This window comes from Phoenix dactylifera, unplaced genomic scaffold, assembly GCF_009389715.1.
Source record: "Phoenix dactylifera cultivar Barhee BC4 unplaced genomic scaffold, palm_55x_up_171113_PBpolish2nd_filt_p 000138F, whole genome shotgun sequence".
NCBI classification, from domain to species: Eukaryota; Viridiplantae; Streptophyta; class Magnoliopsida; order Arecales; family Arecaceae; genus Phoenix; species Phoenix dactylifera.
Window position 1 is genome coordinate 730,141 of NW_024067694.1, and position 60,751 is coordinate 790,891.

At 40.6% G+C, this 60,751-nt stretch overlaps 3 protein-coding genes, 1 long non-coding RNA gene and 1 other non-coding gene across 9 annotated transcripts; 2 read left to right on the forward strand and 3 right to left on the reverse strand.

The window, feature by feature from the left end:
• Positions 1-12,518: 12,518 nt before the first annotated feature.
• LOC103696207 lies at positions 12,519-13,769 on the forward strand. Its single transcript, XM_026800799.2, has 2 exons — positions 12,519-12,796; positions 13,040-13,769. Exons 1-2 carry the CDS (start codon positions 12,519-12,521, stop codon positions 13,767-13,769), a joined length of 1,008 nt encoding a protein of 335 aa, XP_026656600.2.
• Positions 13,770-31,728: 17,959 nt separating this feature from the next.
• On the reverse strand, positions 31,729-38,416 carry LOC103707676. Of its 3 annotated transcripts, XR_003385828.2 has the most exons (6): positions 33,109-38,415; positions 32,826-33,028; positions 32,488-32,732; positions 32,202-32,404; positions 32,007-32,099; positions 31,729-31,909 (listed from the first exon to the last, which is right to left on the reverse strand). It is a non-coding gene; the product is annotated as an uncharacterized LOC103707676 (long non-coding RNA). The 3 variants fall into 3 exon arrangements; XR_005507231.1 differs by having other exon boundaries at positions 32,007-32,404; positions 33,123-38,416; XR_005507230.1 differs by having other exon boundaries at positions 32,007-32,404; positions 33,109-38,416.
• A 2,192-nt stretch (positions 38,417-40,608) lies between these two features.
• On the reverse strand, positions 40,609-43,703 carry LOC103696206 (WRKY transcription factor 42-like). 2 transcript variants are annotated; one of them, XR_005507229.1, is made up of 5 exons: positions 43,277-43,703; positions 42,821-43,189; positions 42,595-42,708; positions 41,216-41,320; positions 40,609-41,070 (listed from the first exon to the last, which is right to left on the reverse strand). XR_005507229.1 is itself a non-coding variant. In XM_039116762.1 (4 exons), exons 1-4 carry the CDS (start codon positions 43,304-43,306, stop codon positions 41,273-41,275), a joined length of 561 nt encoding a protein of 186 aa, XP_038972690.1. In that variant the 5' UTR covers positions 43,307-43,703; the 3' UTR covers positions 40,626-41,272. The 2 variants fall into 2 exon arrangements, 1 of the variants encoding a protein (XP_038972690.1); XM_039116762.1 differs by having other exon boundaries at positions 40,626-41,320.
• Positions 43,704-46,922: 3,219 nt separating this feature from the next.
• Positions 46,923-56,098, forward strand: LOC103696205. Of its 2 annotated transcripts, XM_008777741.3 has the most exons (6): positions 46,923-47,257; positions 48,234-48,383; positions 48,728-48,986; positions 49,307-49,525; positions 54,319-54,461; positions 55,411-56,098. In XM_008777741.3, the coding sequence occupies exons 1-6, from the start codon at positions 46,973-46,975 to the stop codon at positions 55,708-55,710; spliced, it is 1,356 nt and encodes a 451-aa protein (XP_008775963.1). In that variant the 5' UTR covers positions 46,923-46,972; the 3' UTR covers positions 55,711-56,098. The 2 variants fall into 2 exon arrangements, with proteins under 2 accessions (XP_008775963.1, XP_017695884.1); XM_017840395.3 differs by lacking the exon at positions 48,234-48,383 and having other exon boundaries at positions 46,924-47,257.
• Positions 53,687-53,759, reverse strand: TRNAF-GAA. The gene has a single exon. It is a non-coding gene; the product is annotated as a tRNA-Phe (tRNA).
• Positions 56,099-60,751: the final 4,653 nt, after the last annotated feature.

Genomic DNA, 60,751 nt, shown 5'->3' on the forward strand with positions numbered 1-60,751 from the left:
TAAACCAAGGAGTGTGGAGACACTGTATGGCATACAGGTGAGATGTAGGAGTACATCGTCACTGAATAGTGACTCACCTGAGTAGCACTCCACTGTCGGGAGTTAGCTCGTAAAACGTATGGGCATAAGTACCCCTTAGACCTGAGACTGTCACGGTGACTTGCAAGCAACTCACTGTACTTAGGCACTGGATGACCTGAATTTCTAATTCAGGGATCGGAAGGATGCTGGGTGCAGTCAAGTACTCGCGAAGTCTGTGTATGAGTCAAGATGGGATTGACCGCTCCAGATTTTAGGAGTTGATGTCTCACTGTATTTCAATTCAGTAAAACCTTGGCCAGAGTAAACCAAGTGATAGGTCACTTGATTTGATTATTTGAAATACACTATGGATGACCGGACCCAGAGGTCGACAGTCCACTCTGAGGTCATCTTGAGCATCGAAGGTCATAGGGATGAATTATGCAACAACCATACGTCTAGGTTCTTGAATGTTGCTTTGCATATTCGACCTATCCGGACGTCGGGTATCATTGCTAGATGGTCACCTCGATTAGTGCATGGAGTAGTCCATGTACTACCGGCTTAGTGTTCGAACCTATCGGAGTCACGCACATAAGTCAAGTTAAGTAGGAAGGACTTGATCCAATTTAATTGAGAATTAAATTGTGGGTCATTTGAGATTTGATTTTGTCTATGTTCAGCTAGCACTGAACATGAGGTACATACTGAATTTCATGGATGTGTATTTAATTATGTCTGTATGCTGGCTTAATCAAGTTTCAATTAATGTAATTGAAATTGATTTGGACTCATTTGTTGAGTTTGTTTTTGAATTGGATTCAAATGAATGTAATTGGACTTCATGATGATTTTATTAGAATTTATTCCATATTTATTCTAGTCCAAGTGTGACTTGGATTGATCCGAAAATTGAACTAATTGGAGTTCACATGAATCAGATTCATGTGGAATTTTTCCGGATCCAAAACCTTTCAAATTGGTCTTCAATTTGGTTTAGAGCCAATGATGGACCCAAGCCCATTTGATTCAGCCCATTTGAATTAACCCATTTAAGTCAAGTCTGGAAATTTACGTGTTTGCCCCTCAAATTGAATGACACGGTTTAGTTCTGGTTTCTTCCTCGGTCCATGGACCAATTTCTCTGCAAATATTCTCCCGTGGACCGCGTTCTTCTTCTTCTTCCGAACACATCGAAGGCCGCTTGATCTTCCCTCTTTCGGCTACCATTTGAAGATCCGAAGAGACGTGTCTCTTCGGTTGAAACCTCTTTAACATAGGACTGATTTAATTGAAATCAAACGGTTAAAAAAAATTCAATAAAATCATGAATCGTTTGGCGTTCACTCTTCCCTTTTGGCGTTTTCTCTTCCCTGGTTCAGTCTTGTCTTTGCCTATAAATAGGCTAGCTTTCTCTTCATTCTGTGCTAGAGATTTTATCTGGGGAGAGGGGAGATTCGTGATCTTTTGAGTGTTGGGAACCCGCCCATGCCGCTGATATTTCAAAAATTAAATCAGGTGGCAGCGGAAGAGGCATGCACGGGTTCGACGTTCATCGCATGAACGTTGTTTCGAGACCTTTCGTAATTAGGTAAGAATTAAGACTTTTAAAACTATTAAGAAGATCAGATCTTCACCGTGCGCGGGTAGATGATCACCGCAAATCTGAATTCGTGGTTTTGGAAGAGGGTTCGCTTGAAGCCGTTCAAACGTCCGGCCTCTACGGGTATCCACACGAAGCAGAGGACCGATCAAAGCTTTCTTGTCTTCCCGGGGTGCTAGCTCCCTTGCAAAGACTTCTTTTGATGGCTGATCTCCTCTCTTTCAATCAACTCTTGATTGCACTTGAGAGGAGGAAGAAGAAGGATGAAGAAAAGGAAGAAGATCAAAGCCCTTCGCAGCCTTCTTCTTCTCTTTGCGTCGGATGACGGAAGGGAAGGGGAGGAAGCCGCCAACTCTTGGAGTCCTTCTTCCCTTGCTTGCGGCTGAACCAAGAGGAGTTGAGAGGGGAGGCCACGGCTTGAAGAGGAGTTCAAGATCCCTATAGGGCACCGGCCCTAGTGCCTCTCTTATAGCCATCAAGGGCTCCTCCAAAGTAGGAGCCCTAGATGACTTTCCAAAGAGGGGGGGCGCCGGCCCCCTCTCTTGTGCCGCACCAACCAAGATGAGAGGGGCTTATGCCCCTCTTACTTGGTTAACCTAATCCTCTTCCAAAGAGGATTAGGTGCCTCTCTCATGGTTTAATCCTAATCTAATTAGGATTAGCCAAATTGGGTTCAATCTATGCTAGTCCTAATCCAACTAGGACTTGAATGAACCATGACTCAATTGAACTCTTCAATCCTAATCCAATTAGGAGTCATGTTGATTCATTAGATTAATAATTAATTAAGACTTAAGGAATCCTAATCCAATTAGGATGTATTTAATTTTAGTCCTAATCCAATTAGGACTTTATTTGAATCCGAAGTCCTAATCTAATTAGGATTTCTAGGAATCCTACTCCAAGTAGGAATCCAATTCAAAATTCCTAATCTCATTAGGATTGTAGGAATCCTATTCCAAATAGGAATCCCAGTCCTACTCCAACTAGGATTCCTAGTCCTAATCCAATTAGGACTCTAGGAATCCTACCCGAAGTAGGATTTGTGTTTAAGTCCAATTAATTAATTCCCTTTGTTCCTTCTTCAACTTCTTATCAATCAAATTGATTTCTTGTGATTCCTAATCACGATTTCAACCATCGGATCGGTCAATACTTCTAGTGTGTGTGACCCCATAGGTTCTATTCTGACTGGTAGTGAGATATATTGTGATCTCTATCTCAATATCATTGAAGACTCCTTTCAATGGGTTGGAACGATTCCAACTCAACTCGTTAGGGTTTATCGATCATCGAGATAATCCCTATGAGTCCCACCATCCACCAGTGACACCTAGCAGCATGTAGTGGCTACCCAGCAGAATGGAATGATGAACCTCTAGGTGCAGTTAACATGTGATATAATCCTACTATCGTGGATCCCTACAGGACGGAGGTCATGGACAACTCGTCAAACCCCATCGTCTGTCATATGTCAAGATTTATTCGACTTGAGTTCGATAGTGGAAAACTCTTTTTCACTTTATATTACTGCCCTGGCCAAGGTCTTAGAACTCAGTCTAACAAATCACATAGGATCACTCCTTTTCTATCAAGGTCGATAGATTCCTTATAGGTGCATACCCTACTCCTACAGTGAACCTACTGCAGCCAATCTACACTGCATGGACCCATATGGCTAGAGACCATGTATGTGTGCAGTCAAACTACAATAACCTCACTGTGAGTAGCCGAAGCACCGCAGGTCAAAGGACCAGTCACACTACTGCAACATCAAGCAAGTCACTGACGAGTGGATAGACATCCAAGTGACTTCTTGTCTTGGTCACGCTCAGTACCCTTGTTCTCTAACAAGCACCTGCAGTATCACTTCAGTGTCCCTACACTGTGGACTCAAGTCTCGTCCATCCAGAAGGAAAGTGATCTGTGCACTGATCGGATCGATCACCGTCCTCGTGATGATCCATTGATCAGGAGCATTTAGAAATTAATCACCAATGATACATGGCTCAAATACTCAACTCTTGAGAATATGTATCATCATCTTATTAATTTCTTGAACGATTCATAGACACATAAACAATATGAATGAAAAGATGCCTTTTATTTATTCAATAATAAATAGTCAAGTACAAAATTATGTCCCTAGAATTAATAATGTGTCAGCCAGATTGGCTTCTAGGGCATACATCTAACAATCTCCCACTTGCACTAAAGCCAATTGGTCATATATCTTAGGCCCATCTTCTCAAGGTGGGCTTCAGTCTTTTGCTGACTCAGCTGCTTAGTGAACGGGTCTGCCACGTTATCCGCGGAGTCTACTCTCTGCACCTCTACATCATAGTCGCGTATGAAATGGAAGCGCCGCTCTATGTGCTTGGACTTCTGATGAGACCATGGCTCCATAGCTAGTGCTATGGTGCCAATGTTATCGCAGTAAAGTGTTATGGCATCTAATGACATTACACCTAACTCTGCAATTAACTTTTAATCAGAAGGTTTCTACTGCACCCTTAGATACGGCTTAACATTCAGTTTCTAAGGTAGAATCTATAATGATCGGTTGTTTGGAACTCTTCCAATTTACTGAATCACAATTGCACATATTCTGATGTAGACTTTCTATCATCAATATGTGTGCATCCTTCTACCTTCAACTCTGATCTTCTCTCAAAGACCAAGAACATGTCCTTAGTTCTTCTCAAGTACTTAAGACTGTTCTTCACAGCTATCCAGTGCTTCTTGCCTGGATCCGACTGATATCTGCTTGTGACACTCACAGCAAGAGCTATATCAGGTCGTGTACACAGCATGGCATACATGAGGCTTCCTATTGCCGATGCATTGGGAATCTTGCTCATGCGTTGAATCTCTTCAGATGTGTTGGGGCACATCTTCTTGGAGAGATGAATTCCATGCCTTAGGGGTAAGAGACCCCTCTTGGAGTTTTCCATGCTGAACCTCTTCAGCACCTCCTCTATGTACATCTTCTGTGAAAGGCCAAGCATCCTTTTAGATCTATCTCTATAGACCTTTATTCCCAAAATATAGGATGCTTCCCTAAGGTCTTTCATGGAGAATTCTTTTGACATCCAGACCTTGACCGAGGTTAGCATGGGAATATCATTCCCTATTAGGAGAATATCATCTACGTACAGTACGAGAAAAACGACAGCACTCCCACTAACCTTTTTGTAAACACACGGTTCCTCTTCGTTTTTGATGAAATCAAACGTTTTGATTGCGTCATCGAAACGAGTGTTCCAACTCCGAGATGCTTGCTTTAGTCCATAGATGGACCTTTGCAGCTTGCAGACCTTGTGATCTCCATCACTGGAAGTGAAACCCAAAGGCTGTTCCATATAGATATCTTCATCAAGATATCCATTCAGGAAAGCAGTTTTCACATCCATCTGCCAGATTTCATAATCATGAAATGCTGCAATGGCAAGCAATGTTCGGATGGATTTTAGCATGGCTACAGGTGAAAAGGTCCCCTGATAGTCAATGCCTTCGTGCTGACTATACCCTTTTGCCACAAGCCTTGCCTTATAGGTCTCTACCTCTCCATCCGAACCTATCTTCCTTTTGTAGATCTATTTGCATCCAATAGGTACAATACCTTCTGGTGGATCTACTAAGGTCCAGACTTGGTTGGAACGCATGGAGTCTAACTCTGACTTCATAGCTTCCAGCCATTTCTCGGAATCGACATCAGATATCGCCTCGTTGTAGGTTTTGGGATCCTGTATGTGATCCCTATCTCCCACTAGGAACATTTCCTCAGTATCCTCTTCTAGTATACCTAAGTATCTATCGGGAGGATGGGAGACCCTACTAGATCTACGAGGTGGTCGAGGGACATCGTGTACTGGCTCTGTAATAGGATCCATGACTCGTTGCTTTTCAGAGACTTTCTCTTCAAGCTCAATTTTCCTCCCACTGCCTCTATCAAGGATAAACTGATTTTCCAAGAAGATGGCATGACGGCTCACAAACACATTGTGATCCTCTGAGACGTAAAAATTGTATCCTAATGACTCTTTAGGATATCCTATAAAACGAGCACTTATGGTCCTAGCCTCTAACTTGTCCGCCTGTAGTCTCTTGACATGGGCCGGACATCCCCAAATCTTGAGATGACCCAGACTTGGTTTCTTACCATGCCATATCTCATACGGTGTGGTAGGAACGGATTTAGAGGGAACTCTATTCAATAAATAAATTGCTGTGAGTAAGGCATCTCCCCAAAGGAACATAGGTAAATCAGTGAAGCTCATCATGGACCTGACCATGTCCAACAGGGTCCGATTCCTCCTCTCTGACACTCCGTTGAGTTGAGGTGTACCCGGAGGTGTCCATTGTGAGACTATGCCGTTTTCTTTGAGATAGTCCCGGAATTCCCCACTAAGGTATTCTCCTCCTCGATCTGATTGAAGAGCCTTAAGAGGTTTTCCAGTTTATTTTTCTACTTCATTCTTGAACTCTTTGAACTTTTCAAAGGATTCAGACTTGTGTCTCATAAGATACACGTATCCATACCGTGAATAATCATCGGTAAAGGTAATGAAGTAAGAATAACGTCCCCTGGCTAGCACATCGAATGGGCCACATACATCTGTATGTATTAGGGTAAGTATTTCAGTGGTCCTCTCCCCATGTCCTACAAAGGGCAGTCTAGCCATTTTTCCTTGAAGACAGGACTCGCAAACTGGATATGACTCGGAAGTGAATGAGCCGAGAAGCCCATCTTTATCCATTTTGTTCATCCTATCCTCTCCAATATGGCCAAGTCTGAGGTGCCACAAATATCTTTGGTTTATCTCATCTCTGGATCTTTTGGATCCTTTGGCACTCATATCTTGCTCGGTAACATTCACAGATACATCCATATGTAAATGATAGAGACTGTCGATCATGAAACCACGTGCGACTATTTTATTTCTTAAATAAATAGAACAGCAGTCTTTGTCAAATGTAAAAACATGACCTTCCTGTGCTAGACATGAAACAGAAATCAAATTTCTGCTAGCAACAGGTACATAATAGCAGTCTCTAAGTATTAAACTAAATCCAGACGGTAGTCGCAGATGGTAGGTGCCCACAGCCACAACAGCAACTTTTGCCCTGTTGCCAACCCGAAGGGTTACCGCACCTTCCGCCAGCCTTCTACTTTCCTTTAGACCCTGCATGGTAGTGCACAAATGAGCACTAGAACCAGAATCTATAACCCAACTAGAAGTAGAAGAAACCGTTAGATTAGTTTCAATTATGAGCAAGTCTATACCTTCTGAAGGTGTGTCACCTTTCTTGTTCTTCAGGCTCTCGAGGTATGAAGGACAGTTTCTCTTCCAGTGGCCTTCGACATTGCAGTGGAAACATTTTCCTTTGTCGTTAGCCTTTTTCTTTTGAACTTCCTTCTTTGGCTTCTTGTCTTTCTTCTGCTTCTTTGCAGGCTTCTTTTTCTTCCAAGCAGACTTTCTCTTGGAACCAGAAGTCAACTCAGCAGCAAGGACATTGCCCCTTGAACCTTTCAAGGCTCCCTCAGCAGTTACCAACATGTTGATTAGTTTAGTCTTAGTGCATTCAATCTTATTCATGTGGTAGTTTACTATAAACTGACCAAATGAATCAGGAAGTGACTGTAGGATCAAATCCACTTGTAATTCCTTGTGCATGTCCATACCGAGCTTCTCAAGCTCTTCTAGGTCCTTGATCGTGGTCAGACCGTGATCATGGACAGACTGCCCCTCGCGCATCTTCGCTTTGAAAAGCCTCTTGGACACTTCAAAACGAGCTGTGCGACTCTGCTCACCATACAACTCTTGCAGGTGTGCCAGTATGTCCCTAGCAGTCTTTATATTTTCATGCTGGCATTGGAGTTCATTAGACATGGATGCCATCATATAGCATTTTACTCTAATGTCATCATCCAACCACTTTTTATGCAACTCACGCTGAACATCAGTGGGACGTGCTGGTAGTGTGGGGATATCAGAATCGAGTATGTAGCCTATCTTCTCACAGTCCAAAACTATTTTGAGATTTCTAAGCCAGTCTTTGTAATTGGTTCCGGTCAGTCGGTTGGTCTCAAGAATACGGGTCAGAGGGTTTGAAGCCGACATTGTATCTGCAGAGAGTAAAGATTCTAGTTAGACTTTTGTACTTGATCCTAATCTGTTCTAAGGTCTTTTAGAACAAATGTGACTCCCACTATTTTCTCGAATCCCTCACACTCTCCTGGTAGGGAAACGGAAATCCCACACGACTAGGGTTTCTAGTGGGTACTGCGGTTCCACCGATTTACATGCCACCTCACCTAACAGTTATTGGTGACACATAGATGGATGAGTGTACAACTCTTGTACAATGCTTCTCAAGCATGTTGCAGTGTAACTTGGTCTCTAAGCCATGAAGACCTCACCTAACAGTTATTGGTCCCATTTCTTAGTTAAGTCAGACCCACCGTATAACCGTAGGAATAAAGTCGTCATTGGGTCCTCACCTAACAGTTATTGGTGCCCAACCCCACCTTTACCCTACAACATCTCATGTCTATAGAGAGGTCCAGCCCCCCGATGCAACTTGACCACTGTGTCCAGCCGAGACAAATCAACATCAGAAAGGCCTTAGCAGCTCTACTACAGTGGAAGACCTATTGACTTAATATTGGTTAATCAGGTCTTAGTGTTTGCAACTTGAGCCCTTCATAAGAGGTAATCGAACAATTGGCCAGGTAAGCAGGTGGGAGGCTCCCCTTACTCAGAGAGTAAGGTCCTAATTAAGTAACCACCTTTCATGCTTTCCTAGACACCAATTAGATCAATTAATCTAATATGACTTGCTCATGTTGGTTCACTCTCGACTTGATTGAGGAGGTTTTGATTTAGGTCTCAATTTGGTTTGCTACATCACATGTAAACCTATCTACCCGACTCGCATTTACATCACATGCAAACGGCACATCACAGGCAGTTATAATCGCAGCATCAAATTAAAGCTAAACTTTAACTAGGTGATGATCATGGATTCTAATTAGGTCGTATTACAAGCACATGCACATCAATCGATCAAGTGGTCTTCAACTCTTGAATTGGTTCCAAGCCTCCTTGATTCGATCCTTGATCAACTCTTGATCCCATCGCCATCAACCGCTTAGATCACCTTTCATCTCATGCCTTTGCTTCAACTTGATCGTTGATGTACATCACATCACAGAAATACAACCAGATGTAAAATAAAAATAAAAATAATTTACATCTCCTTTTAGGAGGCACACAGGCCTCTCAAAACATCAAACAAGATGCATGCAAGCATCTGAAAAATTACATGACATCGCAGATCACATCACAGGTCATTACATTTGATACCAAAAGGGTTTGAATCCTATGATCATCACCGTATGCAACAATTATAATTTTCAGATCTGAAAACTAACTGATTGTATCATGACATAGGTCGCTGATCATGCTAATCATGATTCTAAACTTTGTAATCCCATTAACAATGCATTTAGAATCATCTTTTTATCACATAAAAATCAGCATGCAAAAAATCAGCACCCCTGAAAAATCTGCATGCAGAATTTTTCAGCATGCATGATCATTCAATTTTCAGATCTAATATGCCTTTAGATATTTAATTCTTACCTTAATCTACGAAGCCTAGGCTCTAATACCACTGTTGGGAACCCGCCCATGCCGCTGATATTTCAAAAATTAAATCAGGTGGCAGCGGAAGAGGCATGCACGGGTTCGACGTTCATCGCATGAACGTTGTTTCGAGACCTTTCGTAATTAGGTAAGAATTAAGACTTTTAAAATTATTAGGAAGATCAGATCTTCACCTTGCGCGGGTAGATGATCACCGCAAATCTGAATTCGTGGTTTTGGAAGAGGGTTCACTTGAAGCCGTTCAAACGTCCGGCCTCTACGGGTATCCACACGAAGCAGAGGACCGATCAAAGCTTTCTTGTCTTCCCGGGGTGCTAGCTCCCTTGCAAAGACTTCTTTTGATGGCTGATCTCCTCTCTTTCAATCAACTCTTGATTGCACTTGAGAGGAGGAAGAAGAAGGATGAAGAAAAGGAAGAAGATCAAAGCCCTTCGCAGCCTTCTTCTTCTCTTTGCGTCGGATGACGGAAGGGAAGGGGAGGAAGCCGCCAACTCTTGGAGTCCTTCTTCCCTTGCTTGCGGCTGAACCAAGAGGAGTTGAGAGGGGAGGCCACGGCTTGAAGAGGAGTTCAAGATCCCTATAGGGCGCCGGCCCTAGTGCCTCTCTTATAGCCATCAAGGGCTCCTCCAAAGTAGGAGCCCTAGATGACTTTCCAAACAGGGGGGGCGCCGGCCCCCTCTCTTGTGCCGCACCAACCAAGATGAGAGGGGCTTATGCCCCTCTTACTTGGTTAACCTAATCCTCTTCCAAAGAGGATTAGGTGCCTCTCTCATGGTTTAATCCTAATCTAATTAGGATTAGCCAAATTGGGTTCAATCTATGCTAGTCCTAATCCAACTAGGACTTGAATGAACCATGACTCAATTGAACTCTTCAATCCTAATCCAATTAGGAGTCATGTTGATTCATTAGATTAATAATTAATTAAGACTTAAGGAATCCTAATTCAATTAGGATGTATTTAATTTTAGTCCTAATCCAATTAGGACTTTATTTGAATCCGAAGTCCTAATCTAATTAGGATTTCTAGGAATCCTACTCCAAGTAGGAATCCAATTCAAAATTCCTAATCTCATTAGGATTGTAGGAATCCTATTCCAAATAGGAATCCCGGTCCTACTCCAACTAGGATTCCTAGTCCTAATCCAATTAGGACTCTAGGAATCCTACCCGAAGTAGGATTTGTGTTTAAGTCCAATTAATTAATTCCCTTTGTTCCTTCTTCAACTTCTTATCAATCAAATTGATTTCTTGTGATTCCTAATCACGATTTCAACCATCGAATCGGTCAATACTTCTAGTGTGTGTGACCCCATAGGTTCTATTCTGACTGGTAGTGAGATATATTGTGATCTCTATCTCAATATCATTGAAGACTCCTTTCAATGGGTTGGAACGATTCCAACTCAACTCGTTAGGGTTTATCGATCATCGAGATAATCCCTATGAGTCCCACCATCCACCAGTGACACCTAGCAGCATGTAGTGGCTACCCAGCAGAATGGAATGATGAACCTCTAGGTGCAGTTAACATGTGATACAATCCTACTATCGTGGATCCCTACAGGACGGAGGTCATGGACAACTCGTCAAACCCCATCGTCTGTCATATGTCAAGATTTATTCGACTTGAGTTCGATAGTGGAAAACTCTTTTTCACTTTATATTACTGCCCTGGCCAAGGTCTTAGAACTCAGTCTAACAAATCACATAGGATCACTCCTTTTCTATCAAGGTCGATAGATTCCTTATAGGTGCATACCCTACTCCTACAGTGAACCTACTGCAGCCAATCTACACTGCATGGACCCATATGGCTAGAGACCATGTATGTGTGCAGTCAAACTACAATAACCTCACTGTGAGTAGCCGAAGCACCGCAGGTCAAAGGACCAGTCACACTACTGCAACATCAAGCAAGTCACTGACGAGTGGATAGACATCCAAGTGACTTCTTGTCTTGGTCACGCTCAGTACCCTTGTTCTCTAACAAGCACCTGCAGTATCACTTCAGTGTCCCTACACTGTGGACTCAAGTCTCGTCCATCTAGAAGGAAAGTGATCTGTGCACTGATCGGATCGATCACCGTCCTCGTGATGATCCATTGATCAGGAGCATTTAGAAATTAATCACCAATGATACATGGCTCAAATTCTCAACTCTTGAGAATATGTATCATCATCTTATTAATTTCTTGGACGATTCATAGACACATAAACAATATGAATGAAAAGATGCCTTTTATTTATTCAATAATAAATAGTCAAGTACAAAATTATGTCCCTAGAATTAATAATGTGTCAGCCAGATTGGCTTCTAGGGCATACATCTAACATTGAGTAGCTTGAAAAGAGAGGAAAAGGAAACGGGAAGAAAGAGGAAAAGAAAGAAAAGAAAAAAAAAAGGGGAAGAAAGAATTTTTGAAATTCTTTTCTTCCAGGGGTTTATTTGCAAAAAGGGTTTTTGCACTATACAGACATCATCCTACCTTCCTGCATTTCTTGGCGTGCGTGTGAAGTAGAGGGTCCGTACATCCGAGCCTCGCATAGCACCAGATCCATCAGTACCAGATCCGGCACCAGATCCAGTTCCAGATCCAGTTCCCGATCCAGTACCAGATCTAGCATCTGATCCAGTATCTGATCCAGCACTTGGCCCTGTACCAGATTCTGTTCCTGAGTACCTTGACCATCTTCCGCTGCGGGATCGAGGTATGGTAAACATAATATAGTTATGTTATTTATTTATACCTGTTATAAATAAATAGATAAAATTTTAAAACTGATTTTCTGACCTGGCATCCGATTTTATCGGATTTTGCGGGATATTTTTCCTTCAAACACCACATCAACTCTGTTGGTAGTGCTCGGAGATGGGAACCTCGGAAACTCCAAGGACAGGAACCTCAGGTGAGCCTGGAATTCAACCTAATGAACCACTGAGTGCTTCTCAGATGATGCAAACAATGATGCAACAACAAGCTACTTCCCGTTCAGACATGATGAGAATGATGGAGATGCAACAACGCTTCATGGAACAGTAGCAACAATTTATGCAGCAACAGTTACAGCACCAGCAGCAGCAGGTGTCTCCTCAGTACCTACAGGGGGCTACAAGTTGGCAGGAGCATCATGTTAGTTTGGCAGAATTTAAAAAGTTTGCACCTTCAGCTTTTAAAGGCACTTCTAACCCTTTAGAGGCCGAGACTTAGCTGAATGAAATGGAAAAAGTTTTCAATGCCCTGAGATGCCCTGATGAGGATAGGGTCACTTTTGCTACATTTATGCTGCTGGGAGAAGCGAATATTTGGTGGAATATGGAAAGAGGAAAGATGGGACAGAACGCTACATCTTTGACTTGGAAAGGATTTAAGGAGCTTTTCTATGACAAGTATATTTCCCAAAGCGTGAGACGGCAGAAATTTCGAGAGTTTAACCGGTTAGAGCAGGAGAATATGACGGTCACAGAGTATGCTGCAAAATTTGAAGAACTAGCCAGGTATGCCCCAGGACAGGTGGAGAATGAAAGAGAACGAGCTGAGTAGTTTGAAAGTGGACTTAGAGCCCGAATCAGACAACATGTATCTACCTTCGAGCTTTTTTCCTACAAGGATGTGGTTAACAAGGCTTTGGTAGTTGAAAGGGGCTTGAATGACACTCAAGAAGAGAGGGAAAAAATTTTGAAAAAGAGAAACAGACAAGCTGAGTTATAAAATAAGCATGACAAAAATACTGAATTCAGGCCCAAGAAACAAACTATTGTGAATGATAAAACTCAGCGCAAGGATACTGTAAAATGCTATAGATGTGGCGGACCCCATTATCAGAGCGAGTGCAACTGGTTCAATGGGAATTGCTTTTCGTGTGGCCAGCAGGGCCGCAAGGCAAACACCTGTCCTAATCGCAGTGAGCAACAGGCTCGACAGACGCCTCAGCCTATTCCGAGAGCTCCAGCAAATCAAGTATCTCAGAGTGAACAACAACGAGGAGGACAACAGAGGTCTAGAACTCAGGGGCGAGTCTATGCTCTTACGCAACAGGATGCCAATGCCTCTAACACTGTGGTGACAGGTACGATTAAAGTCTCATCCACCAATGCATATGTTTTGATTGATCCTGGAGCTAGTCATTCTTTCGTATCTGTCGATTTCGTTAGAAGAAATAATACAATGATTTCTATGCCATTAGAAATTGAACTTTGTGTTTCCACCCCTAGTGGAGATGTAATCTTAGTTAACTCTGTCTGCAAAGATTGTATCTTGAATATTGAAGGCAGAAAAATGAAAGTAGATTTACTAGTCCTAGAGATGAAGGATTTCGACATGATCCTTGGGATGGACTGGTTGGCAACATATCATACCACTGTTGACTGCTTCAAGAAAACAGTTAAATTTCAAATCTCTGGTCAGCCAGAGTTTACTTTTAGTGGCAACAAAATGTTACCTCCGCCAAAAGTAATCTCAGCCATATAGGCCAAGCGACTCCTTTGGAAAGGTGATGAAGGATTTTTAGCCATGGTGATGGGCACTCAGCTAGAAGAACTCAAACTAGAAGATATTCCTATTGTGAGGGAATTTCCTGATGTCTTCCCAGAGGATTTGCCAGGATTACCTCCTGATAGAGAGGTTGAATTTTCCATTGATTTGATTCCTGGCACTGAACCAATTTCTAAGGCCCTATACCGGATAGCTCCAGCTGAATTAAAAGTGCTAAAGGAACAACTACAGGAACTGTTGGACAAGGGTTTCATCAGGCCTAGTGTTTCTCCTTGGGGTGCTCCTGTACTATTTGTGAAAAGGAAAGATGGCAGTTTCCGGCTTTGCATAGATTATCGAGAGATAAATGGAGTAACAGTGCGGAACAAATATCCTTTACCGAGAATTGATGATTTGTTTGATCAGTTGCAAGGGACACAAATCTTCTCAAAACTTGATCTACGCTCCGAATATCATCAGTTGAAAATACAGGCTGAAGACATACCAAAGACAGCATTCAGAACTAGATACGGACACTATGAGTTTTTGGTTATGCCTTTCGGGTTAACAAATGCACCGGCAGCCTTTATGGATCTTATGAATCGGATGTTCAAACCCTACCTAGATCAATTTGTGGTAGTGTTTATTGATGACATTCTAGTCTATTCAAAAAGCCCACAAGCGCATGAGGAACATTTGAGGACAGTATTGCAAACTCTTAGAGAAAACGAGCTTTATGGCAAGTTGCAGAAATGTGAATTCTGGTTAAACAGTATCACCTTTCTCGAGCACGTGATCTCTAAGGATGGCATCTCTGTTGACCCAAAGAAAGTGGAGGCAGTAGTTGATTGGAGTAGACCTACTAATGTGTCCGAGGTGCTCAGCTCTTTAGGAATGGCGGGATACTATCGGAGATTCGTTGAGGGATTCTCTCATATTGCCATGCCTCTATCTCGCCTAACCCAAAAGCAAGGGCCTCAGCTGTGTTCTTATGCAAAATGAGAAAGTGATAGCCTATGCTTCTAGACAGTTGAAACCATATGAGCTGAATTACCCTACTCATGATTTAGAGTTAGCAGCTGTGATCTTTGCTTTAAAAATATGGAGGCACTATTTATATGGTGAACATTGTGAAATTTTTACGGACCACAAAAGTTTGAAGTATATCTATACTCAAAAGGAGCTGAATTTGAGGCAAAGGAGATGGTTAGAGCTATTAAAGGATTATGATCTAACTATCAATTACCATCCGGAAAAAGCAAATGTTGTGGCCGATGCTCTAAGCAGGAAATCTTCAAGTAAATTAGCGGCTCTGATCACTACGCAAAGAAACATTTTGTTGGACTTGGAGAGATATGAAATTGAAGTACGACTGCATGATCCTCAAGTACGACTTGCTAATCTTATGGTGCAGCCTACCCTGATTGAGAGGATTAAGTCATCTCAAAAAGAGGATTCAGAATTACAGAGGATAAGGGGAATAGTAGAGTCTGGTGTTCAAAGCGAATTTCATATGCATGAGGGTGGTTCCTTAAGATTCGGTAGCAGATTGTGCGTCCCTAAGGTTTCAGAATTAAGAAATGAAATTTTAGAGGAGGCTCATAGCTCGGCTTATACGATACATCCAGGAGGCACAAAGATGTATCAGAATTTAAAAAAACATTTTTGGTGGAGTGGTATGAAAAAGGATATTGCTCAATTTGTAGCTCAGTATCTAGTATGTCAGCAGGTAAAAGCAGAACATCAGAGACCTGCAGGACCATTACAGTCTCTACTTATTCCTCAATGGAAGTGGGAGCATATCACCATGGACTTTGTGACTAGCTTGCCAAAAACCCTACGAGGTAATGATGCCGTGTGGGTAATTGTTGACCGGCTAACCAAATCAGCACACTTTTTGCCTTTCAGAGTTGGTTTCTCCTTAGAGAGATTGGCAGGTTTATATAGAGAGCATATTGTGAAGTTGCATGGGGTCCCAGTTACCATTGTGTCAGATAGAGACAGTAGATTTGTATCACAGTTTTGGAAGAGTCTTCATAAGGCTCTTGGAACCAAATTGAGCTTCAGCACAGCTTTCCACCCCCAAACCGATGGACAGTCAGAAATAACCATCCAGATCTTGGAAGACATGTTGAGAGCCTGTGTCAGGATCTAGGAGGAGCGTGGGATGGCCACTTATCATTAATAGAGTTTGCTTACAATAATAGCTATCAAGCAAGTATACAATAGCTCCTTTTGAGGTGTTGTATGGCTGGAAGTGCCGATCTCCTATTTGTTGGGATGACGTGGGCGAGGGAAAATTGTTAGGCCCAGAGATAGTACAACAAACTGTTGATAAAGTGCAAGTGATCAAAGAACGACTTCATACAGCTCAGAGTCGCCAAAAGAGTTATGCTGATAATAGAAGGAGAGAACTGAAATTTCAAATTGGAGATCATGTTTTCTTGAGAGTGTCACCTACAAAAAGTGTGATGAGATTTGGGGTTCGTGGCAAATTGATCCCTAGGTATATTGGTCCGTTTGAGATTTTGGACAAGGTTGGGGAGGTGGCGTATCAACTGGCTTTACAACCGGCTTTATCCAATGTACACAATGTTTTTCATGTGTCAATGTTGAAGAAATATGTCCCAGATCCGAGTCATATGGTAGCATATGAGCCATTACATCTTCAGGAGGATTTGACCTATGAGGAGTTTCCGGTACGAATTGTGGATAGAAAAGATCAAGTACTACGACATCGAATTTATGAAGGTACAATGGAATAATCATACGGAGAGAGAGGCTACTTGGGAGCTCGAAGAAGAGATGAAAGTCAAGTATCCGCAGCTTTTTGAAACCTTAGGTATGTCAATTTTGAGGACGAAAATTTTCTTTTAGGGGGGGAATGTGAAGGCCCACGTTGGGTTGGGCCGGCCTCTGAGAAAGGGCGGCCCAACACACGAAAAAGGGGGAGTTTCTCCCTCCCCTATTTCAGAAATTCTCCCCCTCCTCCCGAATCCACCAGAAGGGAGGTTTTGGGGTGATAAAAACCCTACCAAATCGGGCCGAAAACCTCCTCCCTTCTCTTTCTAGGGCATCAACCGAGAGGCTTCCACACACACTCACACAAAAAAAAAGAGAAGGGAGATTGGAGCTTTACCATGTTGCGGGAGGGATCGGAGCATTCGCCGTCGATCCGATCAGGAGGACCTCGCCAGAGACAAGGTGAGCACCTTCTCCTCCTCCTCCATCGTCTTTGGCCATTACCTCTTTGGGAATGTGGCCGGAAAGCCGCCGGATTGATGGAGAAGCCGAGCCTTGTTCGGCCTTCTCTTCTCTCGTTCAGGCCGGCCGTCACCGGGCGTGGCACCGCCGGCACCACCACAGGCCGACGACCAGGGGGCGTCGCCGGCCGTGGGCCGCCTGCTGCCGGGCGCCCTTTCCCCCTTTTCCGTCGGGAAGAAGGAAGAAGAGACGAAGGGAAAGGGTCTTCCCATTCCCTTCCTCTTATTATATTTTTTTGTTTTTCTCTCTAGTTGGGTTCTCTCCTTACACTTGGATCCGGGGAGATCATGGCTTTAAAGACTCTAGATAGTCTTGGGATGCTAGATTTTAGAGGACCCTTTAGAGGATTAAACAAGGGTCCTAAATCATCATATATTTTTGATAAATTTTAACGATGACTTGGTTCTGTAGGGGAACAATCTATTGGACGAGAGGACGTTGAGCAAAGTCCTGCACATTCCGGTTCATAGATCGCCGTGAGGGCGGGTGATTAGTTGTCTGAGTTTTCAACAAAGGATAAGGATCCTTATACGTCAATCCTGCATGATAAAAATAATTTTTGCACCTATTTATGTATAATGTTCTATGATCCAGATAAGAAAGAAACAAACTAGTTTTATATTAAATTGTGTTTTGATCGTATTCGCTTGTGATTGGTATCATGATGGATGCATGCATGCGCATAACCTACACCTACATGATTGGACTGATGGATGTGGTGCTCTAAACTAACCACGTGATATTGGTTGCCCCGTCACGGGCTAGAAACGTGACCGTGGTTAGTCTAAAGCCGGAAATAAATAAATAAATAAATAAATAAAAGAATTGATGTGTGGATGTAAACTGGATTGTATGAAAAAGGACTTTGGGTTTATCTTGTTATTATAGCAGGCTCTGTCACAGGCTAAAAATGTGGTACTTTGGTAGGCCCCCTCACAGGCTAGAAATATGAAACTACAATGTACAGGCTCCGCCACAGGCTGAAAATGTGATACTTTGGCAGGCCTCATCACAGGCTAGAAATGTGGAACTATAATGTGCAGGCCCTGCCACAGGCTGAAAATGTGATAATTTGGTAGCCCCACCACAGGCTGAGAAATGTAACCGAGATTTGACCCAAAGTCGGAGAGATAATTGATCCGGATCAAGTTGAAGAAAAGGCATTGAAACTATAATACAGGTTTATGAGCTATCATATGCTATATCATTCTTGTGTGGCTGGACTTTTATTGATGTTTGATGTACATACTTATATTGATTATTTGAGCTTTGATAGCCGGTTTATGACTTCATGATATGTGCATCGACTTGTCGTGGTTTTCATATTTATATTATTATTGTGTTGGTGTGGATGTGTAGGGATTCTTACTGGGCTGTAAAGCTCATCCCCTTTTCTTCTTTCTTTTTATCAGAGTTGCAGGATGCTTAGATTTGGATGGAATGGGTGCAGAGTGCAAGTATCAGAGTCATTAGCTAGTTAGTTTGTTTATCTTTCTTTGATGTCGATGAACATTTGAAGATCTTGTAATTGAACTAATTTGTTTATTTGGACATGTCAGACTTGTCTATTTGAATTACTAAATTAATTGTGGATTTATTGAAATTTTTGTTAATCATAGGCCTTACATGATCTTTAGGGCACTGCTTTAGGGCTCATGCGGCCGGTTGCGTACCGGACCCGGGTACTGGGTTTGGGGCGTGACAATCCCCATCCCCATCCCCATCCTCGAGCTTGGGCTCACGCTCGGGCTCGGGCAAACGAACTTTACGAGCTCAAGCCCGAGCCTTTGTTGTGCCAAGCAAGCCCGAGCTCGAGCCCAATACCGGGCTCGGTACCGAGCCCAAACCTAAGATTTTGTGAAACGAGCCGAGCCGAGCCCGAGGAGGCTCGGGCTCGGCTCGGCTCATTGACAGCCCTAGTCTCTGGGTGTAAAAAAAAAAAAAAATTGTTATCTTGGAAATATGGCTTCCCATTTTGTTGGTCCTTGGTAATGGATTGAGCATACAAAGAACTTGGTTATCTGGTTCGTGTCAAAAAATGATGCAACTTGGTTATCCCAATGCAACTCAAATTGGTATAAAATCAACAAAGTTGGTTTTCACTCTGATCCCTTTTTCCTTGTATTTGTTTAACAAATGATACCAAATGTGTGCTGTAATTATGTTAGAATACAGAAGTGGCAATGAAGTTTTCGTTTTTAGCGCTTCTTGTATAACAAGTTCTTCATATAACTAATGGACACATTTGTTCCACAAACTTGTGCTTCACTTATTTTAGAATTACTATGGAAAAAAATGTAGAAATGCTGATGCAAATTTGCCGATGCTGGACACAAGCACCGTCAATAAACAAACTGCACCAAAATATTACGATATCTAAAAGCGTCGGCAATGAGTTCTCATAAAAAAAAATGGAAAAATCCGATAGAAATTTGCTAACGCCAGAAAGAAGCATCATTAAAAAAATAAACCACGCCAAATTTTATAGGTACAGCTTTAAAGCGTCGTCTTATTATTGCCTTCCGATAACGCTTCAAATAGGGTTACAAACTTACAAATAAAATCAGATATTTGGATATGGATTGGATAGTTGTCTATCCATATTCATATTTCTTTTTCTTCGAAAGATAAGGATAAGAATATAGATATTATTCGGATGCTCAAATTTGTCCAGAGTATTATTCGGTCCACTTCCACCCTTATAAAAAAAAAAGATATCTATGTCCTGTATGGTGTTGATGTTAAACGATACGTGACAACGTAATGCATTAAGCCTCTACGCCACCTTTGCTGCCCTCACGCGCATTTGAAGTCTCCAGGAATAACATTCTTGCACTACAAGAAAAATAGTTTTTTCCGGCATTTTTTATAACCTTTACCGACGCTATTTAGCGTCGGTAAAAACCCCGCCGACGCAACGCAAAGCGTCGCAAAAGCGTCGGCGATACCTGAGTGGGAAAAATTTTTGCCGACGCTTAAGGAAAGCGTCGGCAAAACCAAAGCTTTACCGACGCTTCCTGAAGCGTCGGCGTACCTTGTTTTGCCGACGCACTAAAGCGTCGGCTTAAACTGCTAATTCGGCGTCCAGGCTGGGTTTTTACGACGCTTATATAGCGTCGCCTAAAGCCATTTTTACCGACGCTTTGTAATCGTCGGCGATGGCGTGCCAGCCCGTGCCAAAGGGGGTTTTTAACGACGCTTTAAAGCGCCGGGAGTGGATTTTTTTTAAAAAAAAAAAGAAAAACAAAAGCATATTAAAAAACATATTATAGCAATATGAACCTACATTACATTTACATCAAGACAAACATACAGATCATTCGAAACATTCATATTGTCATATAAGATTAAATTTACATAAGTTTAGAATTACAATGTATTTTGAAAAATATAAGAAAGATACATATAAAACTCATTAAATAACAGTCTAAAAAATATCAGGGACCGCATTCAGCCCATCATCTCTACGAGCTGTTGAAGTATCAGGAACTTAAAAAAAAAAGGGAAACTTTAGAAGTTAGGAATATGAAAATCATTAACTCATGCAAAATAATAATTATGTATAGTCATCAAATACATATAGTTATTTACCTGAGGAGGGAGAAATCGCTGTAACATAGATGAAATATGCTCAAGCTGAGACTGCAAAGTTTGTTGGTTCTGCTTCAGCTCTGCCAACTCTGCCTGATGGTGATCCTTCATATCTTCAATTATTGCCCGAAGTCTACTAACTTCTGCATTGCACTGCCTTCTCCAGCATTTCTTGTATACACGCCCACTGCAGACAACTGAGTGGGGGTAACTCCAACGCCATAACCCCTCACTCGACCATAACGCTCTGGGCACAATAATTCAGCAGCACCTGAGCTTCGACATGACTGGTCGCGTCGGATGATGATGACTCTCCGACGCGCTCTGAAATAAGAGTTGTTGCCTGATGAGAGCACAAAAGTGCGATCTACATGCTGCTTAAATTAGTATTACTGCCAACATATAACGATAAAATCACTAAGTTAATACTATATTTTTGTTTGGCACAGGTTAGTATAAATTAAAGTCTAAATGCGCATTTGGTAGGGATTAGAGGGATGCATCATGGCCCCAAACTGCGCGGGCCCAATCCTGCCATGATCTGATCGAGTACATGTGTACCCAAACATCCGAGCCCGCGTGCGATCTCCTAGTGATCATCGCGTTCCCTCCTTTCCGGATTAGCACACACACTCTTTCGAAATAGAGACTCCCACTCTCACTTCATCACAAAGAAAAAGACCTTTTTAACCTCCAATCCCATGAAGAATAGCTGAAAATACTATTCATTCCTGAAGTTACTGTTCATGCTGAAATCACTGTTCATATGAACAGTGTTCCGAGATGAAACTATCCAGATGAACAGTGTTCCGTGAAAACACTGTTCATATGAATAGTGTTACGTGAAAACACTGTTCATATGAATAGTGTACGTAAAAACACTGTTCATATGAATAGTGTTACGTAAAAATACTGTTCATATGAACAGTGTTACGAGAATTTTTTTTAATAGGGTGTTCACTGTTCTTCTTCCTCCCAGCAGCTTCTTCAGCCCGTAGCTCCATTCCAGACCAGCTGCCATTCCGGATTTCAAGCAAATGAAGATCCCCAGCGATCACGCGTCAAGTTCTTCTTCCTCCCGTCGATCTAGCAGCCAGCCAGCCCCTCTTCCAAGCCTCCCAAATCGGCAAGTTGCTTCCATCCCGCCTCTGCACGAACGGATCCACGTCCTCCCAGAATCCCAACCTCAGCCTGCGCCTCCTTCCTTCCGCCCGTCGATCCCACGGCATCAGCCTCCTTCTCGGAATCACAGCAGCCTCCTCCGCCTCAGCCCGCGTCTCCTTCCGTCTGTGATCAAGGAACCGCAGCCAACATCCTTCCCGAATCAGCATCCACCGCGTTCGTGGTCAATCTCCTCCACGATCCGCCCAGCCACGGCATCCTCGCATCCGGATCAGCGCCTCCATTCCGGAGACCCAATCCCATCGATCACGCACCCCGGACGTTCCCTCTTCCGCATCTGCAATCGGCCGGCCGTGATTCCTCCCCTAATTTCAGCACCTCGCGACTATAAGAGGAGGGGTGGAGAGGCCATCGGGAGGGGAGAGGAGCTCGGTTGGGGGCCAAGTGACAGAGGAAAGAACAGAGCCATGCTCTGTTCTTGAAGGAAAAGAATAATAAAAAAAAAAGAAGAAGAAGGTTTTTTTCCATCGTGGGAGAGAAAGGAATTTTCTTATTTTTATTTTATTTTTTATTTGCAGAATAAAGAAGCATCAGGCTTCATGTCCAATCTTCCTTTTTACTTTTTGTAATTAGTTTTCTTTTCATGAAGTCAAGCAATTTCCTTTCGTGCAATCCTTGTTCTAGGTTCCGTTTAATTTCTGTTTTTTATGCAATACATTAAATGTTCCTTTATGCAATTTGTGTTCGCTTCAATCTTCTTGTCTTCATCCGTTTTAATTTATGCTAAAGTTTTTCTTTTCCATTAAATATATAAATGCTTTTCGAATTTAAGTACCTGTCTTTCCGTTAATTTCAATTAGTAAATCATCTCATATCCCCAACATAATGTTTTTCTTTTATTATTCAAAAATCGATTTTGAATCCGAGTGAACGTTCTAATTTTTATGCAACTCCAATCGTCTCCCTGTGGATCGACCTCTTACAACCGCTATTCTTCGAGTAGGAAAGGTAAGAGTAAAATTAATTTAAACTTTGTTTGTCGGTTCTAACAACGATCTGTTTAGCATATTTTTAGGTAAACAGAAATCGGACGAACAGAATTTTGGCGCCGTTGCCGGGGAGGCAAATCGAGAAGCAAGAACGATCACGAAGATCAAAACAAATTTTGGATGCCCGGAGTGAACGCACTCCGGTAGTAAGTTTTTATTTTTATTAATTTTTCTTATTTTGATAATTTCTAGTTAATAATTTCGTAGTTATTAAATTCTAAAATTTGAAATTCGAAATTTAAAGTTTGTTTTTTTAAAAAAAAAGTAAAAAAAATTAAAATTCAAAAAAAAAGATAATTAAAAAAATTGAAAAAATTTCCAAAATTCAAAAAAAAAATCAAAAATTTAAATTCAAAATTTGAATTATGTGATTCGAAATTTGAGATTTAAATTAAAAAAAAGGTTAAAAAATTAATTTAAAAAAAAAAATTTTTGCTAGTAATTGATAGGGTGCAATCCTCCGAGGTGATCATACCTCTATTGGGGCTCCTCACGGAGTAATCTCCAGAGCTTATTCAACGGGCATTCGGAGATTGACTGACGCATAATGATTAGTTTTAGTTTACATTCAAGTTATTCCTATATAAAAAATTAAAAAAAACAACATAAAATTAAAAAAAAAATTAAGAAAAATAAAAAAAATAAAAAAATTACTTGCTCATTTAATCAGTACAACCTAATGACATTGCATAAACTTTAAAAAACCATTGATTATTTGCTGCATTTAGTATTAAGCATTTGCATAAAAGAATTTAAGGGCAAAACCCATTAAAAAGATAAGGTCAGAAAGTCATTACCTGTCCTTAGCCCAAAAATCACCACCTTGCATACTTATCCTAAGCCAAATTAAATTAAAATCAAATTAAACGTTGGCCTTAGGGTTTTCGAGCTCAATTAGGCTCTTGGAAAGAAGCGGCTGAAAGCCACTCCGGTGAGGATTTAGGCCCTGTTTGGGGGAGCTGTTGGCAGTAGAGATGTTGGAAGTAGAGCTGTTAGAAGTAGAGCTGTTGGAAGTAGAGCTTTTATAAAAAGCTGTTTGCTGTTTGGTAACTACATTTCTAAAGTGCTGTGGTACTTTAACATTTGTTTGGTAAACAAACTGAGAAAGTACTTTTGTATGACAAAATGACCATAAAGGACATTATTAGTATTATACAATAGTGCATAATAAAATATAATATATATTAATACATAAATATATGATATAGTATAATATTAATGTAATGTAACATAATATTATTATAATATAGTACTATAACATTGTATACTATAGGATAATAATTTAAAATAATATTAAATTATTTAACATAACATAATATTATATTATATTATATTTATAGTATAATACAATAATAAATGTATAAAATATTATAATTATTAGTATAAATTAATTTTTTACTCTTTTGATGACCATTATTTCTCTAACAAATTTTCTAACTAGGTGAAAAAATTGGTTAAATAATTACTAATATTTTTATTTATTTATTTATTTATTATTTTATTTCATTGAAATATATTTATTTATTATTTTATTTATTTATTTATTCGTTCATTTATATACATATTTATTTATTTATTTATTTTTCTTTATTTTTCTTTTTTTTTCCTTTTCTTTTTTTTCTTCTCTTTTTTTCTTTCCTTTTCTTCTTTTTTTTTTCTTTTCTTTTTTCTTCTCTTCTTCTCCTTCCTTCCTCTCTTTCCTTCTTCTCCTTTCTTCTTCTCCCGCGAAGCCGGCGGCGCCGGAAGGGGGACCGGGCCGCGGGAGGGGGGCCGGGATGGCGGGCCGCGGCGGCCGCGGGAGGAGGGGGGCTCGGGACAGGGCCGGGACAGCGGGCCCTGACGGCCGCGGGGGGAGGGGGGCTCGGGAGGGGGCCGGGACGGCGGGCCCCGACGACCGCAGGGGGAGGGCGGCTCGGGAGGCGGCCGGGACGGCGTGCCGCGGCGACCGCGGGGGAGGGGGGCTCGGGAGGGGGCCGGGACGGCGGGCCCCGACGACCGCGGGGGGAGGGGGGCTCGGGAGAGGGCCGGGACGGCGTGCCGCGGCGACCGCGGGGGAGGAGGGGCTCGAAGGGGGCCGAGACGGCGTGCCGCGGCGACCGCAGGGGAGGGAGGGCCTCGGGAGGGGGCCGAGACGGCGGGCCGGCCGGGGAGGCAGCGGCCATGGCGGCCCCTTCCCTTCCTTTTTTTTTTGGCTGTGTGGTGGGTCGCAGCGGCGGGGGGCTCGGGTGGGGGCTGGGGGGCGCGGCCACGGGTGGCCGGCGTGGTGGCTGCCTCCCAAAAAAAAAAAAAAAAAAAAGAGGAGGGCCGACGGCATTGAGGAGAAGGAGATAGAGAGGAAGAGAGAGAGAGAGAGGGGGGATGGTGAGAGAGAAAGAGGCGGTGGGATTGAGATTTTTGGGAGGAAAAAGAAACTTTTAAATGGGGGTATTTTGGTCAAAAATACAGCTTTCCGACAAAGCTGAAAACAGCGTTTTCGGAAAGCTCCAAAATTGAGCTTCTGCCAAAAAGCTGTTTTCAGCTTCCCGCAAAAGCTGAAACAGCTTCTTGGAAATTTTACCAAACACACTTTTTTCCCTAAAAGTACTTTTGGAGGGCCAGAAAGTGCTTTTTGGCCCTCCAAAAGCTCCCCCAAACAGGGCCTTAGTAATTGGTGATGTCTAGGAAAGTTTTACAACAGTGAGAACTGTTACGGGTATTGTGGTATCGGTGTATTCTTTCTAGCACCACCACACACCCCGGGACTTTCCTGGTCACTGGTTACTGGATTGCTTAACTGGTAAGCTCAAGCTTAATCTGAAAGGGAGATTAGGAGCTGTCTAATCTAGGAGAGAATTTTAGAAATTTTTTAACCTAATAAATCTCTGTGCAACTAGATTTAAGAAGCTACTAAACCTCACTTAATTCTAAGACTAATAGGGTCAAATTGTTGTGTGGTGTTGGTTGTGGTCATCTGTGTCTAGCCCTTCTCTTCTCTTAGGATTTCGTTTATTTTAGGAGTCAAATCTAATGAATTGTTGATAATGTATGCATGGTAGAAGGTCATTAAGGGATAAGTTAACCCCACTTGATCCTGAGATTGACAGAACTTTTCATCACAACTTGCAAACTGTAAACCAACTGTCAATCTCTATAATGGGTGAACACATTAGAACTTTGAATGAGTTGTTCGCACCCGCATCCGCTAGTCCCCCTACTTGCATAGTATTACCAATTAATAATGCAGCCCAATTCGAGATTCGGGCTGCAACAATAAACATGTTACCCAAGTTTCATGGGTTCGAGAGTGAACAACCCTACATTCATCTAAACAAATTTTTGACAATCTGTCAAACATTTAGAAATCAAAACTTAGATGAAGAGGGTATTAAATTAAGGTTGTTTCCCATGACTTTAGAGGATCGTGCTGCTGCATGGCTGTATTCCCTTGCTTCAAATTCCATCACATCATGGGAACAACTATCTAGGAAGTTCATGGCTAATTTCTATCCCATGGTAAAAACTGAAAAAATTAAGGATGCCATCAGAACTTTTAGAGAAAAATCTGAGGAGGAATTTTTCCAACTTTGGAAAAGATTCCATGATCTTTTGGTCAAGTGCCCGCACCATGGGCTTGGCTTGATAAGGCTGATCTGGTCTATTTCTTTTACAAAGGACTACCTCCGGCACATAGAAACATGATTGAGTCCATGCACAAGGGTAGGTTCATGAACCAAACCCCAGATCAAGCCTATGAATTTCTTGTTGACTTAGCTGAAAATGCCCAAAATTGGAGTAGCTATGGTGAGGAAGTAAATAGAGATGAGTTCGGGTCTAGAAAATCAGGTAATTATGAAATGAAAGCAGACCCAGAACTCAAAAATGTCATGTCCAATCTGGTGACTGGAATGAACAACTTAAGCAAAAAGTTTGATGCTTTCACTGTTTCCACTAGCTCAAGTTCATATAAAGAGTGAAATCCTATCATGAAAGTGGAACACGAGCCACAGGGCTTATGTATCTTATGTAACAGTTCTGAGCATCTAGTGGAGTGCTGCCCTAATCTGCCCACCATAAAGACCGAACAAGCAAATGCTCTAAATTCATATAGTGCCTTTAAGAAGCCCACTCCCAACTCGTTCAGTCTAGTTTACCATCCTGATAATAGGTTCCACCCAAATTTCTCATACAAGCAGAATGAACCTATTCAGCATCAAGGTGGTCCATCAGATTTTCAGAACAACTTCCCCAGGATAGGTCCATCACAAATGAACCAACCATTGGCTCCATCTGTACCTCCTTATAATGCCCCTATCCCACAGCAACCTTCACAATTAGAAACCATGATGGCTAATATGATGAAACAACAACAAGATTTTATCAAGCAACAACAACAGACCAATACAGCCCAAGCCCAGACTAACCAATTTCATGCGCAAGCAATTGCAAAACTTGAGGTTAGTCTAAGCCAAATAGCAAACTCTCTAGGGGATAGAAAGAAAGGTGAACTACCTAGTCAACCAGTGCCTAACCCTAGTAGATAACAAAATCAAGGTCAGAGAGATCAGTATCAAACCAATTCTAATGGAAATCTGACCTATGAAGTCCAGGCAATTACCACTTTAAGGTCTGGCAAGCAAGTGGACAATAAAGTCCAACTTCCTGAACATGAAAAAGAAAATAAAAATGAATCCGATAAGAATCCTATTCAGAAGAGAGGTCAATCAGAAAAAAAGGAAAAACCCATAGAAACATACAAACCTAATGTTCCCTTTCCCAGTAGACTTCGGGACTCCAAGAAATAATCTAACTTTGATGAAATAATGGAAGTTTTTAAAACTGTTCAAATAAATATATCTTTTCTCGATGCCATAAGACAAATTCCCTCCTATACAAAATTCTTGAAAGACCTCACCACGGTCAAAAGAAAAACCAGTATTCCTAGGCAAGCTGTTATGGCTGCACAAGCCTCATCTCTCATTCAACAACAGATTGCCCTGAAATTCAAAGACCCTGGTTGCCCCACCATTGAAATAAAAATAGGAGAGACGATCATCCAGAGAGCCCTATTAGATTTAGGAGCCAGTGTGAACCTACTTCCCTACTATGTGTACCAAAAGTTAGGTTTGGGGGAATTAAAGCCCACAAATATTACCCTTTCCTTAGCAGATAGGATGGTGAAGTATCCCAAGGGGATTGTAGAGAATGTAATAGTGAAGGTAAACGAGTTTTACTATCCTGTGGACTTTGTTATCCTTGAGACCGAACCTGTAATACATCCAGACATTCACACACCTATAATTTTAGGGAGACCTTTCTTAGCCACAGCAAATGCTGTGATCAATTGTCGAAATGGGATGCTGAAATTATCTTTTGGCAACATGAAAGTCGAGCTTAATGTCTTTAACATAAGTAAACAACCACCAGACGATGAAGAAATCAATGAAGTTGACATGATTGAAAGTTTGGTTCAGGAGACTTTCTTTCAAACTTATAGTAAGGACCCTTTCGAAGCTTACCTTGCCCATTTCGATGAAGGGGTCAAGCATGCGCTCCCTAATTCTGTTCCCCTCATGAGCATAGATCGTCATCAGCCAACTGTTCTTCCTCGGACTCTTCCAAAACCATTCTTAGATAATGGTTGAAAAAAAAAGGGGGATCTACATTATGTCTGGCTGAAGACATAAAACTTAGCGCTCTTGGGAGGCAACCCAACATATAAATATTAAAAAAATAAAATATATATATATATATATATAATTTACTAACATGCAGGTTTGGAGTTTTTTTGGCCCCAATTGTCACTTTACCCACCCATATCAGGTAACTTCTCCTCTGTCCTATTACTACTTTAAATCTTCTTTAACATTGAGGACAATGTTAGATTTAGGTATGGGGGAGAGACTATTTTTGATTTTTTATGCAATTTAAAAAAAATAGAAAAAAGGGGGATTTTAAATTTTTAACTCAAACTCTAATCTTTTTGGCTGTACAAACTAGGAATTGCTTTGACAATAGCTTTGAGTTAAGGAATATGATAGCAGTTCTAGCTTGAGTTTTCGTCCCACCTATCTTCTGCTAACATGATACAAGATGATTTAGCACCTACACGTAAACATATGAATAGTGGGGTATGTATAATTGCAACTAATATGAATACTTTTAATCTTCAGGATAATTTAAAGTTATATGTGTGATGAACACTCAAAAAAAAAGAGAGAAAATAAAATAAAATAATGAGTTTATTTTAAGTCTTCTCACTGAGTAACCGGGCCTCTTGCCTGGCAAGCAGCGAGTGTTCGCGTAAAAAGGTGAGGATGGCTGAGATTAAACTCTGAGTGACTAATTTGGCCTTGGAGCCTAGTTGACTTGAGTTATTAAGCCTGTTAGGGTATCTTTACACCTAGTGCCCTAAGCCATCTGGATCGGAAGTCATTGGCCTAACACTCGCTACATGGGTTAGCTAGAAAGCTTAATAAGGCTAGATATTGCACAAGTCATTCTTTTTAGCATTCAAAAAAAAATAATAAAATAAAATAAATAAATAAATAAATCTGGGATGTTCATTACCATTTAACTCTAGAAAGTCCTGAAAATTGAAGTGATTATGTTGGAAGTAAGTGAAAGCCACTCATTTATATGATACTATCTTGCACATCACTACATTGTTAGCAGATAGATAGGGTGTAATGAAACTTGAGTTAGACCCTGCTTAAATATGATACCAACAAGTCTCTATTGTCCTTGCAATTCTAGTTTCATACAATAATACTTGTTCAAATTTCGAGTTAAAAATTAGAAATTTCTGACTAATGAAGTTTGTGGGTAACTTCACTGCAAACCCTCACGAGACAACACTCGTCCACTAGGATAACCTAGGGGTTTAAAGGCTTGTTGCAGGTGCTAAGTGCAATCGTGATGCTCTACGAAAGTGGGTACGTATCTCAGTTTTATGTACTTAGCTTCAATAAAAAGTCATGGGTGAGACTACATCTTTTGTGCCCTCATTTTATCGTTTACTTATTAATTGCTAGAGACTAGCAATAAGCTAGTTGGGGGGTGTGATGAGAGCACAAAAGTGCGATCTACATGCTGCTTAAATTAGTATTACTGCTAACATATAACAATAAAATCACTAAGTTAATACTATATTTTTGTTTGGCACAAGTTAGTATAAATTAAAGTCTAAATGCGCATTTGGTAGGCATTAGAGGGATGCATCATGGCCCCAAACTGCGTGGGCCCAATCCTGCCATGATCTGATCGAGTACATGTGTACCCAAACATCCGAGCCCGCGTGCGATCTCCTAGTGATCATCGCGTTCCCTCCTTTCTGGATTAGCACACACACTCTTTCGAAATAGAGACTCCCACTCTCACTTCATCACAAAGAAAAAGACCTTTTTAACCTCCAATCCCATGAAGAATAGCTGAAAATACTATTCATTCTCGAAGTTACTGTTCATGCTGAAATCACTGTTCATATGAACAGTGTTCCGAGATGAAACTATCCAGATGAACAGTGTTCCGTGAAAACACTGTTCATATGAATAGTGTTACGTGAAAACACTGTTTATAGGAATAGTGTACGTGAAAACACTGTTCATATGAATAGTGTTACGTAAAAATACTGTTCATATGAACAGTGTTACGAGAATTTTTTTTTAATAGGGTGTTCACTGTTCTTCTTCCTCCCAGCAGCTTCTTCAGCCCGTAGCTCCATTCCAGACCAGCTGCCATTCCGGATTTCAAGCAAATGAAGATCCCCAGCGATCACGCGTCAAGTTCTTCTTCCTCCCGTCGATCCAGCAGCCAGCCAGCCCCCTTCCAAGCCTCCCAAATCGGCAAGTTGCTTCCATCCTGCCTCTGCACGCACGGATCCACGTCCTCCCAGAATCCCAGCCTCAGCCTGCGCCTCCTTCCTTCCGCCCGTCGATCCCACAGCATCAGCCTCCTTCTCGGAATCACAGCAGCCTCCTCCGCCTCAGCCCGCGTCTCCTTCCGTCTGTGATCAAGGAACTGCAGCCAACATCCTTCCCGAATCAGCATCCACCGCGTTCGTGGTCAATCTCCTCCACGATCCGCCCAGCCACGGCATCCTCGCATCCGGATCAGCGCCTCCATTCCGGAGACCCAATCCCATCGATCATGCACCCCGGACGTTCCCTCTTCCGCATCTGCAATCGGCCGCCCGTGATTCCTCCCCTAATTTCAGCACCTCGCGACTATAAGAGGGGTGGAGAGGCCATCGGGAGGGGAGAGGAGCTCGGTTGGGGGCCAAGTGACAGAGGAAAGAACAGAGCCATGCTCTGTTCTTGAAGGAAAAGAATAATAAAAAAAAAAGAAGAAGAAGGTTTTTTTCCATCGCGGGAGAGAAAGGAATTTTCTTATTTTTATTTTATTTTTTATTTGCAGAATAAAGAAGCATCAGGCTTCATGTCCAATCTTCCTTTTTACTTTTTGTAATTAGTTTTCTTTTCATGAAGTCAAGCAATTTCCTTTCGTGCAATCCTTGTTCTAGGTTCCGTTTAATTTCTGTTTTTTATGCAATACATTAAATGTTCCTTTATGCAATTTGTGTTCGCTTCAATCTTCTTGTCTTCATCCGTTTTAATTTATGCTAAAGCTTTTCTTTTCCATTAAATATATAAATGCTTTTCGAATTTAAGTACCTGTCTTTCCGTTAATTTCAATTAGTAAATCATTTCATATCCCCAACATAATGTTTTTCTTTTATTATTCAAAAATCGATTTTGAATCCGAGTGAACGTTCTAATTTTTATGCAACTCCAATCATCTCCCTGTGGATCGACCTTTTACAACCGCTATTCTTCGAGTAGGAAAGGTAAGAGTAAAATTAATTTAAACTTTGTTTGTCGGTTCTAACAACGATCTGTTTAACCTATTTTTAGGTAAACAGAAATCGGACGAACAGACCTGTCCTATACCTCTCAAAAGAAAAAGTCAAATTAATGTATGCCAATAATAGAACTAATAATAATATCGTTGAAAGATTCAAAGATGAATACATACAACTATATTTCTTGACTCCTTCCAAACAAAACTGTCATCTCGGTGGGTGTGAGCTATCTTATAAAACTCCACCTTACCAGGCTCCCTCCCATTATCATCCATCTACAACAAAAAGTATATTGGCAAGCTAGTTATCTTGATACATGCTATATGATAGAGTAGTTAAAAATAGTTTCAAAGAGTTTCAAAAAAAACTTACGAATTCAGCTCTACGCCTAGCATAACTCATCGAGCCTGAAGTATGAGGAACAGTCTGAGAGGCTCGTGCAGCTCTACCAATGTTGGAATATGTCTTTCCAAAAAAAGAATAAACAATATAATATATTTAATGTATAAATTTGTAATCTATATTATTAGTAAGTACAATCTAAAGTATTGAAAAAATATACACAACCTGAGCTTTCTCGGAAAACCAGTAGTGGACAAGCTCCCTCCACTGATGAGGGATTAATCAGGAGGACAAACATAGGCAACCTCCTCTTCTATCATACCATCGTACTTCCAGTCCGCCTTTAACTTGGTCCTATATTCTTTCCACTTGCGGTTGACGGACTTCAGCACCCAATCATGGCTCTCTTTAGGAAGCAAAAACTTACGCTACACCAAAGTAATTAAAGAATGTTATAATAATGTTAAATCAAAAAATAAAATTGGGATAGTAAGCAAATTCAATTATTTACCTCAATAACTTTAAGAAGCTCAACTTTATACGAAGAAAGCATTTCATTCCATTTCATATAGTTGAGCGGACACAACTGACCCTTCCGCGCAACCGATCCTAGAAAAGTCGATAAAATGCTTGCAGCCCTCTTGATGGGCTGCCCCAGTTCATTGCAATGGACAACGATCTTCTCATCCTCATGTAGATTCCACACATCCCGTGCTCGAGTGGGTCCTCGTGTCCTCCTCACTCTTCCCAGTCCATCTATAAAAATAAAATAAAATATACATTAATTAAAACATTAAAAGCAAATGATTTAATATATAAAATGTAAATCAAATTATCCTGGATATGCACGTCATCCATGTCTGGACAATCAGCAGGTGACACGTGCTCAGACTGAGACTTGTGCTGAGTATGGAACTCGTGCTGAGAATGGGACTCGTGCTGCTGGGGCTCGTCGGGCTGCTGGGACCGTAGGGACTGATTGGAAGAAGATCCCACGGATGTGTGCTGAAACTCAACATCTCTGAATCGTTTTTCTCGGGGCATGTTGTTACCTAGTATGCACAGAAAGAATCAAGGATTTTCATCAAAAGAAGAATAAAGAAAAAGGATTGAAAGCCTGTTGAGCTGGCACCTGAAAAACTGCACCTGGACACTATAATCAGATACAATTGGCCCAACGTATAAAGAGCGTGCAATGTGAAGCTCGGATTGCAATGTAGACAATGCTTTGAGGAACAGAATGTGATGAACTGAATGAACAGGAGCCCTCTTGTTCAAGAATATCCTCTTATCAGACATGACAAGTTAAAAGCAAATATCCATATATTATTTAGGAAAACAAAAAATATTACACTATCTTCAATCAAAATCAAGGATAAAGAAATGTTATATTACAAAATGTAAAATAAAAAAAATACATAAAGTAATAATAAATGAACCATCCAAGTATTAAATAATAGCAGGGAATTACTTTTGTCATCTACACTTAAAACCTAACAAAACCAACAAAATATAAAACACCATATGGCTAGCATCGTGATAAAATAATTCTACAAGAGAGTTAGATATATTTGTGATTTGTACTTCAGTTTGACTGATTGATAGATTTTAACATTAATTCTGTATACTCTAATTGCAGATAAATGTGACCATGTTTCTCCAGTTTCCTTACCAAGGGAGAAGCATGACAGAACAGATGGAAATAAACAAACACGAGGTCTCAGTAAAAGCAAACAATAGGCTTGTAGCAATATGCCCACAACTTATTAATTCATGCAGTTACCACCCGGGAAAAAAGAGAATTAAAGAAGAGTCCATTAACAAGCATGAAACTGGATCCTTAATGAAAAGCAGGGTATCTTTAACAGACATTGGAAATGCTAAACATAAAAAAGATGAAGTTGACCACAATCTCTTAACTTTATTCAGAAGTCAAATACCTATTTTGGTTTCAATGCACCTTCAGAAGATCCTAACTTTATTCTCTACAATCTCTGCAGTTGTCTTGACATGATATAACGGAAATATGAATCCATGGACTTTGACAAAATACATATTTAGGCGAATCCTGTGTGTGTGTGTGTGTGTAACAGGCCCCCATGCAAGCAGAAAAGTACAAATAAAAATGTCAATTAATAAAAAAAAAAGGAAAATAAACAATGAGCTAAAGAATCAAAAGGACAAGAGATGATTGTATATGTAGACACATGCACACACGCACACGCGCACACAGCTGTTAAATGTGTCAGCATATGAAAATTCATGAATGTAGTTCCATCAACTAACCTTCAAGTTCTCAAGATGTCGCCATAGCTCTTCATCATTACCTTTTAAGAGTTCAGATAAACGTGAAAGCGTAGAGTGAATTCCCACGGAGCTATTATCTAATTGTTGACAGAAATGGTCCACAGAATTACTCATCACTCCTTGCTTCTAGAAATGCAGCAAGAGGAATTATAAATTTGAAGCTTCTTATTTCTCTAGCTTGTGATGTATGCCTCAGGCGACAAATGCATGCAAATGTCAAGCAAGGATCTGAAAGAAACTCTCTCATCGAGTGCATGAGATACAGGTTCTGTCAGAAAGATCAGAAGGTATCATTTGCTTTTCTTATAAAGCATCTAAACATTTGTCCTCTATGTATCTCCAGTAGAATTGGGTACAATGGCGCTCACTCCTTGAATAGAGACGACTGAATTATGTTACTTACCGTCTAGTAAACCAAATAATATAGTAGAAAACATATGATGTTGATGAATTTTGGCTCCAACAAGCTTATATATGTGGAAGTGCAATATATCCCTATTTTGCCCTCTTTCTTGCTTATCAGTGAAACTAAAATGCTCACTTTCTGGGAATTAATTGACCTCTTCACTGATGAACAAATACTAGTTAAAAGAAATCCGAAAGAAAAAAACCAGTCCATGTTTCTTGAAGCCGCATGGACAAGAATCAAAAGTAAGTTCTAGTACTCTTTTACGTTTTATCTAATCGCATGGCAGACAGTTTCATCAAAGCCCATGGGTTATGGATCAAGTCTAGGTCTGGTTTGGACATTAGAAACTAGAAATAATCCAGAAAAATCAACCAATTTGTGTTTCTTGAACCCCAAGTTGAGAAAGGGAAGTTTGTGATATGAGGAGAAAAAAATGTACATGAGAAAAGAAAAATAACCTTGAGAGCAGAGAGAGCCTGTTCGATTTGATCGGCAGAGAAACCTTCGAGCAAGAGCTTGTCGTAGATGGTCCGGAGCCTCTTCGCTTTTTGAGCTCTCGAAGTGGTGTCCGTACTGGTGGCCGGTCACTCGGTGCCGGAGAGGAGAGAGGACGAGAGGAGCTTGGTGTCGGACGTCGCTCGGCGCCAGAGAGGACAAGGGTCGGTTGGTCGCTCGTCGTCGGAGAGGAGGGAGGAGGAGCCAGAGGAGCTAGGGCTTGATCGATTGGGATGCAAAATGAGGAGGGGGGCGGCCGCTGGTTTTGTTGTGAATTTGACTTTTGACGACGCTTATAAGCGTCGTTTTAGGCCGGAATATACGACGACACTAATAAGCGTCGTCTATTCCTAAGAATTGCTGACGCTTAATGAAAGCGTCGGCAAATGCATGGGCGGTGAAATTTTTCCCGACGCTTTCTTTTAGCGTCGGTAAAAAAACGTCGGGAAAGATCCATTTTTCTATAGTGTTGTCAAGGAGCCCATAAAGAAAGAGAGCTCAGCTCATTGTTTCTGCAATCATTTACGACATACGTGGGCCAGGACTGACATGCATCTTGATGGCAGTACTTGTGTAGGACAATCGAATGTCTCCCAAGGTAATGAACCACAGATCACGTTTGAGTTTGAACAGCCGAAAGTTTCTAACATTGAAAATATTTTACATGTTATTGATGGTGAGTTTCTGTTAGGACATTCTAAATTCAGGTTCACTGCAGGATAATTTTGCTGTACTTAAGGGTTGTTGGAGACATATAACAATGGAGAAAAATCTCAGAAATTACACAAGAATAGGTGATCCTTCAGTATTTTCATGTCATTCAGTCCCTATAACAAATACACATGATCTCAAATATAAGGGCCTAGGTGCTCCAATGGCATCACCACCAAACTGCTGCTCTCACCTAAAATGGAGCATGCTTTAGGTCATATCTCTGGTGATGAGAGTGATGGAGGCAAAGGCACAATAATTCCCAGTTCCCATCTATATATATGGTGTGTCTTGTATTTAGAGAATATATCAGTAAAAGAGCCTTTCTCGGGCTTGCAGCTTGGGGGCTGAGACCCACTATGGAGGGCCGGAGGTCTACGCTAGAAAGTTTGAGAGCTTTTTATCGAGGATTTTTCTTCCACTGTACTCTACTATTAGTGAGCTTCGTTTGATCATCTCTGCCTATGAATATAAACCATAGGCTAAAACTCAAAAATCCTTGTTTCTTTTTGTGCGTGTTCTCTATTTGCTTTACAAACCCTAAATATATTTTTTTAACATAACATCACCCATCCTATGGGGCAAGAAATGTAAGCTTTGTTTGGCCGATAAGATTGCGAGATGATACAAAAATAGTAAGAATAAAGTGTTCCTTCCTTTGTTTGGCAATGGAAAGAATATTCATGAAGAGAAATTATTAAAAATAAGGAAATTATTCTATTCTCTCCGTAGTGTTTTGAATAGAAAAAAATAGAAAGACGCATGCACAAGGATAACTTGAAAATATATCTTAGACACTTTTATACTGAATATACTCCAAGAAGAGTTGTTACCTATAACAACTCTTTCTCTCTCCTTCCTCGGTATGTTCTATCTGATAACTCTTATATGTAAACTATTATTTCAGTTGTAACAACCATCCTTATCGTATCCTTCAAAACAGCTCGATAGCCTTATCTCTTCACCTATATAATTCACCCTTGTAATCTCTCATTGAGTGCGGTAAATAAAATATCATCTCCTTCTTCTATATGGTATCAGAGCCTCCTTAGTTCCCACGAACAACAAAGGATCCTCTGACTTCTCCTCATGGCAGATTCCAGTTCCTCCATTCATCTTGTCTTACACACTCCAGTTTGTGCCAGTACCACCACACTTCTAGTGGTTGTAAATGCATGCTCTCAGCTTCCTCTCAAACTCACGCCGATGAACTTTCCATCTTGGCGTGCTCAGTTTGTTTCTCTTCTTATTGGTTATGATCTAATGGGATATATCAATGGAACAGTTAGGCATCTGGCTACGGTCTCCTCTCAAGACGATGCACCAGTGGTTGTCCACTCCCATTGGCTACGGCAGGACAAGTTGATCCTTCATGCCATTTTTTCCTCCATATCTAAGACAGTTATTCCACTCATTGCGACGTGTGAAACTTCTCATGAGGCGTGGATGACTCCTACTCGCTTATATGCGAATAAATCCCGCTCCTGTGTGATGCAGCTAAAGGAATCTCTATCTTTGGCCCAACGAGTAATATCGTCTGTAACTGAGTTCTTGCAAACAGTCAATGGTTTTGCTGATAAGCTTGCTGCTATTAACACTCCATTGTCTCTGGATGATCTCACACTTTACATCCTCAATAGACTGGGTTCCAATTTCGGGACATTGTGGCACCTATCCGTGCTAGGGAGAAACATTTTTCCTTTGAGGATCTTCATGATCTCTTGGTATCTCATGAGGCTTATCTACAACGACTCGATAGCAATGTAACAGCCACCCTTATCGTATCCTTCAGAACAGCTCGATAGCCTTATCTCTTCACCTATATAATTCACCCTTGTAATCTCTCATTGAGTGCGGTAAAGAAAATATCATCTCCTTCTTCTATATGGTATTAGAGCTTCCTTAGTTCCCACGAACAACAAAGGATCCTCTGGCTTCTCCTCATGGCAGAACCTAGTTCCTCCATTCATCTTGTCTTACACACTCCAATTACTGCCAGTACCACTACACTTCTAGTGGCTGTAAATGCATCCTCTCAGCTTCTTCTCAAACTCACGCCAATGAACTTTCCATCTTGACATGCTCAGTTTGTTTCTCTTCTTATTGGTTATGACCTAATAGGATATATCAATGGAACAGTTAGGCGTCTGACTACGGTCTCCTTCTCTCAAGATGATGCACCAACGGTTGTCCACTCCCATTGGCTACGGCAAGACAAGTTGATCCTTTATGCCATTTTTTCCTTCGTCTCTAAGACAGTTATTCCACTCATTGCGACGTGTGAAACTTCTCATGAGAAGTGGATGACTCTTACTTGCTTATATGCGAATAAATTTCGCTCCCGTGTGATGCAGCTCAAGGAATCTCTATCTTTGGCCCAACGAGGAATATCGTCTGTAACTGAGTTCTTGCAAACAGTCAATAGTTTTTGTTGGACATACTCGGCCGCTGTGCGGGCCATACCTGCGGGGTCCCTGAGCAGCACAGGGAGGGTCACTGTCAGCATGTCCTGCCGCCTGCCAACGGCGATGGCCTGGTTAGTAGGTGGGTTATACCTGAGGGGTCCCTGAACCCATGGCGAGGCCAGGTCGGAGTCCGGGGTTGGGCGAGGCCTTGGTCGGAGTCGACTCGTGGCGCTGCCTTTGGTGGGGTTTAAGGAAATAGAGTTGCGCCTTCACTAATACCGGTCGGTTTTGGTGTAATGGTAGCGCTTGATCCTGACAACTGGTATCAGAGCCAGAGGTCTCGAGTTCGAAACCCAGGCATCGCGTTGGGGGGGGGGATGTTGGACATACTCGGCCGCTATGCGGGCCATACCTGCGGGGTCCCTGAGCAGCACAGGGAGGGTCACTGTCAGCATGTCCTGCCGCCTGCCAACGGCGATGGCCTGGTTAGTAGGTGGGTTATACCTGAGGGGTCCCTGAACCCATGGCGAGGCCAGGTCGGAGTCCGGGGTTGGGCGAGGCCTTGGTCGGAGTCGACTCGTGGCGCTGCCTTTGGTGGGGTTTAAGGAAATAGAGTTGCGCCTTCACTAATACCGGTCGGTTTTGGTGTAATGGTAGCGCTTGATCCTGACAAAGGGCAAAACAGTGAAGGAGGCTGACCTGTGTCGTACCCTGCCCCAAAGCGGACAATACCTTTTGCGGGGACGCAGCCTTCTTTTCCTGTTTCAGTTCAGTAGAGCTAAGGTTTAAGGTCGGAGGAACCCCGACCTCATCAGTTTCTTTTTGATGTAGAAAGCTATGGATTAACTGTTGGCCTACTTGTACCGGTAGTTATTGGTTTATTGGTCATCCTATATTAAAATTAAGGGTATCCATATAATTTATTTGCACCTGGTACCAGCTGAACTAGAACATAATTTTTTTTCCCCTTCTTTTCTTTTCTTTTTTTGTGACAAGCAGTAATTCTGATAAAATCTGGATACAGTCTCATATGCTTAAGTTGTTTTCTCCACAGAACTTGTAAAGAAATTTTAAACAATTAAAAGGTTATTTTCAGAATCCTAGTGGCCATGTTAGCTTCGGCATCTCTACTATATAATAAAAGGAAAATAATTTACTTCAGGTAAAAAGTCATGGTTCTGGAAATTATGTATGAAGGCTTCCATGACATAATCTGTGACGCTACAATTATGTTTGAAGGCTCCTTATATATCAGAAACCAAGTGCGGCACAAGATCTTTCATTCTATCAACAAGAGTCTTGGCAAGAATTTTGTGGAGAGTGTTGCACAAGCTAACAAGCCTATATATTTTTGAGATTCGAGGGATTAGTTGTCTTTGGGACAAATGTAGCTTTCCAAGCAATTGGCATCTGATTAGAGATGATGAAAGCCCTCACTGCATGAATAATCTATTTTATATGATAAACCAAAAGGCTTTATAAAATATGGGTTCTAATGATAAACCAAAAGTTACAGTAAGTGTTGTCAAAATAGAGATCTGATTTCTGTATCATCTTCAGTTATAGACCCATCATGTGGATTAATTGACAGGATTCTGCTCTTTCTTTTTTCTCAGGATGGTTGTCTTGTGGAAGTAGCTGGTCTTAGAACCCCCTCCCTTACCACTTAGCCCAAGATCTTTGCCTCCATAAAATTTCTTGTTGCCAAAGAGCATAAAGTAAACTTTTGAAAAACGGATGCCCAACCATTAACTGCATCCTTCAAGGAGCATTCTTATTATATTTTGTACCTGTTAGCACTACAAAAGAAAGGATATCTCCCGGCGGTTTTTTTGGTCTCTACCGATGCTTTTAAGCGTCGGCGTGGGTCCGATTTTTGCCGACGCTAAGAGAAAGCGTCGGCAAAAACAGGGCTTTCCCGACGCTAATAAAAGCGTCGGCAAAAAGACATTCGCCGACGCTTTAAAGTGTCAGGAAAGCCCAAAATGCCACGTCGGCGTAGGCATGCCACACCTTGTATCTACTAACGCTTTAAAGCGTCGGGATTGCTATTTTTTAAAAAAAAATAAAAATACGAATGTAAATTATAAAGGTCAAAAAAGTTTAGTTTTTTAGTTTACTTCAGCATTAACATAAGCGAAAGGTAATATTTTAGTTTACTTTTAAAGTGAACTAGTAATAAAAGTTACTATCCTATAATAAACCAATAAGCTCTACAATCAACTTTCGAGAAAATGTGCAACTGGGGATAATGTATTGAAGACACAACCTTCTGGATGATATTGAATTCCATCTTCTGTTTTATCACAAGGAAGAGTTAGGTAATTCAGAAAATATTAGTGGACATGGAAAAGTTTTATTGCATCTGAGATGTGACAAGCTTAGAACAAATCGGCATGGTCTGAGCATGAATTGGCATCCAGTTAACAGCCAAAGCTTTTTACATTACCATGCATTAAAATAACCTCTAAACATAGAGACATCCACAAATCTAAATAGCCACTAATCATAGGCAGCAGATTATCTGCACAAAGATGGCAATTAGGTTTCACTTTGTTTTGCAAGCACAGAAAATGATCACTGTAACCATGTTGTGGAATCCTATTACTCAAAGGAAGATTTTTCTTGATCAATGTGGTCTGTAATATTTGATCCCAAACACTCCAATAAACCAAATACCCTTGCAAATGCATATAGGCAGATGTTAATCATGCCAATCGCATACTTTTGTTGCTTTTGGCAAAATAAAGCTCATGAGTATAGCAACCTAACATAATAAACAGTCAAGTAATCAAACTCCAAGAACCTTGTTGTATGTTATGTGCCAGCAATCAAGCAATTTGTGATTCATGATAATACATGAGTTAGATTACTCATAGAAAATTAAACTACTATTCGAGGAAAGAACTCACATGCTAGCATGGACAGGCAGAGTTGGAAGTTGACATTTTTCCTCGAGATGATAGTTATCAGCAGCACAGAATGTGGAACAGTAGTAAGCATATCAACCAAGGTTCCTACAGATGCATCAAACTATAAGGCTCAATGGCCACAAATAATTTAATAAGATCATATTGGATATTTGATCAGTGATAAAACATTTTCATAAGCAGAAAAAAGATGAAATGACATTTTGAACATAAGATATGCACATCATTCAGAGGAACATCGGGAAATATGGAGATGAATTTTTCACTGATGGACAGTATTGGAACAGGTCCTGCATTATTGTACTAGGAGTTGGGATTGGGCAGTGAAAAGATCATTTCCCCCTCCTACCATATTTCGGCATTCATCTATGCATAACATTACAAGTGATGCAGTATTTTCAGTAACACAATTTTAAATATAACGAACACAATTCATTTGATTTTTTTTAAAAAAAAGAATTGCAACATCATGTTAAATAGCATATTAGATAATGTCTTTAAGCATTAGATTATATTGCAAACAATTAACCTGTCAAACATTCATTTTAGTGTGAAGCGAATCTGTTTAAGCATTTCAATGTTTAAATGGTATAAAAATACCACTTAACACTTCAGAGCCTTTTAAATGGCAGCTTTAAGCAACCATATTTGATGATGGTACTTCAAAGAGGGTAAGATGCACCTCCAAGCAACAATCCTCAATTGAGAGCATAAGAAGAGACGTACTTACTAAGAATAAAAACAATGTGATTAATTCCTCTTATCTTCTCTTCCTTTTAATTAAACTGGGGCAAACTAATAAATATAATCCAACATAAGCAATTCTGTTTTCTTATTTTTCTTATGTAATACGACACATATCACCTCAATATGTTGGAAATCAATGTGTTTGAAGAATAGACAGAGGTCCTACTCCTAGTTGGAACATTGAAAAAAGAAGAAGAAGAGCTGGCTCTCAAGCACACAGAGACAGGACATGTCCTAGTGTAACTTTAAGGGTTGATGAAACACCAAAAAACAACAAATATTTTTTATCTTCTTCTTCAGAGAGGAAAGAGAGGAACCATTGACAGTATGCCAACTTGTCATTGCTTTGCCCCAAGAGCATGCATCCAAAAAAGTTCACAACTAAAATCTACTTCAGATCTAAGCTTCAACCAATGGCCCAATTTGAACCTTCCAGTACCACAAAACCCTAAACCAACATTCCCTTCCATCTAAACCATTTTAACTTGATCCTATCACCCTAAACCTTCAGTAAGCAACAAAACCCTTCAATATGTTTGTACTCTCATAAAATTCACAAATTGATACAAACATATTTAATCTAAGACTCAGGAACCAATGGAGATGATCATTGCCTGCTTGCGGACTGGGCAGCCGGTCGCCATGGTGCACCGGTAGCATGCCCGGGGGCACGGATTCCCTTTGGCCATCTTCTGTCCATACTTTCTCCATTGACATCCATCAGTGATCTATAAGACAAGTGGGGCATTGTCTAATTAGTTTCAACATTAATTGCTATCATAATTACCACAATCGATCAGATTAGAGATATGGATGGAAATTTGTCTCGGGTCATCTTACCATAGGTGCTTCGGATCCTGCTCGGACCGATACACGGGCTTTCCTCATGGTGGCCTCTTGGCTCTGTTCTGCACTCTTGGGGGAGGCCAATTTGGATGCTTTGTTAGGGTTCCAACCTTCGGACGATGGGTCAGGGCTGTCCTCCCTGTTAGTTCTTTCATGGTCAAACGAAACTATCTCTTTGTTCGTATTATACTTGTTTAGGTGGTACTCCATTGATCCTGCTTCGACATTGTTCGTGGGCGAAGAGGACCGGTCCCAGCCTCCACCTTCAATCGAGGAGCGAGAGGGCTCATCAGTGTTTGCGGCCGGACCAAGGTCCAAGAACTGCCTCGGCACGATCCTCCCATCGGTCTTCTCGTCCGAAGCCTGATGAATTATAGATCTCGAAATCAGTTGATCTACTATATATTTCTTCAGGAATTCATGAATTTAAAGGTCTGGAGGGCAAGTAACAAGCGAGATCTCTTCAGGGCCGTGCTCCATGTCGACGACCACGTAGTCGTAGCCGGCGAGGGTCAGGGAAGAGCGCAGGAGGAAGAGGCCGCAGAGGGTCTCGCCGGCGATGAGGTGGGACTTGAGGATCCGTGGTTCGAGGGAGAGGGGGGCGAAGTCGGGATCCAAGGAGGCGGTGAAGAGGCGGGCGAAGACATCATCGCCGGAGCCGTTCTGCTTCTTGAATCTGGAGGGGATTAGGGAGGGGGGGCGATGATGATGAGAGAGAGAGAGAAGACCAGGAATGGACGAGGAATGGGGAGGGGGTTCCGTTTTCTCTTCGATCTCTGGAATGGGTTGAGGGTGGAGGGCGGTGGCCGGGAAAACGGAAAGAGAGAGAGGGCTCGTTGGGATTTAGGATGTTGGGGGAATGTTGGCTTCTGACGACGCATCATCTTAGGCTGGCAACTACACCTACGCTTATTAGCGTCGTCTTTTGCCGACGCTTTTTAAGCGTCGGTAAAACCGATTTTTCCTGTAGTGTAGTTCGGAAAAGCATTGATGTAAAGCGAGAGTATAGGTGGTGATCTTGATGCACATCAGAATTCCCTACTCACATGCCATAAGAGAACTGGCTTAGTTCATGGGAATTAGTAACATACATAGCAGATGGCAGAACATAGAATTGCCAAGTCATCTTTAGATGGATCTAAGAAACTGGTGTGCAATAATTCGGCGTCCAAAGCAATTTCCATCTTGGATTAAATCGAAGAGTTCTTTACTTTAGGGCGCCAAAAAAGTGAAAGTAAAAGTATATATCAACCTTATATTGGACTCGATCACGACTTAAAATTATGATAACATATGTTAATGACAACAACATGAATTAGGAAAGGTAGGAATCCATTGACCCATAACGATCAATTGGTGTCGCTACAAAATTTGAAGGCTATGTTAGATTTGGGAAGGAGCATATGTACGCAATTTTATCTCTTGATGCCAAGAAATTATTTACATGTTTCAAACATGTAAAATCCAGGTCACATGAAGTGGCTTTATCATTTGATCTACTATTAATCTTTATAACTAAAAAGGTATCGCGATAAATTTTAGTTTTCCTCGGGTGAAGTATTTCTTTTGATATTAGAGAGTATTGAACTTTATTATTAAAATAATAACCGGATATGTGGTTAAATAGCAGCCATAATGGCTGCTATAATGGGTTTTGTAACAGTTATTTGACCACACAATAGCTGATATGGTGGGCGAAGATAACTATCAAATAACGGCTATTATTTGGAGGGGAAAAAAGAATACATCAAGGCCTTGTACCAACATCGCTTATTTTTTTTTTTTGTTGGTACAATAGTGACTCACACTAGATGTGCATGAGTATACCCAGAGAGATCAGAAAGAAGAAGATGACATAGAGGAGACGGAGTTGACTCAATACTCTCCTAAATGAGAGCATCTGAATGGTCCGCAGCATAGGAGGCTACCCAATCAGCAGCAATGTTCGTCTTCTGAAAAACGTGAGTGGCCCGAAAGAAGGCCAGCCCTCTTGCGAGCCTACAAATGTCCCGAAGCAATGGGTGTCGGTCGACCTAGCTGGGCTCGCTCTGAATCTAGTTGATCACCGTGGCTGAATCACCCTCAAGATGAACACAATCCGCACTCAAATGCAGTCTAGTATGGGTGATGCTCTCCCATACAGCTCGTAGCTCTGCAGCGATGATAGACTCATCGAAGATGTGCCGATCCCGGGCGGCAACAAATCTAGAGTCCCGAGCTCTAATCACGAAGCCTACTCCTCCTTTGCTTCCATCCTCAAAGATGCTGCCATCAAAGTTTACCTTAAAAAAACTAGGGGATGGAGGCTCCCAGGAAACAAAAACAGTCCTGGACGCTACTCGAGCAAAAAGGAAACCCTAGATGTCCTTGGTCACTCTAGGTAATGCCACAACAGTAGAACTGATGACCTCAGCTGCATGAAGAAAAGCTCTGTTCACCACTGTCCTCAAGTGCACTCTTCTACCCTCGAAGATTTCGGTATTTCTATCCAGCCATATATGGTATGCTAGGTAGGCACATATGATACCCCACTCTACAGTACTAGGCCTACGTCGGGACTCCTTCAGCTAGCTCAGGAGTCCTCAGTCGAGGTCATAGCCTGCGGTGAGGCCATGACGCATCCTCAAATTTGAATCATCCGAGAGCAACCAAAGAGGACATGACTAATAGACTCCTCCATGCTGGGGCATCCCTCGCAAGTTGAGATGACTCGCACCCTCTCCTAGCCAGTACACCCATGGTCGGCAAGCATTTCCATGCCACCTTCCAAATGAATAAGGCAACGTGGGAGTGGACGTGCATCCTTTAGATCCATTCTCCATCTATCTAATGAGTCAACCCAACGCAAACCATATCCTATAGGTCTCGGGCTTTGACCTTCGACCTCCTAGTTGCTTGCCAGATCCTCCTATCTGCGGTCTCCCTAGTGGATATCCGAGTTGCCAAGACCCTTTCGGCCAGCAACTCCCCAAAGACATGTCAAGCATAGTCCTCGTCCCATCTGCTCTCCCCAAGGACAATCAGATCACAAACTCTACAGCCCGCAAGGGATCTTGGGTCAAACATGGTAGGCCAGCGGCCAAGCGGTAGCTCCGACATCCTTCTCTCCTCCATGGCATCAATAACCCGGCCATCCCCAATCGCCCAACTGATCAAGGGGAGCACCGTCAGGGCACGGGCACAGATCTTCCTCCAGATGAAGGAACAGTGGTGCCCGGGGTGGAAGATAGACCCAACAACTAAATCTCTATACATGGCCCTCATCAGTGTGCACCAAAGACTCTCAGGCTCCAGGAGGTACCTACCTGCATGCTTAGTCACTAAGATCTCTCGCCTAGTAGTCAAACAGTGAATGTCCAGTCCCTTGCTGCTAGTTGGTTGACAGATCACGTCCCAAGCAAGCAGGTGGATGCTGCCTACTCCTCCTCGCCTTCCTTAGATGAAGCTCCGAAACGGTTGTTCCAGCATCCTCAGCGGTGCTAGCGGTACGAAGGTGTTAGAAAGTAAAAAGACAGGAATCGAGCTCAGAACTGACCTAACCAATATGACTTTGCCCATCATGAAAAGAGCACTCACCTGCCATTCCTCCAACCTGTGCTTGATACTCAGCTCCACGGCTGAACAATTCCCCCTACGAAGACGTCGCCTAGTAACAAGAATTCCAAGATATCTCATGGTGCCCCCTTGCTCGCCTACCCCAAAATCTCCATGATAGTTCCCTTCATGGAAATAGTTGACTTGGTTAGGTTCATCTGTTGCCCGGAAGCCCTACAGTACTCAATGATTTTTTGAATTGGTTACACCAAGTGTCTCGTTGCACGGGTTATCCGAAAGCAATCTTCGGCAAATAACAAATGAGCGCCGACACGAGCTAATTCGCGAGGCTAATTCAAAAGATGCCCCCAAGCCCGTTCTAACAGTTATTATATGAAGGTAAATATATAACGGCTATTTTCAACCACGAAAACATCCCAAATATTTTCAACCACGAATGTTGTCATGACGAACAACGGGCAAATCTGCTACGCGTCACGAATCCATCCATAGATCACAGACGCGGGCCCTGTCGATATATAAACCAGAAATCCAATATCTTTTTCTGATCGAAGTGAAGGCAAAAAAGATTTCGAAGAAGGAAAAAAAAAAATGGTGGCAGCCATTGCTGCTGCTACTCTTCCAAACACTGCTTTTTTGCCGAAAAATCTCTCCTTTTCCAGCACAAGCCATCAATTCCTTGGTGGGTTCTCAAAAAGACTCTATTTTGATCAGAAATTTGGGAATAGAAGCAAGGATTTGATCGGTTTAGTGGTCGCTTCTGCTGCTGCTGCTAGTAGTAGCGATAGCAGGGGAGCTGGGAGGTTCTATCTAAACTTCACTGGCTTCCCTTTCCCACTTGGCCCGTTCCTCAATAGACGCACAATAAGGACCGAGGTGAGCTAGCTTCGCCGTGCTGTTTCCTTTTAGAATCGTTCTCTGGTAGTTGAGGTACTGAAGTTGTATGATTGCCTATTTTGATTGGTCACTTTGTGTGGTGTGATAAGTTTCGAAGAGATTATTGGGTAGAAGCATAGTTAATAACATGGGGGAAGTGGATACTAAATTTTTATACATGATATTAGTTTGATGTGCTCGTTATTGGCTAGAAAGATTCGTCTTTATTCCATTCAGATACTATCTTTTCATCATTCTAGACATGTCCAATTGCAAGTATGCAGGCTAAAAGCTATGATTTCTTACTGCTAATTTTATATTACTTCTTAGTACCAAATGTCCTTCGATCAGATCCACATGTTGTTTTTGGGATTTGTCGCTGTTATGGCTAGCCATTTTTTAATATTTGGTTCCTCTCCAGTCTCCAAGACTTCATCTTCAAAAAATAATGTAATATTGAAAACCTTGAAAGAATGAATTCACTGGTTGGATCTGTGATCCTGGCCATATAAAATTAGACTATTGAATAGCCCAGCGTTTAATTTATAGGGCATAAATCATTTGTAAGTATGTATGTGTTTCTTCATGCTCTAAAGGGATTGTTTTATTCACTTTGGTTCTCGCTCCTCAAGATTCAAAGAGTGTTCCACCATGTTTCCTTAATCATGTTTTGCAATCTGTCATTCCAGTACTCTAGATTTGAGTGGTATAGAGAGGGATATCTTTATCTCCCATCCTTTTGGAAAGACTGGAATAATCAAACATGATAAACTCATTTTACTACCTCATTTTTTTGGTACAAATTTTACTACCTCATTTATCAGTATCAAAAGAGACTAATGTTCTCTTATGTATATTCCTCTCTCTCTCTCTCTCTCTCTCTCTCTCTCTCTCTCTTACTTAGTTGACATGCATGCAGAAAGACAAACCTTTTCTGGTAATATTGACACTGTCCCTTTTGCTGTTCTGTTATAAGGCTGTGAAAAATTGCATATGGCTCTTTGAACAAGAGCAAGCATTGGGCTTCAGTAGTGTCTCAACAAACATTCGGATGACAGTCATCAAGCTTAAATCCGGAGGGCTGTGGGTCCATGCACCCATCGCTCCAACTAAGGAATGCATTCAGGTTCTTGCTTTATCCATGTCTTTTCCTTCTTTTAATTCTTCTTCTTGTAGTTTACTCGCTTGAAGTATCCATCACCAGAAACCAAAATATTATCTTTTGCTTAAGGGTTACTTAATTATCAGCATAATAAGCCTGTGGATGCTTGATTTAAATCCTTGATCATATGAGAAAAGGAAGCTTACAAGCCAGATGTATGCATGTACAGTGTTAATAAGTACCTGATATTGTTGGTGGCACTTGGAATTACCTAATTTTTTGTACGACTCTGTAGAAAAATTCCATATGCTTTTTAATAATTACCTAATTTGATTAATTGTTTCATTTTATGCCATATGAAATCCCAGATCTTGAAGGAGTTGGATGCTCCTGTTGAACACATTGTCCTGCCCACTTTTGCCTATGAACATAAAATCTTTGTTGGGCCATTCTCAAGAAAGTTCCCACAAGCACAAATTTGGGTGGCCCCTAGGCAGTGGAGTTGGCCAATTAATTTGCCGCTCGAGTTCTTTGGAATCTTCCGGGCCAAAGCTCTAAAAGATGAGGATACTTCAACCCCATGGGCTGATGAGATTGACCAAAAAGTTCTCAGCTCACCAGAAGTTGGTAATGTCTTCATCTTCACTTTATTACTTCTTATCTGGACTTGCATTTGTCATCTTCATCCTCCTTGCCCTCCTGATTTCTGATATATTTTATTTCTTCTGAATGAAGATTTCTCATTATTTCGCAACGAAAATATATTTGGAAGATGAACATTGAGCATTCATTCAAGTTTCTGCAGACATCCTATTCTAAGCCTTTACTTCGTAGTTAAAAAACATTCAGAATATTGCAGGCTTGCATTGGTTAGCCTTTGCTTGCCTGATGATTGAGATGGGTGATTCAGGCTGTAGTTTCTAATCAGATGGTTTAACTTCTTACAGGGATTGGCCCTTATGTAGAGGTAGCATTTTACCATAAACGTTCGCGAACATTATTAGTAACGGATGCTGTCATTTTCGTTCCAAGGCGGCCACCAGAATGTATCAGCAAAGAATCATTGTTAGCATCTGCAAAGAATGGTTTAGCAGTGAAGCTCCTCAGCAAAGGGAAGGAAGTTCCAGAGGAACCTGTTGTTGACAATAAGATAAATCGTCAAAAAGGTGAGTATGCTATTTGACTGATTAATTCCATCCCATTATAGTCTGTTCTTCATGTTCCTGGTTATTTTTTCTATGAGTTTGGGTGTTTCTAAGAACATATGATGACAAATTAGGTATGGTCAGATCCAGTTTATTTTATGTCTTGCAGATGGCCCTAGGCAAGTCTAAGGCATATATATATATATATATATATATATATATATATATATATATATATGATTCCTTTTTTGAGCAAACATATTTATGATTATGGATCACCGAACTAGAGAAAAATCATAAATATATGTGACTCTGTCCATGAGAAACAAGGGATAAATTAACAAGAATATCAGGTAAATGTGGGAACCATGCTTTTCAGGATTCATGTTTGAATCTTGATTAGTTATGCTCTTAAACTAGTAAGCAACCACCAATTGGCTGAGAAAAACATTTAACCCTTCAATACTGTGATTTTGTTAGTATAAGTGAAGGAATTATAACATCATCGGTGTACATAACAAAATAAACTTAAAGTATGAGGCTTCGAAGAAAACCTGTGTTTCCATTGTTTAGGGTTTCAAACATAAAATCCTTATCGACGAGGTTCAAAGCTTGAGCCTGTTAACAAAGAACCTTACAAATTTAGACTTTGATTATAGCTAATTAGAAAAAGATTGATGCCATAGGATGCAACTCCAGCTTCAGTAAGATGCATTGCCTGCCAAATCAGAATCTGACGTAGCAGATTTGGATCCAAGTAAGAATATTATCATCACAAGTGCAATGGATCATTGATCAGATAATCTGAGATGACCCATGGAACTGTTATATCGGAAAATGTCGGTGAATCTGTTACAGGTTCACATTCATTTACTAAATAGCTAACTAGTGCTGGCTCAAAATCAACCATTGGACCGAGCTGAAAATTGGAGGCAATGAAGGTCTATTCCCTTTTTTCAGCATCTGCATTGGATCACAAATTAGTGTCATGAAGCTGCTGCTATAGTTGCTCAACTCATAAGTTTTCCTGCAGTTCCGCCCATAATTTAGTTTGAATGACCTGGATCTTGAAGATCATTAATCCCATATCTGCCACCAGATCTGGATGATATCTGAAGGGAAAGAAGCTTGATTTGTCGTCTTCCAGATGACATACGTAGATCTTAGATCAGATAGGCAGATCAGATGTAGCAGCTTTCAGAATCTTTCACCGATGCATCTAGAATCCAGTTCTAGTGTTCTGGATTGAAATGGCAGCTGTTCTCAGAACCACAATTGGATCTAAATGAAATCTGGAAGCAAAGGAGCCTGATAGATCTTCTACAACAGGCTTGCAGTAAATTACCGGCCAGACCTGTAATTAAAATTTTCCATTGACTGTCGTTGTGGAATGATCACCTCGCAGTTTAGTTTTGCCAAACTATGCAAACATAGCTTCTTGAACCAACATGCAAGCATATTGAGATTGGTCTTCAACCTGCAATAAATTAAAAAAAATTAAAGTCCCTGTTGTAGCAAGGACTGCACATGAAAATCTTTGTTTTTATAGCATAGCAGCCTTCATGAGCTATAGGAGTTTGGAACTTTGACATGAGATCATGTGATTCGGGCTCAGCACATCATCGAACCGTATACATGATTGATTGGGTTGCAGGCGACAACAGAGGCAACCTGAAATTGAAAACAATTTAAAAGAGCCCAGTCCTGCATTTGACTGGGCTATTCTCCTCACAGCTTGGCAAGAGACACCGTCCCTGTTATTTTAAGACTTCAGCACCCAAGCAAGGAGTGACAGCAAGAAGAAACGAGAAAACTTGGCTCGGTCATAGCAATAGTGAGCAATGGTATACATCGTACCGGCCTAAATCGGGCAGTACAGAACATACTATACCGTACCAGTTCGGTACTAGTACTCGGTACAGGTGGCGTACCTCGGTACAGGTGGCGTACCTTGGTACATCAAAAAAAAATTGTATTGTACCATACCGACACTGTATTAGTGTGGTACCCATACAGGGTCTGGTACCGAGATGGCGAACCTTGATAATGAGGCTTGAACGTGCATGCATGGGCGGACATTCCTTCTGCCCTGATGCTTGCACTATAGCTTGAGGAAAGAGAGAGGGTATCCTAGTCTTCTTCCTCTTTATTTCCATCTAAGCCCACAACAAACCCTTACATTGGATTCATGATTCACTTACCTCCTTAACTTGATTGACTCAGAACAAGCAAAGCTTGATGTCTGAATTCAGCTCAATGAAGTTCAATGGGGTTGGACCCTTAAGGAAGACAATAGGATTTGTAATAAAGCCATCTTACGTTGATATCCACTCATGTAATAGTAGTCCAAAACAGCTCTGTAAGATAACTGGTGCTGGCTAGCTGTTCCACCTCATGTGATGCACATCTAGAATTATCTCATATGGTACCAAAATGTAAGGTTTCCATGAGTCTCCTTGGGCCTAAACAAATTATATAGTCCAAAATTGGTTCATAAGACCGAGATCCGATAGTAATCACCAAAATAAACTTACCAATTATACTAATATGTGTAGAATGTATACCCAACAATGATTCTTTGTCGACTTAAGACTTTCCAAGATATGGATTATGTTGGCATAGCATCAAAATACTCAATATATCCCATTATTTAGGAGTTCATGATATATTGTCCTTCTATTGATGAATATTGTATCTTTTATTTGTCATAATTATGTGCGCATGTAGATCGGAATTTATGCTGATATTGTCGACTGCTTTAATTTCCCCATTCTGCATCTGCAAGACAGACTTGGCTTGACAAACTACGTAAGGTCATAAAATCTTTCTGACCAGACATAGAGCTCATCTGAGCTTCACAAAATCATATACCAAAACTAGTTGGTTGAAGGTAGATAGTTTGATATTCTGGGAGGATGATCCAGAAACTTTTGTGTACCTAAATTCCTTCGCCCTGTCACTAGGAGTTGTTTAATGTAAGAATTCACTTGAAGTTTTCCATAATTATTGTAGCACTTGGGGAGAACTACAGAGCACTTTAGAGCCCACAAGTGGTTTATTTTTCTGTTCATCTCTAGTGCATGCTAATTTTATCACGGTTTTATTTTCATAAAAGATATGATTCAATTGTGATAAAGCTTTTCTGGATCCTTAGACATGATTGCTGATAGATAGTGCTGCTACTAGATCACTTGCATCTATTTGTGATGCTTAAATGGACCCCAGCACGCTATGAACGCAATGAATCAGAGATGATATATTGATCTTTCTTTCATATTACTATCTTAATGCACAATCTTGTGTTATGAAAGAACAATTGTTGTTCATATTGAACTTGAAGATCCATGCTAAACTTTTTTGCATCAATACAACTCCAGCGTCCCCCACCCACCCAAAGAACAGAAAAAGAAAAAAGAAAAAGGAAACAACTCTGTGGTCTTATTTTTCTGTTCATCTCTAGTACATGCTAATTTTATCACGGTCTTATTTTCATAAAAGATATGATTCGATTGTGATAAAGCTTTTCTGGATCCTTAGACATGATTGCTGATAGATAGTGCTGCTACTAGATCACTTGCATCTATTTGTGATGCTTAGATGGACCCCGGCATGCAATGAATCAGAGATGATATATTGATCTTTCTTTCATATTACAATCTTAATGCACAATCTTGTGTTATGAAAGAACAATTGTTGTTCATATGGAACTTGAAGATCCATGATAAACTTTTTTGCATCAATATAACTCCAGTCCCCACCCACCCAATGAACAAAGAAAAGAAAAAAAGAAAAAGGAAACAACTCTGTGGTCCATCAACAGAAGCAAAAGCCCCCAAACGCCTTCCTTTTCCCAAACTCACACACACACAAAAGGAGGAAAAAAGAATTCTGCAGGGATGCTAAAGTTTCTGCATCAGCAACACTCAGAGCCAAAGTTTCAACATCAACAAAACCCACAGCCAAAAAATTTAAAAATGCATATATAAGAAAAGAAAGAATTCTTCGGTGATGCTAAAATTTCTATATCAACAATGCCCATAGCCAAAAGTTTCAACATCAAAAAAATCCAACCGCAGCCAAAAAAAATTAAAAACAAAAAGAGTGGCTTGCCAAGAAATTTATAAAGTTAAACAAATAAAAGAATGATTTGCTAAAAAAACTTAAAAATCACAAATTTATTCATGCGGTGAGCGTGGATCGAACACGCGACCTTCAGATCTTCAGTCTGACGCTCTCCCAACTGAGCTATCCCCGCATTGCATGAAATTATTACTCACTATTTATATTTGCTATTATAAAAGCTATGATTTACTCACTATTTGTATTTACTATTATAAAAGCAATGATTCTGGAGAACATTTCTGGCATCATTTTAAGTCCTGAGTTACACCATGTCATCAGCAAGTTGATTTGAGAACACTGCCAAACTCCTGGAAGAAATCATGCTTGTCAATGAAGTCAGTCGATTATAACAAAAATGATTAAATTCCATATGCACACTGTATGTCAACCAAAACTGCATCTTTCTCTCTAGGACTCCAAACAGGTTATTTGCCAACAAGATGAATATTAAATTGAAGAAAAAATTGATCTCCTTGTTGAAGTGCTAATGTAAAATGAGATTCTCTGTTGATCCTTCCAAAGCTGAAGCATATTGCCATGGCAGTCAGCTTCCTATGCACCTTCTAGGTTTTATCTAACTGCTAGTTTCTTCTTGTTCAATGCTAGACCTTCTACAGTACTTTCTAGCAGGTCATACAAGAACTTTGTAGAGTAAATCTTTACTGCTATTATATTTGTCTCCATCCTTACAGGGTGGGAAAGAATGGTTCTGCAGATCTTGTTTCTCGGCCCTTCAAATCTTCTGGAGCCCACTGCAAGCTTCGCTCAGATGTCACAGAAGTTGATCGTTTCTCCCATCGTGAAGACATTAGTTTTTAGCAAAGTTCCAGAAAAGGTGTGTATCATGATCTGCTGAAATAAAAAACGTTTCTAATTTAAGCTACTATTCCTGCTTGTTTCATCCTTGTTCATGACTTCTTAAGTGTTTGTAGTAAATTTGCATGCCGATTTGTTATGCCCCTAGCATGATACGCCATACTGGCTCAAACCAGACGGTACGGGACATACCGTACCATACCAGTTTAGCTAATATCCAGTATGGGTGGTGTACTACACCATATTGTATCGACACTGTGCTAGTATGGTACTAGTACAGATCTGGTAGTGAGATAATAAACTTTGGACTCTAGTGTCCTGTCATATGTGCCTCCACTGAAAAATTTAAAAATCCAATTGTTAGAAGGATAGCTGGCTGGTTTGATAAGATTTCAAGTCCTAAGAAAGATGCTGCAGGTTGTAGTTGTCTTGAACTTCAAACAGGACATGGAGTCTGATGGAAATATATCTGTCATTCGTGCACCCATCAAAAATTCACTTGCAATATTTGTTGTACCATTTTCCAAGAGCGTGACTTTTATGATGTGGTCCCTTTTGAAATGAAGCAGGCCAACAATTATGATTTGCCATTGGGGTGCAATCAGCAACCACACTTTTGTGCATGTGTGCGCATTTGAGCAAGAGAGATCAAGAGTTTTCACTTTCGGCCATGATAAAAAGATGGCAGTTTAATAACCTTATTTCCTGCATAGCTTTTGCATCTTTTCATATATGCTGCTCTCTCAGCATCACACAAGTTAGATATGTTAACTACACATGACCTTTACAATCTTTTTATTAGTATGCATCTGAAGAAGCATCAATGCTTTTGTAGCAATGCCTTATGTTGATGAATCATTTGCACTCTACTTTTACAGATGCATATATTGAAATTTTATGAACACAGTATTTTCCTGTATGATGAGAGAAACCGGGCATAGATTCAGTTTTATATGCGCAATTTTCAGGTGAGGGATTGGGTCGATCGGATCGCTAAAGACTGGCCATTCAGGCGGATAATCCCTGCCCATTTTGCTGCTCCAATAAACGCAAGCAGGTCAGACTTCTTGGCAGCATTTACTTTCCTTGATGAGCTTCTGGGTGAGCGCTTTGTCACAAGGCCTTCACTGTCTCTTGTCTTCGCATCCCTCATGGGGAGAGCAACCAGTTACTTCCCACCGGATGATATGAAGACCTTGTCATCCCTCGACGAATTCTTGGTGTCAGTTGGAGCTGTGAAGAAAACTGTTTCAGGAAGAAAACGGTAACAATGCGAAGACAGTGTACATTTCATGTGCCTGTCCGCCATTCTGGAATAGATTACTGTACATAGAGTTTACTCAGCCATACTCTTTTATTTTACTCGGATCAAAACAAAGAATGTAGACTCAGAGGGATGTAGTCTCTGGGTCTTCTTTTTTTTTGTCACCATAATGTTGGATGATTTCTTTGTTATAGGTAATGACTTTAAGGTTGTTTAATAGAAGAGCATGGCTAATGCTGCTGAAGTAAGATCGGCTGAGTAATTAGTGAGAAAGCATTTGATGCCTAACAGGATTTCTTACATGCACTGCTGTAATAGTATGGGCCATATCTACACCCCTTATGGAGAACAAACGTTCTTTTAATTACAAAATCTGTATCATTTGATGGATTTAGAGTCTGAATTTTGTATGGTAAAGGTGAAAGTTCATTATTCAGACTCTTGCCAGCATTCCTTGGTATATAGTATGTGAATGGGACTTGCTGTTGGTGACTTGGTGACACTATCGAAAAGGATTCTGACATATATGGTGACTTGTCCAGTACATAAAATCAGATGCAAACATTTCATGGGCAGCCTTTATATATGCCGCTCATTACAACTGTGGAAAGAGATGAGGATATTAATAGCATATTATAACTTCTCAGGTCCATAATTATTCTCAGTGAATAGTGAATACTAAATAATTTCTAAAGCTAGAAATATTAGCTGTTCCCAAGAAAAAGTAAAATATTAGCCGTACTAGAACTTTGTAATCTACTCATTTTTTTGGCTTACAAGTCTTCGCGATCGTTTGAAATGGGTATGAGAATTGTTGGAAATAGATAAACTTAATTGTGCATTGATCCAAGAGATGTTATTTAAGACATTTGTATTTCCAAAAAGACCTTTTAGCTTACCTATGAAATTTACTTAGAATTCCTCTTCATGAGTAAAACTTTAAATATGACTCTTAGTATTTTGTATAGAGGTTACTTGAAGGGTTGTAAAATCCTCTTTATAAAGGGTTGTTACTTGAGTCATTTTGTATTGAAGAGAGTTGCAGAAATTTAATATAGAGTAAAGTCCTCTTCATTCCTTAGTGAAATATACTACAATATTCTTTTCCTCTATCCACCTCTTCAAAGTGGTATCAGAGCAAGATCATGGCTACCGGAGTGCTTCCCATTCCTCGTCTTACCAATACCAACTATGAAAATTGGAGTATCCAAAAGAATGACACATGGGAGCTTACCACTCTTCCAGAATGCCATGAACCCATCGGAGTGAAATGGGTTTATAAGGTAAAGAAGAACGCAGAAGGAAAGATAGAAAAATACAAGGCTTGCTTAGTAGCTAAAGGCTACAAACAGCAAGCCGGGATTGACTACGAGGAGGTATTTGCTCCCGTAGCTCGTATGGAGACAATTCGCCTAGTAATTTCTGGCAGCACAAAACAATTGGAGAATCTACCAACTAGATGTGAAGTCGGCCTTTTTGAATGGTTTATTAGAAGAAGAAGTATATGTTGAGCAACCTAAAGGGTATGTGAAGAAGGAATGCAAAGAGAAGGTTTTAAAGCTAAAGAAGGCACTTTATGGCTTAAAACAAGCTCCAAGAGCTTGGAACTCAAGGATTGACAGCTACTTCAAAGCAAACGGCTTCAAGCAATGTCCCTCTGAGTATGCTGTGTATGAAAAAGAAAAAAATTCTAACATATTACTTGTTTGTTTGTATGTGGATGATCTCATCTTTACAGGTAACGATCCACAAATGATTGAAGAATTCAAGCATGTTATGATGAAGGAATTTGAGATGACAGACATGGGACTCGTGACATACTTTCTTGGTTTGGAAGTCAAACAACATGAAGAAGGAATTTTCAATCCCAAGAAGGCTATGCTAAAGAAATCTTGAAGAGATTCAAAATGGAAGATTGTAATCCTATAAGCACCTCCGTTGATTGTGGAGCAAAAATATCAAAAGAAGATGAAGGAAAGGTTGTTGACCCTACTCTCTACAGAAGCTTAGTGGGAAGTTTGAGGTATATGACCTGTACAAGGCCGGACATATTATATGCAGTCGGCTTAGTCAGTAGATTTATGGAAGAGCCCAAATCAATGCATCGGAAGGCAGCAAAGAGGATTCTTCGGTACATCCGAGGTACTATTACTGATGGACCATTTTATTCTCATCTTGATAATTTTGAACTTGTTGGCTACTCAGATAGTGATTGGGCTGGAGACATGGATGACCGTAAAAGTACTTCTGGATTCGCATTTTTTTATGGGAAATGCAGTATTTTCATGGATGTCAAAGAAGCAACCTATTGTTACTCTTTGTACATGTGAAACTGAATATGTTGCTGCATCTGCATGTGTATCACATGCAATATGGCTAAGAAACTTGCTAAAGGAAGTTGGTTCTGAGCAAAAGAAGCCCACTAAGATAAACATTGATAACAAATCAGCCATTGCACTAGGAAAGAATCCGGTGTATCATCAAAGAAGCAAACATATTAATATTCGTTTTCATTCAATCCGGGAACATGTGAAGAATAAAGAGGTAGTGCTACAATATGTGAAGACTCAAGATCAAGTGGCTGATATATTCACTAAACCCTTGAAAGTAGACCTCTTCATCAAGTTTAAAAGTTCTCTTGGTATGATAAAGAAAGAACAATTAAGTTTAAGGGGGGGTGTTGGAAGTTGATAAACTTAATTATGCTGAAAAATTCAAAGGGTCATATGAAGTATCCAAAGGGTCATATGAAGTATTCAAAGGGTCATATGAAGTATCCAAAGGGTCATATGGATAATCTAAAAGGTCTCATTATGATGTACTTATTAGGGGTGTTAAAAGGTCACTTCTAGTGCCTATAAATATGTGACTATCATGAAGAAGAATGCATGGAAGAAAAAGGAAAGGAGTGGTAGATAGAGAGGGCTTGAAAGAAAAATTGTATTCCTCTTTTAAGAAAAGTTGTACTCCTCCATTATCTTATATAAAGTATTTTCTTTTCATGTTCTTGTATTTCCACCACCATTGCATATTCTATCAAGAATGACTATATTTTTTAATGTATTTAGTTCGTGACTGAAATCGAAATAGAATTTCAACACTAGAGGGGAGTCGGATTATTTTCTTCAAAGAATAGGAATGGACCCCTCTATCTAAATAGCTGGAAAACATGCCCTTCAATTATTGGAGATATTTATGGCCGTACTGTCTAAATGTAATTATTAATCAAGCAGGCCTAGAGACTAGCATATGTGATCATTATGTTATCTAGGTTGCATGTAATGAACCTAAGACTAAGCTTTCTTTTTTCCTATCAAAAGGAGACAATAATTAGTGCATATGATATTAGGGTCCTCAAAAAGTTCTCTCTGCACTCTTTGATGTTCGTCGTGCTCTTCTCCGTTTCATTCTTATCACAGAGGGTTGGTAAGGTGGACCTAGCTGCCGACAAGCACCAGATCAAGGCCTTCAAGTACAGTGACCTCTCTTGGCTCTATTTTAACGAGTGCTAGATTTGTGGCTGGTCGAGCGTGAAAGATGCTTCCATATATCCCTACATGACCCACGCAATGCTGACCAATTGATCCATCAGAGATCCATTGTATCCATTAGAAGGCACATCTTTCTGGTTTTTAGATCACCCTCTCTATCTAATCTCCTCCCACCAGAATAGATATGTTCACTTTCAGACACCCCCTCACCTCCCGAGAGAGAGAGAGAGAGAGAGAGAGAGAGAGAGGAGAAACTTTCACCAAAAAAAAAAAAAGAGAGAGGAGAAATTATTAGATGGACTAGATCGACCATGGACCTAGAATGAAATCACCCATTATTCCTCCTCATTTTTCTTTTTTATGTGTAATAACAACACAATCTAGGATGATTTCACGTAGGTCCACGGTGGACCAGGTGCACCTAATAATTGAGAGAGAGAGAGAGAGAGAGAGAGAATTTTAGGGTCTAGATAGTTCATCTTGTTGCTTGCTCCTTTTTTTTTTCTTTTTTTTTTTTAAACCATCAACAGGCATAGTCAAAAATTCATCCTAGAGAAAAACAACCAATAAAGTCAGAAGGGTCAACTTTCTTTGCGTAGTTTTATATGCAAAATTTTTATGTTGCCCAACCAATGGATCCTTAAGAGACACTTTATGTAGAATCAATTGTTAAAAACTAGAGTGCCACTTATGTAGAATGTTCCCCACAAATATTTGTTTAAAACTTTATAGCGGGTGAGAGGAAGGCATATTCTTTGGAATTTGTATGAAGTACAAGCAATGCTACTATTTTTGCAATCAAGAAGTTGCATGTCCAGAGCTGTTAATTACATATACTCAATAACTATATTTTTATTTTTCTCGATTTACTAAGTATTTATATGTAGCTGCATTTTTGAATCATGAATATGCTTATCATAAAGGCCTAAAATCATAAAGGTAGCAGTGAAAGGTCTTAGCCTTCCTACAGATCTGGATAAGCAAGACTGCTGCATTTTACCAAAAGAAGACTGAGGAAAAGCATCGATAAGAGTACTTATTAAGCAAATCATCATATAGATCTCATTAATTTGTTAGATCAATTTATAAAATCTAGAAAATTATGAAGCTCAAAATTTAATGTAAGTTTATAGTGATGCATGATTACATTCTCGAATATAGTTAGGGATATCCTTTTCCATGGTTAGGGATATACTATTAATTATCATACATCTATGCATTTAGAAAAAAAAATAAAAAAGTGCCAATTGCAATGCAAGTCTCCAACAATCTATGTAAACTATGATATCCTAACTACAAATGTAAACTACATTTGTGATATAAAAAAAGGATATCTAAGTTTATGATACTCTTGTACCATATGATTCGAATCATGAAAACAGTCGTAAAGAGTGTTCTATCCTTCAAAGGACCTAAGAAACCTCGTATTCTAATAGGCTCATTATTGAAGGCCAAATCATTTTTCTTATTGTAGCATAAAATTTGAAGTACACAAAGATTGAGTCCATTGATTGCCCTCATTGAGACCTTATTGCTATTCTACAATCAAAATGC

Excerpts from the sequence above, each read along its gene's own strand:
- LOC103696207 (XM_026800799.2), top strand. The coding sequence starts at position 12,519 with ATGGAAAAAGTTTTCAATGCCCTGAGATGCCCTGATGAGGATAGGGTC. Across the intron at positions 12,797-13,039 it reads AAATTTGAAGAACTAGCCAG|GCCCAAGAAACAAACTATTG; the intron begins GTATGCCCCAGG and ends TACTGAATTCAG.
- LOC103696206 (XM_039116762.1), bottom strand. The coding sequence starts at position 43,306 with ATGGAGCACGGCCCTGAAGAGATCTCGCTT. Across the intron at positions 43,190-43,276 it reads GCCCTGAAGAGATCTCGCTT|GCTTCGGACGAGAAGACCGA; the intron begins GTTACTTGCCCT and ends ATAATTCATCAG. Across the intron at positions 42,709-42,820 it reads CAGGATCCGAAGCACCTATG|ATCACTGATGGATGTCAATG; the intron begins GTAAGATGACCC and ends CTTGTCTTATAG.
- LOC103696205 (XM_008777741.3), top strand. The coding sequence starts at position 46,973 with ATGGTGGCAGCCATTGCTGCTGCTACTCTTCCAAACACTGCTTTTTTG. Across the intron at positions 48,384-48,727 it reads CAACTAAGGAATGCATTCAG|ATCTTGAAGGAGTTGGATGC; the intron begins GTTCTTGCTTTA and ends ATGAAATCCCAG. Across the intron at positions 49,526-54,318 it reads TAAGATAAATCGTCAAAAAG|GGTGGGAAAGAATGGTTCTG; the intron begins GTGAGTATGCTA and ends CCATCCTTACAG.